This window comes from Somniosus microcephalus, chromosome 8, assembly GCF_052327205.1.
Source record: "Somniosus microcephalus isolate GS21.2 chromosome 8, FLI_Smic_1.0, whole genome shotgun sequence".
Classification (NCBI taxonomy): Eukaryota; Metazoa; Chordata; class Chondrichthyes; order Squaliformes; family Somniosidae; genus Somniosus; species Somniosus microcephalus.
The window spans coordinates 168,076,192-168,148,280 of NC_140994.1; positions in this window are offsets into that span (position 1 = coordinate 168,076,192).

Sequence of the window (72,089 nt, forward strand, 5' to 3'; positions counted from 1 at the left end):
TGTGCAAGGCTCCTTTAAATAACTGAGCTGAAAATGAGTCATTGGGGACATCAACAGACCCACTCCATTTAATTGGGCCGGGAAACCCGCATGAGTGTTTCAATTCATGTTATTGAGTTAAACGCACAATGCAGGACATGCTGTTAAAAACTTTGGGATGGTGACCCGCTAGGCAGCCCTCGCGCACCCGCCCCGACTCTCAGGTAAAGATTCCAGCCGCTGTAACAATTACTAATTTAATCAACATCTAAGGTAACACAATATTAAAAAAGAAAAGGATAGATATTCCAGCAGACATTTAGATAAGCATTGAGTTTACAGTTTACAATAAGTTAAGCACTGATTTAGTAGTCAGCCCTTCACCTTTACTCATGAGATTAAATTTGACAGAGCATTAATCATTTTGGGCACAAGTGTAATTTCTGCATATTGCAGTAGGTCAGCTGTTGCAGTGATATCTTAAATTATCTCAAATTGTTCACAGTGTGAGGTTGCCATACGGCTTAAGGAGTTAGGTGTACATTTATCACCTGGTTTTATATGTAGAATGACTTCATGGTCTCGTTGGTCGAGTTCCTTCTGGAAGCTTGGAATGTAAAACTGACTGTAGCTGTCTTCATTTTTCTTCATTGTCTCCTCACACTGGCTTAACTAACTGGCAAATATGCATTTCTCACTACTATATACAAGTTTTACATTGTGCATGGAAGCATGAAATTAAATAACATGCCAATACACTTTACAAATTTTACTTCTTGAATATAAGACTTTTATTAACCTTACAATTTCAGCTCTTAAATCTCTCTTTTCTTCTTTGCCTTTCCAGCCTGAATTGACTCTGTAATTAAAGGGTAAGTCATGTCAGGACAGCCCAGCCCTGTGTTATGCTCCTCTTGCTCTATGTGGGAATTCAGGGATGCTGCCTGTGTCCCTGATGACCATGTGTGCCAGAAATGTATCCAGCTGCAGCTACTAGTAGACCGCATTGCGGCGCTGGAGCTGCGGATGGATGAGTTTTGAAGCATTCGTGATGCTGAGAGGGTCGTGGATAACACGTTTAGTGAGTTGGTCACACCGCAGGTAAGGGCTGCACAGGCAGAAGGGAAATGGGTGACCATCAGGCAGAGCAGTAGAAGCAGGCAGGTAGTGCAGGGGACCCCTGTGGCCATCCCCCTCTCAAACAGGTATACCGATTTGGATACTGTTGAGGGGGATGACTTACCAGGAGAAGGCAGCAGCAGCCAACTTCCTGGCACCAGGGGTGCTTCTGCTGCTCAGGAAGGGAGGAAAAAGAGTGGGAGAGCAATAGTGGTAGGGGATTCTATCATAAGGGGAACAGATAGGCGTTTCTGTGGCCATAGACGTGACTCCAGGATGGTTTGTTGCCTCCCTGGTGCCAGGGTCAAGGATGTCACTGAACGGCTGCAGGGCATTCTGAAGGGGGAGGGTGAACAGTCAGAGGTTGTGGTTCACATTGGGACCAACGACATGGGTAGGAAGAGGGATGAGGTCCTGCAGCAAGAATTTAGGGAGCTAGGTAGCAGATTAAAGAGCAGGACCTCAAAGGTTGTAATCTCTGGATTACTCCCGGTGCCACGTGCTAGTGAGTATAGAAATAGGAGGATAGAGCAGATAAATGCGTGGCTAAAGAGTTGCTGCAGGAGGGAGGGCTTTAGTTTCCTGGATCACTGGGTCTGCTTCTGGGGAAGGTGGGACTTGTACAAGTCGGACGGGTTGCACCTGAACCAGAACGGGACAAATATCCTTGCGGGGAGGTTTGCTAGCACTGTTGGGGGGGGGGGTTTAAACTAACTTGGCAGGGGGATGGGATACAGAGTGGAGCTATAATAGGGGTTGATGTACAGCCAAATATAGAGGAAAAAACAAGTCAGCTTGGAAGGCAGAGCAAATATGTAACGGCACAAGGGAGTAGGGCAAGGCTGAATGGCATTTATTTTAATGCAAGGAGTCTTGCGAATAAGGTGGATGAACTGAAGTTGTTGATGAACACATGGGAGTATGATATTGTTGCTATCACGGAGACATGGTTGAGGGAGGGGCAAGACTGGCAGCTCAATATTCCGGGGTATAGAATCTTCAGGCGAGACAGAGGGGGGGGGCATAAAAGAGGAGGGGGTGTCGCAATATTAATTAAGGAGTCAATTACTGCTGTAAGGAGGGATGATATATTAACAGGTTCCTCTAATGAGGCCATATGGGTTGAACTTAAAAACAAAAAGGGGGCAAGCACTTTGCTGGGAGTGTACTATAGGCCCCCAAACAGTCAGTGGGAGATAGAGGAACAGATATGTAGGCAAATCTCAGAGAAGTGTGCAAATAATAGGGTAATAATAGTGGGGGATTTCAACTTCCCCAACATTAACTGGGATAGTCAGAGTGTGAAAGGCTTAGAGGGTGCAGAATTCTTAAAGTGCATCCAGGAGAGCTTTTTGAGCCAGCATGTAGAAAGTCCTACAAGAGAGGGGGCGGTTCTGGACCTAATTCTAGGAAATGTGGCCGGGCAAGTGGTAGAAGTGTTAATAGGTGAGCACTTTGGTGAAAGTGACCATAATTCGGTGAGCTTTAAGGTAGTCATGGAAAAGGACAAGGATGGACCGGAAATAAAGGTTCTAAATTGGGGGAAGGCCGATTTTAATATGATAAGGCAGGATCTGGCCAATGTGGACTGGGATCAGCTACTTGAAGGAAAATCCACATCGGAGCAATGGGAGTCTTTCAGAAAGGAAATTGAGAGAGAACAATGGCAACATGTTCCCATAAAGGTCAAGGGTGGGACCAACAAGCCCAGGGAACCTTGGATGTCAAGGGATATACGAGAATGGATTAGGAAAAAAAGAGGGCCTTTTGGCAGATACAAAGGACTAAAGACAGAGGAAGCCCTAGAGAAGTATAAAAAGTGCAGGGGGATACTTAAAAAATAAATTAGGAGAGCGAGGAGGGGCCATGAAATAACACTGGCGAGCAAAATAAAGGAAAATCCTAAGGTGTTTCATAAGTATATTAAGGGCAAAAGGATAACTAGGGAAAGAGTAGGGCCCATTAGGGACCAAAGTGGCAAGCTGTGTGTAGAGCCAGAAGATGTAGGTGGGGTTTTAAATGAATTTTTTGCATCTGTGTTCACCATGGAGAAGGACGATGTGGACATAGAAATCGGGCAGGGGGACTGTGATATACTTGAACATATTAGCATCGAGAGAGAGGAGGTACTAGCGGTTTTAGCAGGCTTAATATTGGATAAATCCCCAGGCCCAGACGAGATGTATCCCAGGCTGCTATGTGAGGCAAAGGAGGAGATTGCAGGGGCTCTGACACAAATTTTCAGAACCTCTCTGGCCACAGGGGATGTGCCAGAGGACTAGAGAACAGCTAACGTAGTACCATTATTCAAGAAGGGTAGTAGGGATAAACCAGGGAATTACAGGCCAGTGAGCCGAACATCAGTGGTAGGGAAATTATTGGAAAAAATTCTGAGGGACTGAATTAGTCTCCACTTGGAGAGGCAAGGATTAATTAGGGATAGCCAGCATGGCTTTGTCAAGGGAAGATCATGTCTGACCAATTTGATTGAATTTTTCGAGGGGGTGACTAGGTGTGTGGATGAGGGTAGTGCAGTGGATGTGGTTTACATGGATTTCAATAAGGCTTTTGATAAAGTCCCGCATAGGAGGCTGGTCAGGAAGGTAAGAGCCCATGGGATCCAGGGTGCCTTGGCACATTGGATCCAAAACTGGCTTAGTGGCAGAAGGCAGAGGATGATGGTCGAAGGTTGTTTTTGTGACTGGAAGCCTGTGTCCAGTGGGGTACCGCAGGGATCGGTGCTGGGTCCCTTGCTGTTTGTGGTCTACATTAATGATTTGGATGTGAATGTAAAAGGTATGATCAGTAAGTTCGCAGATGACACGAAAATTGGTGGGGTGGTAAATAGCGAGGGGGGAAGCCTCAGGCTACAGGACAATATAGATGGGTTGGTCAGCTGGGCGGAACAGTGACAAATGGAATTTAACCCTGAAAAGTGTGAGGTGATGCATTTTGGACGGACTAACAAGGCAAGGGAATACACAATGAATGGTAAGACCCTAGGTAAGACAGAGGATCAGAGGGACCTTGGTGTGCATGTACATAGATCCCTGAAGGCAGCAGAACAGGTGGATAAGGTGGTTAAAAAGGCATATGGGATACTTGCCTTCATTAGCCGAGGCATAGAATATAAGAGCAGGGAGGTTATGATGGAGCTGTACAAAACGCTGGTAAGGCCACAGCTGGAGTACTGTGTGCAGTTCTGGTCGTCACACTATAGGAAGGATGTGATTTCTTTGGAGAGGGTGCAGAGGAGATTTACCAGGCTGTTACCTGGGCTGGAGCACTTCAGCTATGAAGAAAGACTGGACAGGCTGGGGTTGTTTTCCTTGGAGCAGAGAAGGCTGAGGGGGGACCTGATTGAGGTGTACAAAATTATGAGGGGCATAGATAGGGTAGATAGAAAGGAACTTTTCCCCTTAGTAGAGGGGTCAATAACAAGGGGGCATAGATTCAAGGTAAGGGGCAGGAGGTTTAGAGGGGATTTGAGGAGGAACTTTTTCACCCAGAGGGTGGTTGGAATCTGGAACTCACTGCCTGAAAGGGTGGTAGAGGCAGGAACCCTCACAACATTCAAGAAGCATTTGGATGAGCACTTGAAATGCCATAGCATACAAGGCTACGGACCAAATGCTGGAAAATGGGATTAGATTAGACAGGGCTTGATGGGCGGCACGGACGCGATGGGCTGAAGGGCCTCTTTCTGTGCTGTTTAACTCTATGACGCTATGACTCTATGACTGAACTTGGTTGTTTCTGCCCAACTCACTGACTGAACTGAACTGAAGAAGTTTGACAGAGTGCTTGACCCAATGAATTGTTTATTTGCCTGCCTTCAGGAGGGGCAAAGGATTGCTTTTCATATTTTAAATCTGTGAGACAAATCAGGCTAACTTGGTCATGTGAGTCCCTTCCAACGAGCCAATCAATTTTGAAAGGCATATCAGAAATGATGGATAGACAATTTTACATGTTAAGAAGTCAGGCCATCTGGTCATGTTTATATTCTTAACATTCCATAGCAATTTAGTCAGAGCGAGTACCATTAACCCACTTTGGTATATCTTTCAGAGCCTTGTTGCTGGTCAGTTGACCAACTCCCAAAGAAAAGGGCTCTACAGTGCTTCTCAGGCTGGTTGTGGGATAAGTTTATGATACACTGGTCCCAGGGTTCTTCCAAAAACCTGTTTTGGTCTGTTGGAAATTTCTGTAACTTTTTTGCTTTCTGAGGGCAGGATCTCTCAGAATTCCAACCCTTCAGCTTTTCCAAGAATTCAGTAGTATGGTTCAGAGACCATTATCTTACAGTGTTCCCAGAATTTAGTTTCATGGTATGCTATGCTACAGTGCTTATAATTTTATTTTTTAAGTGCACATTAAGTACAGATAAACAAAAGTAATATGTACATTTATCCTATTAGCTCTAGAATTCCCCCCCTAAACCTTTCTATCTCTTCTTCCTTCTTTAATATGCGCTGCAAAACCTACCTTTTTGACCAAGTGCCCTAATATTCCCTTATTTGGCTTGGTGTCAAATTTTGTTTGATAACGCTCCTGTGAAGCCCTCAGGAAGTTTTATTACGTTAAAGGCGTTATATAGATGCAAGTTGTTGTTGTTGTAGATAAACACCATCAACTAGGGCTTAGCTGTTTTACTTAACTTTACTTAATAGCTACAATCTCAGGCTCCAACACTGAGGCTGGAATCTTCTTTATCTGGACGGGTCTGGCACGAGCGGTCGCCATGGTGGTTTGCAAGCCCGTTGCTGGCTCCATCCCACTCCACAGAACGACTTTACGTTAATGCCTATTAAGCCCACCCTGCGTGTTACCTGGCCCAATTAAAAGGTGCGGGTTTGGTGACGTCATCGATGATACGTTTGCAGCCGAAGTATTTAAAGGACCCATGGCCACATTGTATTTGAAGGTTCATCTAGGAGTGTGCAGTCAGTGCACTTCACAATTCCACTGCTGCGCACACCACCAGAGATGACTGCACAGATGCAGAGGGCTGCACCCAGGTTCTCCCATGACTCCCTCCATATGCTTGTGGAGGGAGTCAGAGCATGCAGGGAGGTCCTCTGCACTGCTGAGGGAAGAAAGAGACCTCCCCAGCAGAGCAAAGGAGCCTGGCTCCAGATAGCAGAGGCGGTGAATAGCAGGGATGTCATCAGGAGGACCTGGGTGCAGTGCCGCAAATGCTTCAACGATCTTGTTAGATCAGGAAAGGTGAGTCCAAAGCCACACTCACCTTTATCCTGCTGTGCCACTCATCGCATCCCCATCACTCTGCCTTCCCTACCCTTCTCCTCTACATCCGTACTCACACCAACATACCTTGCACCTCCACCCATCCCTCTCTCTCTATCTACATTATCACATCCCCATCTGACTACCCACCCCTCATACTCACCCTCATCCTAGTGCAATCATACCAACTAACATACAAGGAGGCCACTTGGAATTGCCACCCCACTCCATCATAATTACCCTCTACAAATGTAACCCATCCATTTCTTACACTCATTACATCACTCTCACTCAACCTTCTCTTCTTTCCCTCCTTGCAGGAAAAGAGAGCCCCAATAAGAGGGAGAAGGAGAGAACTAGCGGTGGAACGGCATCAATGGCCACCCTGACCACAGCAGAGGAGGCTGCCTTAGAGCTGACGGGAGTTGCCGAGCACCTGGAGGTGGGAGACGGAGAGAGGGGGACATCTCAGCAACCTGGTGACAGAATTACATATCATACAGCTACATGACATACATCAGTCACTCATATGGGGGCTAATGTCAGCAGCCATTGAATGGTCATTATGTGCATAATGGTATCTGTACCCAATCTACATATGACATATCTAACTCATCTCTTTACTCACCCACAGGTCCATCAAGAGCCCCCCACCACTGTCCAAGAGCAAGAGGAGCTGACTTCTCAGAGGAGCCTCCAGCCTCTGAGAGCACACTGCCACCAGACAGAAGTGCACCCAGCGCTAGCGCAGAAACACACACCTCAGTGGGTCCCTCGCGGGATAGAGTAGTGTTGTCACCTGGTGTCTCACAAATCACAACTGAGCAAGAGCAGATGGTGGAGACTGGGACAGCAGTGGAGACTCCTTGTCAGAGGGCGCAGGACTCTCCCAGCTCTGCTCAGCTGCATGCAGACGCTGAGTCTCGGGGGCCATCCAGAAAGAGGGCAATCCTGGAGCTGCAGGAACAAGTGCAGGAGACTCTGACAGGTTTTTTGAATGCGATGACTGCCAGTGTTCAGAGAATGGAGAAGTCCAGCTCCAACATGAGCACCACTGTATCGCAGGCAATGGCGACTGTAGGCTCCTCCATGGATAGGATGGAGCAGTTAATGCGCCACTCAGAGGAGCACATGGCCCCTATGCAGAATAGATGGCTATCTATCTACAATAGATAGGTATTTATTGAGGATGGATGGCTATCCTTGGAGAATGGATGGCAGAGGCTCATAGATTTCCTCTCTCGGAGGGATGTCAGTGTGGACGTGGGTCCTCATGGCCCCACTGATGTGCAATAAGGTGCTTTCCAGCTCCTTGCTAACAGGGAAGTGTGGGTGGCCCATGAGAGGGATGATGGTGAGAGGGGACATAGAAGTGAGGGCTCCTCTCAAAGTGTTCACACTTTTTCCCTGATGCCACCCTCTCAGTCAGAGCCCCAGATGCATCCCCGGATAGCGATGGCCGAGTCTGCCCCTGCACAGTCGCAGGAGGAACAGACTTTGGCGGGGCCATCACAGGCTCTAAAACCCAGAGGACGACTGCCAAATGTGTTTAAGCAGTCTCAGCAGGGAAGTGAGGAGCTGCCTCTATCTCTGCTGAAGCCACAGGGGTAGCACCATGTAGAAGCATGCGTAATAAAAATATGCCACACAAGTAGATTCACAAGGGTAGCCACTTGGGTGTTTTATTCAATATTAATGTGAAGTTTCAGTTAATTTAGTGTGAATCATAAATTTCTTTCTTTTCAAAATTTTCCAGTCTTCCATAAAGTTAAGTAAATTTGGCCATGATGTGGACATCCCTGGCCTCCCGGGCAGCAATGTGCTCAAGTGCTGGTGCCATCTGCACCACAGGTTCCTCCAGCTCCTGCTCCTCCTCATCTTCCAGCTGATGCTCCTCTTCCTCCTCTGAAGAGGCTATGCGTGCAATGCTTTGCTCCCCATGCAGCGCTAATCCTCGCTGCTGCACTATGTTGTGCAGGGTGCAGCAGACCACGACGATTCTGGAGACTGTGGCTGGTGCATACTGAAGGGCTCCTGCAGATCTGTCAAGACATCTGAATCACATTTTTAGCATGCCTATTGTCTGCTCTATGACAAATTTGGAGGAGCTGTGGCTTTCATTATATCTCTCCACGGCCTCAGTACTTAACCTCCTCAAGGGTGTCATGAGCCACGTCTTCAGTAAATAGCCCTTGTCTCCAAGCAGCCAGCCAGAAAGTCTGTTTGGAGGTGCAAAGAGCTGAGAGAGGCTGGACTGGCGAAGGATGAAAGAGTCATGGCAGTTGCCAGGGAATTTGGCACACACATGCATGATGATCTTCCTATGGTTGCAGACCAGCTGCATATTGAGGGAGTGGATGCTCTTGCGGGTGACAGAAAATCTTGGGTGATGATGGGGTGCCCTGATGGCCACATGTGTGCAGTCGATGATGCCCTGCACCCGTGGGAAGTCAGCCAGAGTGGCAAAGCCGATGCCCGCTCAGTAACATTGGCTTCATCAGTGGTAAAGTTGATATAATTGGCTGACTTGTCAAAAGAGGGCATCGGTGACCTGTGTGATGCATCTGTGGGCAGCCGACTGCGAAATGCCGCAAATGTCTACTGCAGATCCCTGGAAGGAGCCTGAGGTGAAGAAGTTGAGGGCGCTGGTGCCTTTGACAACCACTGGTACGGCATATCCACCTGGTCCTCTGGGCTACAGGTCTTGCTCCAGTCAGCTGCAAATGTCTGCGACGACCTGGCGTGCTAGCCTGAGCCTCCTTTGGCAATGCTGCTCAGTCATGTTGAGGAAGCTCATCCTCTGCCTGCATACCCTGTGTTGGGGGTATCGCTTCCAGCATGGTGCAGGCCTGCGCTGATGCCCTCTGTCCTGTGGAGCAACAGGGCATTGAGGAGAAGGTTGGTGGTGTTGTTGTTGGTGCTGCTGGTGTGCCTGGTGCTGCTGGTGTTGGGGCTCATTGTGGTCAGATTCTGAGGACCAAGGTGAGAGTATAAATGGCACCCATGCCGATGGAAGAGATGGCAGGTCAGGTAGAGTTGACAGGAACAATCTGTCAATGGTGAGAGAGGTTCTTCCAATGAGGTGACACTGGATGGAGACTTTGATGGAAAGACTTGCAGCCTGCAGAAAGTTCAATCTGTGCTGGAAATACAGTCAGCAATAGCTTCTGCTTGAGGAAAGTCATCATCTGTCAGGTGGGAGCTTTTAAACGACATTTGATGCTGTCAAGTAATCAGCTGGAGCAATGTCCACTCAGCTCCCGCCTCAGGTTGACCGACATGGTTCCCGAGCTGCATGAATCCTGTGGCCATGCAGGGAAATTTGAAATGTAGGGGGAAAATGGCTCTTAACTGTCTGAAAACAAGTTTATAATGATCTCAATTAGGTTGCAATTTACAATTTGTGACTTTTTTTCAGATCCATTCCTTTCTTCCTATTCACTATATTGTTAATTATAGATGCATCAGAATGATTATTCCCACAGTTTGTAACATGATGCTATATGTTATATTTAAGCTAGGTCTAAGATTGTGACCCCTTCAGAAAGAGGTTATCTCAGTCATAGGAAATACCGAATGAATTTGCACCAATTATTTTCTGGGAAATTTCAGATTTTGCATTTTCATTGACAAACTTAGAGCAAACTGAAGAAACATTTTTTATAAAAATATTAGACTAGCCAAGTTGTGCTAATTATTAAGGTTTTTGTGGGAAAGCCCTTGCAGACAGAATCTATACTGATGCGTTCATTTTCCGATATTTCAGCTTAGAAACCAAGGCCTAGAAATTCACTATGGCCCCGCCAGCTGGCTAGCGCCCAAAAGTTAGCGCTGGGCGCGGAGCCATTTGCGACCGTCAGATATTCACTTTTTGCGCTCCAAGTCGGAACCGGGCGCTATTCCAGGGTGTGCCCGCCCCCGCTTGGGGCGCTGAAACTGAATTTCAGCGCTCTAGGTGCCGCTGCGCCACCCGATGCGGAGCGGCAGGCTGCGGTACTGCAGACCTCCTCCTTCTCTTAAGGTGGAGGTGCCTGCAACGGGGAGATCGCCGCTGGATTGTGCCGGAAAATGAGCCCGGCACCACGGAGAAGTGCCGGGCTCACGGAAAGCAGCCGGCAATGCTGCGGGGGGGGGGTGGTGGAGGAGGCCGGGGAAGGAGGTGCGGGCAGGCGGCCGCCAAAAAAGCGGCCGGCCGCACCTCCACCTTTATGCGCCCCACTAAGGCTGCAGTAAGGCCCCAGTCTCCGGATGTTAGTAGCGGCCGCCACGGAGGAGGCGGCGGCAACTGAATATAGGGGTCGGGCCGGCATCGGGGTGGAAACGGGGCACTGCGCACACCGATGACGTCATCGGTGCCGGCGCAGCGCTACCGGCTACCGCCGCCATTACCGCCGAGCTCAATATCAGCGCAACCTCCTCTACTGGCGCAGAAGCCCTCTTTAGGCGGTAACTAGGCACAAAGCTTGCAGCGCCTTACTGAATTTCTAGGCCCAACTGTTTTATTTCCAACATAGCATGCCAAACCTACAAAGATACTCTTCGGTTTCATTTTCCCTGATGGTTCCATTAAGTAGCATATTGTGGCAGAGCCACTGAGGGACTTTGAGCAACTGTACATAATTCCCTTTAACGAGGTTTGACTCCAACCTAAGCCTGTACCAGTCTGTTAGTGATTTCTGTGTTTGTACATACTGTTTGCATGCACGGGGCGCGGTCCCTTTAAGACTGCGGCAAAGCGCGGGTAAACGCGATGACGTCATGCCGCTAATCACGTGACCACCCAAGCGCGGGAGAAACGTGATGACATCATGACACCATCCACGGGACTGCCCTGGCAGTCCTCGTGGAGCCTCCGACCAGCAAAGACCTGTTTTCGTGGTTCTCCTGTATCGATCTCGACAAACTGTTTAAACTCGTTAGTTCTGCATTAAAACTTGTTTGTTTGATCGCCTGAGTCGACCTCAGTTCTTAGATAGGAATTTTGGCAATTCCTACATTGGTGACCCCATCTTTTGTGAATGTTTTTCGCGAAAAGAACACTACATGGAGGCCAACGCCGTTTCGTTGAAGTTACCGCAGTTCTGGGAGCAGCAGGCGACCTCATGGTTCATCCAGGTCGAAGCCCAGTTCGCTCTGAGAGGCATCGTTGCAGATCAAACTAAATACCTCTACGTGGTCTCGGCACTCGAAAGCTCCACCGCCTCGTGGATCATCAGCCTCCTCGGGAACCCTCCAACAGAGGGCAAGTATGACACCATCAAGGCGCGGTTGTTGCAAGTATTCGGGCTCACTAAATCAGAGCGCGCACGTCGATTGCTCGCCATGCCCGGGCTGGGGGACGCCAAGCCTTCGGAATTGATGAGACAAATGCTCACACTCCTGGGCTCCGAACCGGAATGCTTCCTTTTCCGGGAAATCTTCCTCAGCCAGCTGCCTGAGCAGATGCAAGCTGCCCTGGCCAGATCCGAGGTAGAAGACTGCGTGGCACTCGCGGCAGAGGCGGACAAAATATTCATGGTCACGCAGGAGCACTGCACCGCCACGAGGCGCCCATCCCCCACAGAAGCCGCCACGAGGCACCCCTCCCCCACAGACGCCGCCACAGCTCGTCAGTCAACAGGGCTGTGTTTCTACCACGCGCAGTTCGGCGCGAAGGCAAGACGTTGCCGTCCTCCCTGCAGCTTTCCCCCAAAAAAAAACAACTGCGAATAATGAGGAACGGGTCTAATGGGTGCCCCGCGTCCGCCATGGCGATCGGCAACGTGGGCAAGCTGCTTTTCATTACCGACACGCTCTCCAGCCGTCGTTTTCTGTGCGACACCGGAGCGCAGTGCAGCATATTGCCGGCTTCCCCCCTCGATGTTCAGGCAGGGAAGCATGGCCTCGCCCTGCAAGCGGCCAATGGCGGAGCGATTCGGATGTTCGGCAGACGGCGTGTGGAGGTTTGCTTTGGGGGGCAACGTTTTCACTGGGAGTTCGTTACGGCCAAGGTTTCTCAACCCATTCTCGGCGCGGATTACATAAGAACATATGAACATAAGAAATAGGAGCAGGAGTAGGCCAATCGGCCCCTCAAGCCTGCTCCGCCATTCAATAAGATCATGGCTGATCTGATCCTAACCGCCAATCTAATATCACAGAACCATCTCCTGAATCTAACAGAATTAGACACACGAAATAGGAGCAGGATCAGGCTACACGGCCCCTGGGCCCGCTCCGCTACCCACAGGGCCATGACCGATCTGAACCTAGACTCATGTCCAAATTCCTGCCTGCTCCCCATAACCCTTTCTTCCCTTTACTTCTAGGAAACTGTCTATTTCTGTTTTAAATTTATGTAATGCTATAACTTCTACAGCTTTTTGGGGCAGCATATTCCATGGACCTACCACCCTCTGAGTGAAGTAGTTCCTCCTCATCTCAGTTTTGAAAGAGCAGCCCCTTATTCTAAGACTATGCCCCCTAGTTCTAGTTTCACCCATCATCTGGAACATCCTCCCCGCATCCACCCGATCCAACCCCTTCACAATCTTATATGTTTCAATATGATCGCCTCTCATTCTTCTGAACTCCAATGAGTAGAGTCCCAATCTACTCAACCTCTCCTCATATGTCCATCCCCTCATCCCCAGGATTAACCGAGTGAACCTTCTTTGTACTGACTCGAGAGCAAGTATGTCTTTTCTTAAGTATGGACACCAAAACTGTATGCAGTATTCCAGGTGCGGTCTCACCAATACCTTGTACAACTGAAGCAATACCTCCCTATTTTTATATTCTATCCCCCGAGCAATGAAAGCCAACATTCCATTGGCCTTCTTAATCACTTGCTGCACCTGCATACTAACCTTTTGAGTTTCGTGCACCAGGACCCCCAGATCCCTTTGTACTTCAGTACTTTCCAGTTTCTTGCCATTAAGATAATAACTTGCTCTACGATTTTTCCTGCCAAAGTGCATAACCTCACACTTTCCAGTATTGTATTCCATCTGCCAAATCGCTGCCCACTTACTTAGCTTCTCTATGTCCCCTTGCAGGTTTTTTATATCCTCCTCACTCACTACTTTCCCTCCCATCTTAGTATCATCTGCAAACTTTGATATGTTACACTCGTTCCCCTCCTCCAAATCGTTAATATAGATTGTAAAGAGTTGGGGACCCAGCACTGACCCCTGTGGAACACCACTAGTTACTGATTGCCAGTCCGAGAATGAACCATTTATCCCAACTCTCTGCCTTCTGTTAGATAGCCAATCCTCTATCCATGCCAGAATATTACCCCCAATCCTGTGATTTTTTATCTTAAGCAATAATCTTTTGTGTGGCACCTTGTCAAATGCCTTTTGGAAGTCTAAATACACTGGGCTGAAAATTCAGTAGGGTTAGCGCCCATTTTGCGGCGCTAGAGGGCCTAGCGCCGCAATGATAGCCGTTTCTGAAATTCACTTCTGCGCTGCCATCGGCGTTAGCCGGTTGCGCTGCGCCGGCACCGATGACGTCATCGGTGTGCGCAGCGTCCTGGTTGCCGTGGCAACGCGCCCGAACGCCGAAATTCAGTTGCGGCCGCCTCGCCCGTGGCAGCCGCAACTAAGACTCTGGCAATCGAGTCTTACACAAGTTAGCGCCGGCGCATTAAGGTCGTGCGGCGGCCGGCCGCTTTCCCGCCGGCCGCCTGCCCGCACCTCCCTCCCCGGACTCCTCCACACCCCCCCGCAGAACAGATGCGTCTGGCCTGCAAGCCCGGCACTTGTCCGAGGTGCCGGGCTCATTTTTGAAAAAATCAAACGGCCAGCGATCGGGTGAAGGCAGCGCCTCCTTAACGGGAGGAGGAGGCCTGCACTTCCCCAGCCTGCCGCACCGCATCGGGTGCCGCAGCGCCGGATTAGCGCCGCAATGCGGCACTCAGCGCCCATTGGGAGGCACTCACGCCTGCCAGTAGCGCCGGCAGCCGTCTGGGCGCGGCGCTACTGAATTTTTGGCGCGCGCAAGGGAATTAGCGCCGGCGCTAAATTTCCGGCGCTAAAGCCCTGGCGCGGCGTCAACTCAATTTCTAGGCCCCTATATGTTACTTCCTCAAAGAACTCCAGCAAATTTGTCAAACATGACTTCCCCTTCATAAAACCATACTGACTTTGTTCTATTAAATTATGATTATCCAAATGTCCTGTTACTGTCTCCTTAATAATGGACTCCAATATTTTACCTACCACAGATGTTAGGCTAACCGGTCTATAGTTTCCAGCCTTCTGTCTACTGCCCTTTTTAAATAAGGGCATTAAATTAGCAGTTTTCCAGTCTGCCGGGACCTTTGCTGAGTCCAGGGAGTTTTGGAAAATTATTACCAATGCATCCACAATCCCTACCGCCACTTCCCTCAAGACCTAGGATGTAAGCCATCAGGTCCAGGTGATTTATCCGCCTTGAGTCCCATTATTTTACCGAGTACCACTTCCTTAGTGATTTTGATCGTGTTTAGGTCCTCCCCCCTGTTTGTCCAGTGTTGGGATATTCTTAGTGTCTTCTACTGTAAAGACTGATACAAAATATTCTTTCAGTGTTTTTGCCATCTCCATATTTCCCACCATTAATTTCCCGGTCTCATCCTCTAAGGGACCAACATTTACTTTAGCCACCCTTTTTCTTTTTATATAACTATAAAAACTCTTACTACCTGTTTTTATATTTTTTGCTAATTTACTTTCATAATCTATCTTCCCTTTCTTAATAAATCTTTTTGTTATTTTTTGCTGTCTTTTAAAGTTTTCCCAATCCTCTATCCTCCCACTAGATTTGGCTACCTTATATGCCCTTGTTTTTAGTCGAATACTATCCTTAATTTCTTTACTTAGCCACGGATGGCTGTCTTTTCTTTTACACCCTTTTCTTCTCAGTGGAATATATTTTTTTGGAAGTTGTAAAATAACTCCTTAAATGTACACCACTGATCATGTATCGTCTTACCCTTTAATCTATTTTCCCAATCCACTCTACTCAATTCCGCTCTCATACCTTCATAGTCTCCTTTATTCAAGCTTAGCACGCTTGTTTGAGATCCAACCTTCTCACCCTCTAATTGAATATGGAATTCAACCATGTTATGGTCACTCATTCCAAGGGGATCCTTTACTAGGACATTTTTAATTAATCCTGTCTCGTTACACAGGACCAGATCTAAGGTTGCTTGCCCCCTGGTCGGTTCAGTTACATACTGCTCAAGAAACCCATCCCTAATACACTCAGTGAACTCATCCTCAAGGCAGCCCTGCCCAATTTGATTTGTCCAATTAATATGATAGTTAAAATCCCCCATAATTATAGATGCTCCCTTATTATAAGCCTCAACTATTTCCTGATTGATACTCCGTCCAACAGAGTTGGCCTATAGACTACACCCACTAGTGTTTTTTTCCCCTTATTATTCCTTACCTCCACCCAAACTGTTTCATTATCCTGATCTTTTGACCCAATATCATTTCTCTGTATTACAGTGATTCCTTCCTTTATTAACATAGCCACCCCACCTCCCCTTCCTTCCTGCCTGTCCTTCCTGATCGTTAAATAACCTGGTATGTTTAATTCCCAGGCATTGTCACCCTGCAGCCATGTTTCTGTAATGGCCACAAGATCATACCCATATGTAGTTATTTGTGCCATTAACTCGTCTATTTTGTTATGAATGCTACGTGCATTCAGATAGAGAACTTTCAAAGATGTTTTGTGACACTTAGCTCCTGCTTTTGCCCTTTTTATTACTTTACCTTTTACTCCATACCTTCTGCCCCTTCCTGGCACGCTCTGGTTTTTAATTTCCCCACTGCTACCTAAGTCTATGACCTTCTCTGTTGTCATTTTTATTATTTGCTCTCTAGGAACCTTCCCCCCACTAGTTAGTTTAAAGCTCTCGCTACAGCCCTAGTTATATGATCCGCCAGGACTCTCGTCCCAGCACTGGCCAAGTGAAGCCCGTCCCAATGGAACAGCTCCCTCCTGCCCCAGTGCTGGTGCCAGTGTCCCAGGAAGCAAAACCCATTTCTCCCACACCAGTCTTTGAGCCACGCATTTAACTCTCTAATTTTATTTGTCCTAGCCAAATTCGCTCGTGGCTCAGGTAACCCTTGAGGTACTGTTTTATAATTTGACCCCTAATTGCTCATACTCCTTTAACAGAACTGGCTTCCTAGTCCTATCTACGTCGTTTGTACCAACATGGACCACGCCATCCTGTGCGCCAACAGCCTCCTGGTCGACGTGAAAAACCGACGGTTGATCAACGTGGCAACTTTCAATTCCATCCCCTGTTACAGCAGTAACACTACGTCACGCACGGTCGCCTGTGCTTTCCCGACTCCCGACGAGTTCGCCCGTCTGCTCGCAGAATTTCCCAACCTGACGAGACCCACGTTCTCCTCCACGGCCACGAAACATGGTGTGGAACACCACATCACCACCAACGGTCCCCCGGTCTACGCGCGAGCTCGGCGCCTGGATCCTGGCAAGCTGGCGGTTGCAAAGGCGGAGTTCGCCACCATGGAACGTTTAAGGATTATTCGCCGGTCGAATAGTCCCTGGTCTTCACCCCTTCATATCGTTCCGAAGCCTTGCGGCGACTATCGACGCCACCACTCCGGATCGGCACCCGATCCCCCACATCCAAGATTTCTCTGCTCATTTGGCAGGAAGCAACTTCTTCTCCAAACTCGATCTCGTCTGGGGCTACCACCAGGTCCCAGTGCACCCACAGGATGTCCAGAAGACCGCGGTCATCACCACATTCGACCTCTTCAAATTTCTGCGCATGCCGTTTGGCTTAAAGAACGCCGCCCAGGCTTTCCAGCGCCTGATGGATTCCGTGCTGCGGGACCTTAACTTCATCTTCATCTATCTGGATGACATTCTGATCGCCAGCTCCACCAAAGAGGAACATCTCTGTCACCTACGCTCCCTGTTTCAACGCCTCAGCCAACATGGCCTGATTATCAACCCGGCTAAGTGACAGTTTGGCCTGCAACAAATCGATTTCCTGGGGCATCGCATCGCCGCAGAGGGGGCGATTCCTTTGCAAGCGAAGGTAGAGGCGGTGACATCCTTTCCACGCCCGCAGAACATAAAGGCCCTGCAGGAATTCCTAGGCATGGTAAACTTTTATCACCGTTTCGTGCCTAAGGCAGCACTGCTCATGCAGCCCCTGTATGAGGCCCTCAAGGGCAGGACTGGCAAGGACCCGGTAGACTGGTCGGTTGACATGGATAGAGCGTTCGCCGACACCAAAAGCGCCCTAGCCAGCGCGACCATGCTGGCACACCCATTACCAGGAGCCACCATCGCCCTCACCACCGACGCGTCAGACTACGCAATCGGCGCAATGGGTGAACGGGACGTGGCAGCCGTTGGCGTTCTTCAGCCAACAGCTTAGACGGAACGAAATCTCCTATAGCACTTTCGACCAGGAGTTGCTAGCCCTTTTTCTGGCCATCTGCCATTTTCGGTTCTTTGTGGAAGGATGTCCTTTCATTGCTTTTGTGGACCACAAGCCACTCACCTTTGCCATGGCAAAACTGCCGAACCGTGGTCATCCCGACAGCAGTGTCAGCTGACTTACATATCCGAATTTACTATGGATATCCAGCACGTGGCCAGTAAGGACAACCTGGTGGCAGACTACCTCTCCCGCGCGACTGTCAATGCAGTCCATCTGGGCATCGACTACGCCCTCATGGCGGCGGATCAAGTCTCGGACCCAGAAGTTCAGGCTTACCGAGCCAACATCACTAGTCTCCAGTTAGCCGACGTCGAGTTCCATTCGGCAGGTATCATGCTGCTATGCGATGTCTCCGTACGGGACCCTTGCCCTGTCGTGCCGGTTGCCTGGTGCCGCAAGGTTTTCGACGCCATACATGGGTTGTCGCACCCAGGGACGAAGGCCTTGCAGAAGCTCATGTCGGCTAAATTCGTTTAGCACGGCATGCATAAGGATGTCCGTGACTGGGCCAACACCTGTGTCGTCTGCCAAAAGGCCAAGGTACAGCACCCCATCAAGGCCCCATTGGCCACCTTCACTGTTCCGGAGCGGCGTTTTGACCACGTTAATGTGGACCTGGTAGGACCACTTCCACCTTCCCATGGCTTTTCTCAAATTCTGACCATGGTAGACCGCACCACCAGATGGCCAGAAGCGGTGCCCCTGTCATCCACTACTTCGGCGGACGTGGCCAGGGCGTTCATTTCTTCCTGGGTCGCCTGTTTTGGAGTGCCCGCTGACATTTCTTCGGATCGAGGACCGCAGTTTTCCTCCGAACTCTGGAATGCAGTGGCTCAGGGACTCGGTGTCAAGTTGCACCACACTACAGCCTACCACCCTCAGGTGAATGGCCTCTGTGAACGTTTTCACAGATCGCTGAAAGCCGCACTGAGGGCCAGCCTCCAGGACGCTGGATGGGTGGACAAGCTACCGTGGTTTCTGTTGGGCCTTCGCACGGCTCCGAAAGAAGACCTTCACTCTTCCTCTGCAGAGTTGGTTTATGGTCAGCCGCTGCGAGTCCCAGGGGATTTCCTGCCAATGCCGACGGAGCCATGGTCCACGTCGGGCCAGCTTAACAGTCACCAGGAGGCGGCCAGATGTTTCACGTCGCACCACAGGCTTCAACGATCGCACATGCCCACAGAGCTTAGAAAGGCGGAATATGTTTTCATCTGCCACGATGCGCATCGGGATCCGCTCAAGGCCCCGTATACTGGTCCTTTCCGGGTGTTAGAGGCAGGAGGCAAAACCTTCAAGGTCGATGTCGGTGGTAAACCGGACCACATTTCAGTCGACCGTTTAAAGCTGGCACAATTGGACCTTGACCGCCCCGTCGAGACAGCACAGCCGCCAAGACGAGGTCGGCCACCCATCGTCGTCACACCGGATCAAGTGCAATCGCCCGCTCGACCACCAGCCGTCCAGCAGCCTCCGCTTCGCGAGTAGAGGAGTCATTCTGACAGGCTTGTCAGACCTCCTCACCATTTTACTTTTTCCGTTAAAAGAGAATTCTGGGGGGGCACATGTGGCAGAGCCACTGAGGGACTTTGAGCAACTGTACATAATTCCCTTTAACGAGGTTTTACTCCAACCTAAGCCTGTACCAGTCTGTTAGTGATTTCTGTGTTTGTACATAGTGTTTGCATGCACGGGGCGCGGTCCCTTTAAGGCTGCGGCAAAGTGCGGGTAAACGCGATGACGTCATGCCGCTAATCACGTGACCACCCAAGCGCGGGAGAAACGTGATGACATCATGACGCCATCCACGGGACCGCCCTGGCAGTCCTCGTGGAGCCTCCGACCAGCAAAGACCTGTTTTCGTGGTTCTCCTGTATCGATCTCGACAAACTGTTTAAACTCGTTAGTTCTGCATTAAAACTTGTTTGTTTGATCGCTTGAGTCGACCTCAGTTCTTAGATAGGAATTTGGCAATTCCTACAATATACTATTATCTCCGCGCATAATGAAACCAAAAGAGTTGACATGATCTTCAAGGGTGGTTGTGGCGATACATTGGATCCAACATCGTCCTCCGTATTATCAACATTATTAACCACATCCTCCTCAAGCACACAGAGGCAACAAAATTCACAGTGCATGACCAGCCAGTTTAAATGCAAGGATAGAATAATTCTCCCAGTTGGACTTGCAGCTGCAACAAGAGCTCTTTTAGACAGACATGCTACTGTGAAGACACATTACTTCGGTAAGCTGTATGTCAAGCTTCAGTTGTGACCTCGTTATACACACAAGAAGGTCAGAATTTGAAATGTTACAGAGATAGTAGAGAAATATGGATGGCAGAGAGGCAATGAGACAAGGCATCGATAGAGCTTTGTGCTGGTCTCCTGTGACTGATTGTTACTAATGGGTTTCACCTTCTTCGTGCAAAAGGAATAATTGAAAAAACAAAACAACATACGATTTGGGTGGGGATTCTTATCAATATACTCTTTGGGAAAGAAATTCAACTTACCTTTATCAGATCGCTGGGTCTAGAAGTTTCAGGTGGCAAACTCCCATGCCCGATCTACCCTGCAAGTAAACCAGGTGCGATACTGGAATTAGGCACCTTTTTGGTATCCAGGGTGTCAGCCTGAATCAGGCATTAGGCATGTTGAATATGCAAATTGGGGTCATAACACCAATTGTACTACTCCTGTAATGTATGTACCTTTAAGGGGGGAACTACTTTCTACAGCTCATGTATACTGTAGTACCGGCAGTGACCACACCTGTATATAACGCTGAGTAGTAATCTGTTGTTTCAGTTGCAGTTTGAACTACGTTGAGTAAACACCTGTTGTACCGTTCTCTGCAGTCCTTTTCTTATTATTACACGGACGTAACAGTGGCGACGAGCAAGTTCGAACCTACCTGCAACTCTGCATCACCTCCCAGGGATTCGCTCCTGGAGAACAGTGGAAGAAGGTCGAGTCAAGAAGCACGGGCGTCGACCACGGGCAACCGCCCAGTCATCCAGCAGAGATGTGAGCATCGCAGGGGAGGCTGTCGAGGGCCAGGCTTGGCTTTCCAGTCACGGTGGTCCAGCGAAACGGGCTGGCAACAGGTACTGCGCAGACCCTTCCCGGACAGCGACGGCTAGAGCCCGACCGAGCGGCACAGAAAAAGGCCAAGCAGCGTCGACGGGGGAGAGAGAGGGCAGAGTGCACAGGGCACAGCCAGTGTTCAGGACCGAGCGGCATCAACGGGGGAGAGAGGCGAGAGAGAGCAGAGCGCTGCCAGTGGTCAAGGGCCGAGCAGCGTCAACGGGGAGAGAGGCGTGCAGGAAAACGCGAGGCGCTGCCATTGCCACGAGGACTGCAGAGAGTGGCTTTGGCAGCAGTGCAGGAGCAGCGCACGAAACCCACAGGGCATCGCCATTTGCCACGAGGACCGCCGAGAGCGGCGTTGGCAGCAGCGCGGGAGACGCCATTTTAAGCCGCAGCGGGGAAGAAAGGAAAGCGCGGGAGACGCCATTTTAAGCCAGTCTAACCACACCCAAAAATGACGAAGAGTGGCAGTATTACAGCGTTCGACAATGAAGTCAAAGATTGGACAATATATGTCGAATGCATAGAAGTATACTGCAAGGCGAATGAAGTGCCAGATGAAAAGAAAGCGCTGGTATTGTTGAATTCAATGGGTGCAAAAACATATGGCATACTACGAAACCTAGTAACCCCAGAGAAGCCAGTAGAAAAGGATTTTGAAAACATAGTGTCAATCCTACAGGACCACTTAAACCCCACACCGCTGCTGATATCAGAAAGATTTAAGTTTCACAAAAGGAACCAGCATAAAGATGAAAGTAATGCTGAGTATTTAACGGAACTGCACAAGCTATCGAAACACTGCCAGTTTGGAATGGGACTAGCAGATACTTTAAGGGACAAGTTTGTGTGTGGGCTTCAAAGTGAAGGAACCCAGAAACGGCTTCTATCAGAAAAGGATCTTACGCTGGACAAGACTTTCAGCATTGCAGTATCACACGAAGCAGCAGCAAAGGGCGCTGCAGAGATACAACGGAGACCACAAGAATATGGCACCAATGAAATGTCATACGGAACAGTGAAGTGCTATCGCTGCGGCAGAACAACACACGACCATAATGATTGCTGGGTCAAGGACAAAGTGTGCAGACAGTGTGGAAAAGTAGGACACATAGCAAGAGTCTGCAGGTCGGGAAAGAAAACCAGCAGCAAGAAATCTCCACAGGAGAAGTACAAGAAGGTACATAAGGTGACGGAGAGTAGTTCAGACGAACAGAAGAGTGATACAGACTCCGGAAGCAAGGAGCTGGGTTGTCTGAAACTACATAATGTGATCAAAACGGAGGATTACCAAACTATCTGGGTCACGCTCAAGATAGCAGGAGTCCAAGTGAAAATGGAATTGGACACAGGATCAGCCCTAACAGTCATAAACCGAAGGGACTACAAGCGGCTATTCTCACATATACCCTTGAGAGATACAAAGATTGTCTTGAAGATGTACACGGGGCAAAAAGTCTACCCCAAAGGAAAAATAAGGGTGAACGTTATATATAACGGCAAGGAAACACCAAAAATGGACCTATATGTATTGCCAGATGGAGGACCACCACTACTAGGACGTGAATGGATCCGGAAGATACAGCTAGATTGGCATTCCATACAAGCACTGACTGTAGATGCCAAAAAGGATGACGACGTCACACCTGGACAACAGTCAAAAATGCTAACTGACGCACAAGAAGTGTTCCAGCAGGGACTCGGAACACTAAAAGGCATAACAGCGACAATCAAAATAGAGGAAAATGCAAGCCCAAAGTTTTTTAAGGCCAGACCGGTACCTTATGCGATCCGCCCAGCCGTCAAAGCAGAGCTGGAAGGTTTGGAATGTTCAGGAGTACTGTCCAAAGTGGACTGGAGCGAGTGGGCTACACCCATCGTTCCTGGAATGAAGAGATCGTTGAGTAATACACCTGGGGAACCAAAGAAGGTTCGCATCTGTGGGGACGTTAAGGTGACAGTGAACCCAGTCCTTCACATGGTACAATATCCGCTTCCGCGGATTGAAGATATTTTCACCTCGCTATCTGGAGGGAAACACTTCACTAAGATTGATCTGGCCCAGGCATAACTGCAAATGGAGGTAGAAGAAGCCTCGAAACAGTACCTCACGATCAACACTCATAAAGGTCTCTACCAATACAACCGGCTGGTGTTCGGGGTAGCATCAGCTCCGGCTATTTGGCAAAGGGCAATGGAAGAAGTCCTGCAAGGGATTCCAGGGACCCAGTGCTATTTGGACGACATCCTGGTCACGGGCGAAAATGACAGTGATCACCTCACCAACCTGGAGCAGGGGCTCACTAGATTGAAGGAATATGGGCTCCGAGCTAATCGCCACAAATGCGAGTTTTTCCAGAAGCAGATCTCGTATTGTGGCCACGTTATTGATAAAGAGGGGTTACATAAGTCCCCTGAAAAGATTGAGGCAGTAGTCAAGGCTCCAGCAGCAGAAAATGTGTCACAACTGAGGTCGTTCCTCGGGCTGGTGAACTACTACCATAAGTTCTTGCCGAATTTGTCTACCGTACTACACCCACTGAACACCCTACTGCAAACGGGGGTACCATGGAAGTGGAGTGACAAATGTAAACGAGCTTTCCAGAAGAGCAAAGCATTGATCACATTAAAAGAGGTGTTGGCTCATTTCAAATCAGCACTACCAATTCGGTTGGCGTGTGATGCATCACCCTATGGCATTGGAGTGGTGCTGTCGTACAAATTCCCGGACGGCTCGGAGAGGCCAGTAGCCTTTGCGTCTCGGTCACTAACCTCAGCCGAGCGTAACTATGCCCAGATTGACAGGGAGGCCCTCAGCCTAGTGTGGGGAGTGAAAAAGTTCAATCACTATCTGCACGGGCAGAAGTTCACCTTGCTGACTGACCACCAACCACTTGTCTCCATCTTTAATCCAAAGAAGGGCGTTCCGGTGATGACTGCGCAACGGGTACAAAGATGGTCCCTTTTTCTAGGGGCGCACCAATATGAAATCGAGTACAAGGGCACGAAACAGCATGGAAACGCTGATGGGCTATCACGCCTGCCACTGCCTACTGCGGAGGAAGCACCAGCAGTGGATCCTGTCGAAATATTTCATTCGACTATAATTGAATGCTTGCCAGTAACTAACGCTGGTATAGAGAAGGAGACCCGAAATGACCCGACACTGTCTCTGGTATATGATTTGACGGTGAAGGGATGGCCAGCACATGGCGACTCACTGTTGCCAGCATTCTCATCCAGAAGAGAACAGCTGTCAGTATGCCAGGGGACCTTGATGTGTGGATCCCAAGTGGTAATTCCACCCAAGTTAAGGGAGAGAGTGCTCAATGAGCTTCACGGAGGTCATCTGGGAGGGGTGAAAATGAAAAGCCTTGCTAGGGCTTATGTGTGGTGGCCGGGGATCGATCAGCAAATCGAGGACCTGACAAAGAGCTGCTCAGGATGCCAGAAGGTCCAAAATGCATCACCACATGCCCCTCTACACCCATGGGAGTGGCCCTCATCTCCATGGCAACGGGTGCATATTGATTTTGCTGGTCCATTCATGGACTCAATATTTTTAATAGCCGTGGATGCGCACTCGAAATGGCCTGCTGTGATCAAAATGTCCTCCAACACCACGGAGAAAACTATTGCAGTCCTACGGACCATTTTTGCCAGGAACGGCTTGCCAGAGCAGGTTTGCTCTGATAACGGACCACAGTTTGTGTCCGAAGAGTTTCGAAGATTTATGAAAAGGAATGGGGTAAGGCATTACACATCCGCCCCGTATCATCCAGCCACAAATGGATTGGCTGAGAGGTTCGTACAAACCTTTAAAAAAGCAGTAAAGGCCATGTGCGATGACGACATTCCACTGCAGCATAAGGTGGACAATTTCCTGTTAGCCTACAGAAATGCGACACATGCAGTCACCAACCAGGCCCCGGCCATGATGTTCTTTAACCGAAGGTTGAGATCTCGTCTGGATTTGCTCAGACCAAATGTACGAAGAGATGTTGAGAGTAAGCAATTCCAGCACATCAATGAGAAGCCGACAAGGAGCTTCAATGTAGGGCAACCAGTCTTGGCCCGCGACTACCGAACAGAGAAATGGCAACCAGGAACGATATGCACACGGCAGGGGTCACTAATGTACACAGTGGACGTTGGGGAGAGCATCGTGAGACGCCATGCTGACCAGATCCTAGAGTCACAGGAACGAGTCAACCCCATGCCTCGCCCATACGTACCTGGTGATGAACCCGACGTACAGGTAGCATCTACCCCAGAAACAGTAGCATCGGAAGCTGATGAACCAACCGACGACAGGGGGCCAGAATCGCCTCCGCACCAAGAGCAAGACACTCGGGAAAGGCGCTATCCAGAAAGGATCAGGAAGCCTCCCCAAAGACTGAATTTATAAATAGACTATTTTCAGCTAATGTTGCATGTTAGAAGTGTTAATTGTAATTAGTTTGATATTTAATTGTTAAATGATTGTTATGGTACTGTTAATCTAAAAGGGGAGGAATTGTAATGTATGTACCTTTAAGGGGGGAACTACTTTCTACAGCTCATGTATACTGTAGTACCGGCAGTGACCACACCTGTATATAATGCTGAGTAGTAATCTGTTGTTTCAGTTGCAGTTTGAACCACGTTGAGTAAACACCTGTTGTACCGTTCTCTGCAGTCCTTTTCTTATTATTACACGGACGTAACAACTCCCATGCAAAGTTCGGCTATCATGGGTGGAGCTTGCACCTTGCAAGCTCCATTAGGTATTACCAGGTCTTGAGCAGAGCCAGGAGGAGCAGTCCTGCTCTGCAAAAATACTGAGGGTTGCATATCTATTGTGTCACCAACTTGCTGTACTGCACCCATCTCTCCGTCCCCCACTTCCAGCTCCTCTGCATCTCCGACGATCTCGATAGCTGCCTCCTCAGCGTGCGTTAGATGCACCACAGATGGTGGGCCTCCTCCTGTCCTCCCCCACTCCCTGTTATTGTGGGCTCTCTTTTCCTGCAATGAGGGACACAAGTGGAGTTTCAGCGAGAATGATGGAGTGATAGTAAAGAATCCATAACATAGATGCTTGGAGGGAGACAAAGATGGAGTGAGGTGCCAATACCAAGGGCCCTCCCTGTGCATTGTTAGTTGTTGTCATTGCATAACAGTGAGAGTGAGTGGGAGGGGTGCAGAGTAGGATGGTGAAGTGATTCAGTACAGTGAGAGAGATGGATGGTTAAGGGTGCAAGTGGTGTAAGGGTAAGTTGGGATGTGCAGGAGTAAGTTGATAATGCAGAGTGCTGGTGATGAGAAGAGTTGGGAAGCAGATTGAAGGTAAGTGTGATGTTATACTCACTTTTGCTGAGTATAGCAGATCATTAAACCATTTTCGGCACTGCACCCAGGTGCGTGCACACAACGACATAGCACTTACCTCCTCAGCAATTTGCAGCCAGGCTGCCTTTGTGTGCTGAGGAGGCTTCCTCAATCCATTGGAAGGGAACAAAACCTCTTTGCGCCCTCTTACTCCCTCCACAAGAGCATGGATGCAGTCATCATCAAAGTGGGGAGCAGCCTTTGCTCTAGGGGCAGTCATCTCACAAATACCAGCACTGAGGAGTATCAGAAAGTAAATGAAAGCCAAAGGGTACATGGGCCCCTTAAATGCAGCTGAGTCAAAGACGTTCGCAAAGGCGAGCAGCAGACCCACACCCACTGATTGGGCCAGGTAACGCGCACAACGGGCTTAATAAGCCCAATCTACTGAAAATAGTTATCTCAGTGTGGTTGGAACCGGCAATGGGAACCCGCCAAACACAAAACCCGACATTAACCCACCTCCGGACGGAAAATCCGGCCCATAGTCTAGATCCATTGAGGGAATTTTAACCCCCCAAAATGGGTGGGTTTGGGTCAGGTGAGATGTAGAACCCGGCCCCAAACCGCCTTGAACCTGTCCACTTCTGGTTTTAATGGAGGCGGGATGGTGGGTGGACAACCAACCCACTCCCAGGTGGTGGGTCAGTCATTTAAATATTACAATGAGGCTGCGTGCCACAGATTTAATCTCCATTTTAAATTTAACCTGGCAGTTAAAGGGAGGTGAGGACCACGGCATCTAGCAGGTAAATAGTGTCTTTCTGCTTACCACTGGATCCAGGTTACCTGCACCCCCTCCACCCCCACTGCAATCGGAACCACCCGAACCCCCCCACCCCCGCACCCCGAGCCACAATCTCCTCCCCGAGCCATGAACTGCTAACGAAACACGATCTCCCACCTCCATCTGGTTCTTTCCAATCTTCTCCCCACCTTCTCCCCCGACGCTTACGATCTCCCCTCTACCCTGCGATCTCCCCCGCCACCTCCCCCCAACCCACAGCTCCAGCCTTTCCAATCCCTCCCTCCTCCCTGGCTGAGGCCTACCCGCCTGACAGCCAGCCAGCCTCTCAATCTGGCTGGTTGCGGTTGTGTAACGGAGACAAAAAATATTAATCAGGTCCTGATGTTAAATTCGGCAGGACCTGAGGGAAACCTGTTCTTCTGGGTTTCCGGACAAAAAAACAGCGCCCCCAATCCCCAGTGGCCTCATTAGCACATCTAAATAGGGGTCAAATAACTAAGTTAGGATCCAATGCAGTTTTGGTGTCAATCAACGCTGTCACGCCTATATCCTCAACCTTCAACCTGCTGACAAATCACTTTGTCCACAAGCTGCAGTCGGATAAAATTGGAAGCAGGTCTGGCAATTACTTTTTCTTTTTGGGACTTTTAAGCTTTAAAGCCTTCCTTAAGGTTAACTTGTTCTGCTTGGAATGCGCATAACACTTCCCTGCTGCTTAAATCTTTTGTTCTTTTGACACCTGGGCCCTGAAATTGGGAGCTATAGGGCTGGCCGTTAAGGCCGTTTTTTCAGACAAAATGATGGCCGCCTCGCTTCCGCCCGATTCCTGCATGGAGCACGGTGGCCGCCATTTTGAGCAGGTCGGCAGCGCTGCTGTTGCCAGCACTTGCCGCCCACATTTAAATGGTGCAGATCATGATGTCATTCACATAATAAGAATGAAACTGGATGGACCACCCGGCATTGACCTCGGCACCGGCTACAGACATGGCAACTGCTCACCCAGCCCAGTCGATCCTGCAAATCCTCCTCACCAACATCTAGGGGCTTGTGCCAAAATTGGGAGAGCTGTCCCACAGACTAGTCAAGCAACAGGCTGACAGTCACACTCACAGAATCATACGTTTCAGCCAATGTCCCAAACTCCTCCATCACCATCCCACCGGCAGGACAGACCCACCAGGGGAGGTGGCACAGTAGTGTACAATCGGGAAGGAGTGGCCCTGGAAGTCCTTAACATTGACACAGAACCCCATAAAGTCTCATGGCTTCAGGTCAAGCATGGGCAAGGAAACCTCCTGCTGATTATCACCGTCCATCCTCCCTCAGTTGATGAATCAGTACTCCTCCATGTTGAACACCACTTGGAAGAAGCAATGAGAGTAGCAAGGGCACAGAATGTACTCTGGGTGGGGGACTTCAATGTCCATCACCAAGAGTGGCTCAGTAGTGTTAGATCCGTGATTCTGAGAGTATGATGTTTTTCAATAACTACACGGATGCTGTAACTTAATAATCAACAGGTGTTTACTGGAGTAGGGTAGTCTCAAGACTGGGGGTACAGAGGCATGCTCAAGGCTTATATACAGGTGTGGTCACTGCTGGTACTACAGTCTACAGGAGCTGTAAAAGTAGTTCTCTCTTAAAGGTACATACACTACAATTCCTCCCCTTTTAGATTAGCAGTACCCATAATATTCAAATAACAATTAACACTTTAACATGCACATTAAACAACAATAGTCCATTTAAAGATTCAGTCTTTGGGGCGGCTTCCTGATCCTTTCAGGATAGCGCCTTTCCTGAGGTTCTTGTTCTTGGTGCGGAGGCAATCCTGGCCCCTTTTCGTCGGTTAGTTCATCGGTTTCTACTGCTACTGGTTCTGAGGTAGATGCTACCGGTATGTCGGGTTCATCCCCAGGTACGCGAGACATGGGGTTGACTCGTTCCTGTGACGCTAAGATCAGATCGACATGGCGTCTCACAATGTTCTCCCCGACATCCACTGTGCACATTAATGGCCCCTGCCTTGTGCATATTGTTCCGGGTTGCCATTTCTCTGTTCGGTAGTCACGGGCCAAGACTGGTTGTCCTACATTGAAGCTCCTTGTCGGCTTCTCATTGATGTGCTGGAATTGTTTATCCTCCACATTTCTTCGCACATTTGGTCTGAGCAAACCCAGACGAGATCTCAACCTTCGGTTAAAGAACATCATGGCCGGGGTCTGGTTGGTAATTGTATGTGTCGCATTTCTGTAGGCTAATAAGAAATTGTCCACCTTATGCTGTAGTGGAATTTCATCATCGCAAATGGCCTTTATCGCCTTTTTAAAGGTTTGTATGAACCTCTCAGCCAATCCATTTGTGGCTGGATGATACGGGGCGGATGTGTAATGCCTTACCCCATTCCTTCTCATAAATTTCCGAAACTCTTCGGACACAAACTGTGGTCCATTATCAGAGCAAATCTGCTCTGGCAAGCCGTTCCTGGCAAATATGGTCCGTAGGACTGCAATCGTTTTCTCTGTAGTGGTTGAGGACATTTTTATCACCTCAGGCCATTTTGAGTGAGCATCCACTGCTATTAAGAACATTGAGTCCATGAATGGACCAGCAAAATCAATATGCACCCGTTGCCATGGAGAGGAGGGCCACTCCCATGGGTGTAGAGGGGCATGTGGTGGTGCATTTTGGACCTTCTGGCATCCTGAGCAGCTCTTGGTTAGGTCCTCGATTTGTTGATCGATTCCCGGCCACCACACATAAGCCCTAGCAAGGCTTTTCATTTTCACCCCTCCCAGATGACCTTCATGAAGCTCATTTAGCACTCTCTCCCTTAACTTGGGTGGAATCACCACTCTGGATCCACACATCACTGTCTCCGGGCATACTGACAGCTGTTCTCTTCTGGATGAGAATGCTGGCAACAGTGAGTCGCCATGTGTTGGCCATCCCCTCACCGTCAAATCATATACCCGAGACAGCGTCGGATCATTGCGGGTCTCCTTCTCTATATCCGCGTTAGTTACTGGCAATCATTCAATTATTGACGAATAAAATATCTCGATAGGGTCCACTGCTGGTGCTTCCTCCACAGTCGGCAGTGGCAGGCGTGATAGCCCATCAGTGTTCCCATGCTGTTTCGTGCCTTTGTATTCTATTTCATCTTGGTTCGCCCCTAGAAAAAGGGACCATCTTTGTAATCGTTGTGCAGTCATCACCGGAACGCCCTTCTTCGGATTAAAAATGGAGACAAGTGGTTGGTGGTCAGTCAGCAAGGTGAACTTCTGCCCATGCAGATAGTGGTTGAATTTTTTTACTCCCCATACTAGGCTGAGGGCCTCCCTGTCAAGCTGGGCGTAGTTGCGCTCGGCTGAGGTTAGTGACCGAGGCGCAAAGGCTACTGGCCTCTCCAACCCGTCTGGGTATTTGTGCGACAGCACCACTCCAATACCATAGGGTGATGCATCACATGCCAAACGAATTGGTAGTGCTGGGTTGAAATGAGCCAACACCTCTTTTGATGTGATCAATTCTTTGCACTTCTGGAAAGCTCGTTTGCGTTCGTCATTCCACTTCCATGGTACCCCTCTTTGCAGTAGGTTGTTCAGTGGGTGTAATACTGTAGATAAATTTGGTAAGAACTTATGGTAGTAGTTCACCAGCCCGAGGAACGACCTCAGTTGTGACACATTTTCCGGTGCTGGAGCCTTGACTACTGCCTCAATCTTTTCAGGAGACTTATGTAACCCCTCTTCATCGATAACGTGGCCACAATACGAGATCTGCCTCTGGAAAAACTCACATTTGTGGCGATTAGCTCATAGCCCATATTCCTTTAATCTGGTGAGCACCTTCTCCAAGTTGACGAGGTCATCACTGTCATTTTCGCCCGTGACCAGGATGTCGTCCAAATAACACTGGGTCCCTGGAATCCCTTGCAGGACTTGATCCATCGCCCTTTGCCAAATAGCCGGAGCTGATGCTACCCCGAACACCAGCCGGTTGTATTGGTAGAGACCTTTATGAGTGTTGATCATGAGGTATTGTTTCGAGGCTTCTTCTACCTCCATTTGCAAGTACGCCTGGGCTAGATCAATTTTGGTGAAGCATTTACCTCCAGATAGCGAGGCGAAAATATCCTCAATTCGTGGAAGCAGATAGTGTACCGTGTGAAGGACTGGGTTCACTGTCACCTTAAAATCCTCACAGATGCGGACCTTCTTTGGTTCCCCAGGCGTATTACTCAACGACCTCTTCATTACTGGAACGATGGGTGTAGCCCACTCGCTCCAGTCTACTTTGGACAGTACTCCTGCACGTTCCAACCCTTCCAGCTCTGCTTCAACGGCTGGTCGGACCGCATAAGGCACTGGTCTGGCCTTAAGAAATTTTGGGCTTGCATTTTCTTCTATTTTAATCATTGCTGTTATGCCTTTTAGTGTTCCGAGTCCCTCCTGGAACACTTCTTTTGCGTCAGTTAGCATTTTTGACAGTCGTCCAGGTGTGACGTCGTCATCCTTTTTGGCCTCAACCTTCAGTGCCTGTATGGAATGCCAATCTAATTGTATTTTCCGGATCCATTCACGTCCTAGTAGTGGTGGTCCTCCATCTGGCAATACATATATGTCCATTTTAGGTATTTCCTGGCCTTTGTATATCACTTTCACCCTTATTTTTCCTTTGGGGTAGACTTTTTGCCCCGTGTACGTCTTCAAGACAATCTCTGTAGCTTTCAAGGGTATATGTGAGAATAGCCGCTTGTAGTCCCTTCGGTTTATGACTGTTAGGGCTGATCCTGTGTCCAATTCCATTTTCACTTGGACTCCGTCTATCTTGAGTGTAACCCAGATAGTCTGGTGATCCTCCATTTTGGTTACCTTATGTAGTTTCAGACAACCCAGCTCCTTGCTTCCGGAGTCTGTATCACTTTTCTGTTCGTCTGAACTACTGTCCATCACCTTATGTACCTTTTTGTACTTCTCCTGTGGAGATTTCTTGCTGTTGGTTTTCTTCCCAGACCTGCAGACTCTTGCTATGTGTCCTGCTTTTCCACACTGTCTGCACACTTGGTCCTTGAACCAACAATCCTTCTGGTCGTGTGTTGTTCTGTCGCAGCGATAACACTTCCCTGTTCCATAGGACATTTCATTGGTGCCATATTCTTGCGGTTTCCGTTGTATCCCTGCAGCGCCCCTTGCGGCTGCTTCGTGTGATACTGCCATGCTGAAAGCCTTGTCCAGCGTAAGATCCTTTTCTGATAGAAGCCGTTTCTGGGTTCCTTCACTTTGAAGCCCACACACAAACTTGACCCTTAACGTATCTTCTAGTCCCACTCCAAACTGGCAGTGTTTCGATAGCTTGCGCAGTTCCGTTAAGTACTCAGCATTGCTTTTGTCTTTATGTTGGTTCCTTTTATGGAACTTAAATCTTTCTGCTATCAGCAGCGGTGTGGGGTTTAAGTGGTCCTGTAGGATTTCTACAATGCTCTCGAAATTCTTATTCATGGGCTTCTCTGGGGTTATTAGGTTTCGCAGTAACCCATAAGTTTTTGCACCCATGGAATTTAACAAAACCAGTGCTTTCCTAGCATCTGGCACTTCATTCGCCCTGCAGTACACCTCAGTACGTTCCACATATGTCGCCCAATCTTCGACTTCATTGTCGAACGTAGAGATACTGCCACTCTTCGGCATCCCTGGGTGTGATTTAACTGTCAAAAATGGCGTCTCCCGCACTCTCCCTTCTTCTCCGCTGGCACAAAATGGCATCTCCCGCGCTTTCCTTTCTTCCCGCGCTCGCCCTTCTTCTCCGTTGCGGCTTCTAAAAATGGCGTCTCCCATGCTCTTCCTTCTTCTCCGTAGCTCAATGGCGTCTCCCACGCTCTCCCTTCTTCTCCCCGCGGACACTGTTCAGCCCTTGAGCCCTGGCTGCGCTCTGCGCATTTTTTTTTTCTGTGTGCCTTTCCCGTTTCAGCCGCTCGGTCCTGAACCCGGCTGCTGCTTTACCCTCTCTCTCTCCATTTTGTTTTTCCTCGACGCCGCTCGGTTTTCAACCCCCGGCTGCGCCCTGTGCACTTCACCCTCTCTCTTACCCCGTCGACGCTGCTCGGCTTTTTCTCTGCCGTCGGTCGGCTCCAGCCGCCGCTGTCCGGGAAGGGTCTGCGCTTTACCTGTTGTCAGTCTGTTGCTGATTGTCGTGGCTGGGGAACCAAGCCCGGCTCTCCACAGCCTCCCCTGCGATGTTCACTCTCTGCCGGATGACTGGGCGGTTGCTCGCGGTCGACGCCCGTGTTTCTGGCCTCGACTTTCTTCCACCGCCCTCCCGGAGCGAATCCTCGAAGGGAAATGCAGAGTTGCAGGTAGATTCGAATCGACACTCGTCACCACTGTTAGATCCGTGATTCTGAGAGTATGATGTTTTTCAATAACTACACGGATGCTATAGCTTAACAATCGACAGGTGTTTACTGGAGTAGGGTAGTCTCAAGACTGGGGGTACAGAGGCATGCTCAAGGCTTATATACAGGTGTGGTCACTGCCGGTACTACAGTATACTGGAGCTGTAAAAGTAGTTCTCTCTTAAAGGTACATACACTAAAAGTAGCACAACTGCTGATCGAGCTGGCCAAGTCCTGAAGGACATAACTGCCAGCCTGGGCCAGCGACAGGTGGTGAGAAAATCAACATCAATCGTCCTCACCAGTCTACCTGTCTCAGATGCATCTGTCCATGACAGTATTGGTAGCAGTGACCACCACAGTCATTGTGGAGACAAAGTCCCATTTTCACACTGAGGGCACCCTCCATCGTGTTGTGTGCACAACCACCTTGCTAAATGGGGTCGATTAAGATCAGTTCTAGCAGCTCAAAACTGGGCATCCATGAGGTGCTGTGGGCCATCAACAGCAGCAGAATTGTATTCCACCACAATCTGTAACCTCATGGCCCGGCATATCCCTTACTCTACCATTACCACCAAGCCAGGGGACCAACCCTGGTTCAATAAGGAGTGCAGAAGAGTATGCCAGGAGCAGCACCAGGCGTACCTAAAAATGAGGTGCCAACCTGGGGAAGCTGCAACACAGGACTACATACATGCTAAAAAGCGGAAGCAGCATGCTATAGACAGGGCTAAGCGATCCCACAATCAATGGATTAGATCAAAGCTCTGCAGTCCTGCCACATCCAGTCGTGAATGGTGGTGGGCCATTAAACAACTAACGGGAGGAGGAGGCTCCATGAATATCCCCATCCTCAATGATGCCCAGCACGTGAGTGCAAAAGACAAGGCTGGAGCGTTTGCAAACATTTTCAGCCAGAAATGCCGAGAGGATGATCCATATCGGCCTACTCCTGAGGTCCCCACCATCACAGAAGCCAGTCTTCAGCCAATTTGATTCACTCCATGTGATATCAAGAAGTGGCTGAGCGCACTGGATACAGCAAAAACTATGGGACCCAACAACATCCTGGCTATCGTGCTGAAGACTTGTGCTCCAGAACTAGCCACGCCTCTAGTCAAGCTGTTCCAGTACAGCTACAACACTGGCATCTGTCTGACAGTGTGGAAACTGCCCAGGTATGTCCTATCCACAAAAAGCAGAACAAATCCAACCCGGCCAATTACCACCCCATCAGTCTACTCTCAGTCATCAGCAAAGTGATGGAAGGTGTCATCGACAGTGCTATCAAGCGGCACTTACTCACCAAAAACCTGCTCACTGGTGCCCAGTTTGGGTTCCACCAAGACCACTTGGCTCCCGACCTCATTACAGCCTTGGTCCAAACATGGACAAAGGAGCTGTATTCCAGAGGTGAGGTGAGAGTTACTGCCCTTGACACCAAGGCAGCATTTGACCGAGTGTGGCATCAAGGAGCTCCAGTAAAACTGAAGTCAATGGGGATTAGGAAGTAAACGCTCCACTGGTTGAAGTCATACCTAGCACAAAGGAAGATGGTTGTGGTGGTTGAAGATCAATCATCACAGCCCCAGGACATCGCTGCAGGAGTTCCTCAGGGCAGTGTCCTAGGCCCAACCATCTTCCGCTGCTTCATCAATGACATTCCCTCCAGCATAAGGTCAGAAATGGGGATGTTCGCTGATGACTGCACAGTGTTCAGCACCATTCACAACTCCTCAGATAATGAACCAGTCCAAGCCCGCATGCAACAAGACCTGGATGATGTTCAGGTTTGGGCTGATAAGTGGCAGGAAACATTTGTGCCACAGAAGTGCCAGGCAATCACTATCTCCAACAATGAGAGTCTAACCACCTCCCCTTGACTTTCAACGGCATTACCATCACCGAATCCCCCACCATCAACATCCTGGGGGGTCACCATTGACCAGAAACTTAACTGGACCAGCCACATAAATACTGTGGTAACAAGAGCAGGTCAGAGGCTAGGTATTCTGCGGCAAGTGTCTCACCTCCTGACTCCCCAAAGTCTTTCCACCATCTACAAGGCAGAAGTACGGAGTGTGATGGAATACTCTCCATTTGCCTGGATGAGTGCAGCTCCAACAACACTCAAGAAGCTCGACACCATCCAGGACAAAGCAGCCCGCTTGATTGGCACCACATCCACCACCTTAAACATTCACTCCCTCCACCACCAGCGTACAGTGGCTGCAGTGTGTACCAACTACAAGATGCACTACTGCAACTCGCCAAGGCTTCTTCAGCAGCACCTCCCAAACCCGCGACCCCTTCCACCTAAAAGGACAAGGGTAGCAGGTGCATGGGAACACCACCACCTCCAGGTTCCCCTCTAAGTCACACACCATCCTGACTTAGAAGTATATTGCCGATCCTTCATCGTCGCTGGGTCAAAATTCTGGAACTCCCTCCCTAAAAGCACTGTGGGAGTACCATCACCACACAGACTGCAGCGGTTCAAGAAGGCGGCTCACCACCACCTTCTCAAGGGAAATTAGTGATGGGTAATAAATGCTGGCCTTGCCAGCGATGCCCACATCCCATAAACAAATGTTTAAAAAATCGGCGTGCAATGCCTGAATTGACGCACATTCTGTGATTTTGGATGTCACGTCTCTTGATACCGCCCTCTCCAAACCATACACGGAAGAACGTGTATGCAGCAGTATAACAGAGACGCTGCCAGTGCTCCTTAAAGGGATGCACACAACTTTCAGGTAAGTTTAGATATTTGCTTTTGGACTTGTTTTTACATTTTATTGGAACAGTGGCTTGGTGCAATACATTTTAAAAGTTGTTGAAGTGTGCAGGTAGTGCTGCTAGATGTTTGCAACGCTTTCGCTATTAAAGGAAGGTGTTTGAGAAGACTACTTGCTCCCAGTCCTGAGGGCTCTAGTTGCAATCCCCCTTGGGCATGGAGATGAAGCAGAGGCAGCAAAGGGGACAAGCTGCTCGCAGAGGGAGGATGAAGCAGAGGAGGAAAAAGCAGAAGAGGAAAATGCAGACGGAAGGCGGCAACCCAGACAGTCACCTTCTAGCCAGAATAGCCGGGATCGAATCACCCGCCCATGGGGTACCAATGATCACAACTCCAATTCCCCTTTCAACATTAGTCCCACACCTTACCTCTCCTCTGTTACTGACCATCACAGCGTCCTCTTGGCCACAATGCTGAAATAATAGCCACCATAAAGCAAATTTCCAATCCAACTTTTTCCATATATGCATCCACTATTACATCAAAAAATCAACTAATCACTCTTGAGCATTCCCTCAGTGATTGTTTTGCGTGCGCTTTTGCCTATCCAAGTGATGTCACATAGAAACATAGAAACATAGAAGATAGGAGCAGGAGTAGGCCATTCGGCCCCTCGAGCCTGCTCCGCCATTCAATGAGATCATGGCTGATCATCCAAATTCAGTACCCGGTTCCTGCCTTCTCTCCATATCCCTTGATCCCTTTAGCCGTAAAAAATATATCCAACTCCTTCTTGAATATATTTAACGAATTGGCCTCTACTGCATTCTTTGGCAGAGAACTCTACAGGTTCACCGCTCTCTGGGTGAAGAAATTCCTCCTCATCTCTGTCCTAAATGGCTTACCCCTTATCCTTAGACTGTGACCCCTGGTTCTGGACTCCACGACCATCGGGAACATCTTTCCAGCATCTAGTCTGTCTAGTCCTGTTAGAATTTTATAAGTTTCAATGAGATCCCCTCTCATTCTTCTAAACTCCAGTGAGTACAAGCCCAATCGACCCAATCTCTCCTCATACATAATTCCTGCCATCCCAGGTATCAGCCTGGTGAATCTTCGCTGCACTCCTTCCATGGCAAGAACATCCTTCCTCAGATAAGGCGACCAAAACTGCACAAAGTACTCAAGATGTGGTCTCACCAAGGCCCTGTACAGCTGCAGCAAGACATCCTTGTTCCTGTACTCAAACCCTCTCACTACGAAGGCCAACATACCATTTGCCTTCTTAACCGCCTGCTGCACCTGCATGCTTACTTTCAGCGACTGGTGCACAAGGACACCCAGGTCTCGTTGCACTTCCCCTTCTCCCAATCTATTGCCATTCACATAATATTCTGCATTCCTGTTTTTGACACCAAAGTGGATAACCTTGCATTTATCCACGTTAGATTGCATCTGCCATGCTTCTGCCCAATCACCCAACCTGTCCAAATCATCCTGTAGTTTCTCGGCATCCTCCTCACAGCACACACGCCCACCCAGCTTTGTGTCATCTGCAAATTTGGAGATATTACATCTAGTTCCCTCGTCCAGAGCATTAATATACATTGTGAATAGCTGGGGTCCAAGGACCGATCCCTGCGGTACCCCAGTAGTCACTGCCTGCCACTCGGAAAAAGAGACGTTTATTCTAACTCTTTGCTTTCTGTCTGCCAACCAGTTCTCTATCCAAGTCAATACTTTGCCCCCAATCCCATGTGCCTTAATTTTACATGCTAATCTTTTATGCGGGACCTTATCGAAAGCCTTTTGAAAATCCAAATACACCACATCCACTGGTTCTCCCTTATCTATTTTACCAGTTACATCCTCAAAAAATTCCAGTAGATTAGTCAAGCACGATTTACCTTTTGTAAAGCCATGTTGACTTTATCCGATCCGGTCACTTTTTTCCAAGTGCTCTGCTATTACATCCTTTATAATGGACTCTAGCATTTTCCCCACTACTGATGTCAGGCTTACCGGTCTGTAATTCCCCGTTTTCTCTCTACCACCCTTTTTGAACAGTGGGGTAACATTAGCTACCCGCCAATCCATGGGTACTGTTCCATAGCCTATTGAATTTTGGAAGATGACCAGCAATGCATCTACTATTTCTAGGGCCACTTCCTTAAGTACCCTAAGATGTAGATTATCAGGCCCTGGGGATTTATCGGCCCTCAATCCCATCAATTTCCCTAACACCATTTCCCTACAAATACTGATTTCTATCAGTTCCTCCCTTTCGTTAGACCGTATGTTCCCCGACATCTTTGGGAGGTTATTTGTGTCCTTCTTTGTGAAGACAGAACCAAAGTATGTATTTAATTGGTCTGCCATTTCTTTGTTCCCCATTATAAATTCCCCTGATTCTGACTGCAAGGGACCTACGCTTGACTTCACCAATCTTTTTCTCCTCACATATCTATAAAAGCTTTTACAGTCAGTTTTTATGTTCCCTGAAAGCTTACTCTCATACTCTATTTCCCCCCTCTTAATTAATCACTTTGTCCTCCTTTGTTGGATCCTAAACTGCTCCCAATCCTCAGGTTTACTGCTTTTTCTGGCCAATTTATATGTCCTCTCCTCGGATCTTATGCTATCCCTAATTTCCCTTGTTAGCCACGGTTGAGTCACCTTTTTTGTTTTATTTTTATGCCAAACTGGGATGAACAAATTCTGTAGTTCATCCATGCGATCTTTGAATGTTTGCCATTGCCCATCCACTGTCAACCCTTTGAGTGACATTCCCCAATCGATCCTACCCAACTCGCACCTCATACCATCGTAGTCTCCTTTATTTAAATTCAGGACCCTAGTCTCTGAGTCAACTATTTCACTCTCCATCTTAATGAAGAATTCTATCATATTATGATCGCTCCGACCCAAGGGACCTCGCACAACAAGATTGCTAATTAATCCTTTCTCATTACATAACACCCAGTCTAAGATGGCCTGATCTCTAGTTGGTTCCTCGACATATTGGTCGAGGAAACCATCCTGTATACACTCCAGGAATTCCTCCTCCACAGTATTGTTACTAATTTGGTTAGCCCAATCTATATGTAGATTAAAGTCACCCATGATAACTGCCGTGCCCTTATTGCACGCTTCTCTAATTTCCCATTTAATGCCATCCCCGACCTCCGCATTACTGTTTGGAGGTCTATATACCACTCCCACTAACGTTTTCTGCCCCATGGTATTTCTCAGTTCTACCCATACAGATTCCACATCATCAGAGTTAATATCCTTCCTTTCAATTGTGTTAATCCACTCTTTAACCATAATACTACCCCACATCCTTTTCCTTTCTGCCTATCTTTCCTGAATATTGGCCCAGAAATTCAGCTCTCTCCGGGTGAGTACGCACGGGCTACCCACCCGTAGGCCGAATGGAATTGCCGGTTTCCTGCATGCACTGCGCATGCGTGGGAAACCGGCACTTCCAATCCTCTGAATGAAGGGGTTCAGAGGTCAAACGCACGCGCAGGGGAGGCTGCGCGTGCGCTTTGAACGTAGTTTTTTTTTTTTTACAGGTTTTCCCGGGAGGGTAAGCCTGCAGGATTTACACATTTAAAAAGCAGGCGTAAGGCCTGCTTTTTGCAAGGTAAGTGGTCAATTAATTAAAATTAAAACATTTTTTCCACAGGTTTATTATTTTTAAATACTTTAAAGGAAGGTGGCCTAGAAATTCAGTTGCGTTCGCCAGCCGTTAACGCCATAAGAGGGGTAGATTTCCAACGCTAGGCACTTAGCGCCCGGGCGCAGGCCGATCTGCGCCTATGCCCAACTTCAGTTGACATTTAGCGCCGGCGCAAAGTGTTTGCGCCCGCTCAGCTGCGCGCGCAGCTTATGACGTCATTTCGTCGTGCAACGCTGTTTGTGCGCCCCAAACCGGAAATTCAGTGGCGCCCGCCCAATGTGGGCGTGGCGCTGTTAAGAACTGTGAAGTGGAACGCAGCAGAGGCCCTGCAGGCCTCGGGGAGCGCTAATTAAAGGGCACTTACACTGAACTATAAAGGCCAGCCATTTTGCTGCAATGACTTCAGTGCTTTGGATTTCTGTACAGAGACCAAGGAACAGACCTTACTGATTTGGGACAACATAGGAGAGGTATTTTTGGCTTCTGGCCAGAGCTTGGACATTTGACTCTTGTGATTTCACTGTTTGCAAGTTTATTATGGGGGCTGCATGGGGTTCCAACCCTCAGTTCCAGCATTATGTGCGAAGGGCTCGCAGACGCTGTGTGAGAGGGGCAGCCATGCCTAGACGCAGAGGGGCCATCAGGCGTCGGCAACGTAGGCCTTACCCACTCAGGGAATACCGGCAGCAGGTGTCCTATCTCACCATGACTGCCGCGCATTGTGTTAAGAGGCTGCGCTTCAGAAGGGAGGTGGTTGCAGAGATCTGCCAGCTGCTTCACAGAGATCTGCGTCCACAGCTGATGTGCAGGACCTCTCTGTCGGTGGAAGTGAAGGTCACGGTGGCTCTGAACTTTTATGCAAGCGGCTCCTTCCAAGCCGCTGCTGGGGACATAGCGAACATCTCCCAGTTCGCCGTGCATCACTGCATCCGGCAGGTCACCGATGCCCTTTTCGCAAGGAGACACCAATTCATTTCCTTCCCCATGACCCTAGAGAGGCAGGAGCAGCGTGCAGTCGGATTTGCCAGGATCGCCGACTTCCCCATGGTGCAGGGCGCCATTGACTGCACGCATGTGGCTATGCGGGCACCTATCGACAATGCCAAGAATTACCGCAACCGGAAGGGCTACCATTCCCTCAATGTACAGCTGGTGTGTGACCACAGGCAGCGCATCCTAGCTGTCAATGCCCGCTTTCCAGGAAGCAGCCACGATGCATTTATCCTGCGCCAGACTACTGTGGCTGACATGTTCGAGGCACAGCCTCCACCAAGGGGATGGCTTATTGGGGACAAGGGCTACCCTTTGTGTACATGGCTCATGACCCCGCTCCGCGCGCCCAGGACCCCTGCGGAGGAGGCATACAACGAAAGCCATCAAGCCACAAGGAACATCATAGAGCAAACGATTGGCGTCCTCAAGCAACGGTTCCGCTGCCTGGATCGTTCCGGCGGATCTCTACAGTATTCGCCGGATAGAGTCTCCCAGTTCGTCGTCGTTTGCTGCATGCTGCACAACCTGGCTATCCGCAGGACTCAGGCACTGCCACCTCACGTTGGACCACCACCTCAGGAGGACGAGCAGGAGGACCATGAGGAGGAGGAGGAGGAGGAGGAGTACCAGCCCAGGAGGGAGCCACAAGGTCCAAGGGCCGTCCGCCGGCGGCTTATTGAACGGCACTTCTAGGCCCCCTGTCAGGGAATGGCTTGTGGCAATGAACGCACCTGAATGCAGCCGCTCCGCAAGCCCTCAGCCGGTTAACGCAACAACCACTTGAAACATGACACCTGGACAAGCTGAATAAATAAAAAGCTTTATTTAACAAACTCAGGGCCCTTCCCACATGAAACAGAGAAACAGACAAGACCCCCAAAAAACAGTCAAAAACATATCTCACTCCCACAACCTGGGGAGGAATAACAAAACTTGTCAATAACATTTGCCTTCATCCTCGGCCTTCCCAAAATAAGCCCCCCCCCTCCAGAACACAACCACCCCCATATAAAAAAACATTTGCCTTCATCTTTGGCCTTCCCAAAATAAGCCCCCCCCCCAGAACACAAACACCCCCATATAAAAAAAACAGTTGGCAACACACTCTACTTGGTGTGCCGAGAGGGCGAGTCCTTGTGCAGGCTTCTCCGGCCCCTGCCCGACCTGTTGCTCCGCCTCAACCTGGGCCCTGTGGGTGTTGCAAGGCTGGGGGAAGGCTCCTAAGGGGCACACTGCGTGACGGCAGATGCCCTTGGGGGTCGGCCTAGACGAGGTCCGGCCCTGGAGGGGCCGGCTGCTGACTGCTGCAGCTGTGGCTGGGCAGCATCAGTCTCTGCATCAGCTCGTCGCACCTTGGCTGGGGGAGTGGCAGTGGCGGCTGCAGCAATGGGGGCAAGCTGGCTGATGCCAGGCGCTCGCTGGTCGCCAGAGACACTGGCACTCGGCCGGGCTGGCACTGCAGCAAGCGCAGCAATCTGGTGGAGGCCAGACCGCTGTGCTGCAGCAGGGCGGCGGGTGCCCTGGCGATGCTTCCGTGACACCGCGAGTGTGGCAGAAGTGAGTGCCCGAACTGCCCTGGTCTGTGCCCGCATCAGATCAGCCAGTGTCTGCACGGCACCACTCATGAACTCGCGACTTGCGTCCTGTGCTGCCGCGAGTTGGTCGACACCCCTGGCCTGTGCTGCCGCGAGTTGGTCGACACCCCTGGCCTGTGCTGCCGTGAGTTGGTCGACACCCCTGGCCTGTGCTGCCGCGAATTGGTCGACACCCCTGGCCTGTGAGTCCCCGAAAGCAGCCACACTATGAGCCAGGGACTCAATGGCCTGAGGCATCTGTCCCACAACCCCCATGAACTTGTTGTGGCGCCGCTCCGAGGCCGCGGACATTTCATCAAGGAGGCGCACCTCCTGGGCGAGGACCGTCTCCGGACTGGAGGGCGGACTCTCCCTCTGGGGAGAAGGCCGCCGAGCTGCCCGACCCTTCCCGCGTGCCTGGACGCCACTGGGCCCAGCAACTGCCCTCCCCTGCAACACTTCCCCCCTCTGGGGAGAAGGCAGCCATGCTGCCCGACCCTTCCCACGTGCCTGGACGCCACTGTGCCCAGCAACTGCCCTCCCCTGCAACATTTCCCCCCTCTGGGGAGAAGGCAGCCGTGCTGCCCGACCCTTCCCGCGTGCCTGGACGCCACTGTGCCCAGGAGCTACACCCCCCTGCAACACTTCCCCCTGGCTCTCCTCCAGGCAAGACGTCTCCCCTCCATTGCCATCCCCTGGCGCGGATGAGGGTTCCCCCGATGTGCCGCCTTCCTCTTGGTCCTCGTCGTCCTCCTCTTCCGAGGGACTGGCACTCTCAGCTTCATGGACCTCCTCCTCACCAGCTGAAAGCAGGAAGGCACAAGAGTAGCTTTAGAGTGAGGACAGGGCGTCAGCGAGGGAGGCATGAGTGGTGGCATTATGCGCATTGGTCGGACAGTGGCAAAGGATGTAGATCTGAACCGCAAGGGGAACGAGAGAGGTCCAAACGGTCATGTCCTTACCATTGGGGCCCAGCACAGGGTCCGCATCACCAATAGCAACGGGGCCAACCACCTGGCCACGCATGAGTCGAGCCACGCGCTCCTCCAGCTCACTGAGCTCCTGGAACTGGGCATGGCCTCCCCCGGTGACATTCCGGCTCTTCATATTCTGGGCCAGCTTGGCCTGCAAGAGAAAGGACGGCCTCTAAGTACAGTGTGGTGCCCTGTTGTTGCGTGCACTGCCTCCCATGGTGGAATAGCTTGGCCAGTGTGGTGCCCTGTTGTTGTGTGCACTGCCTCCCATGGTCGAATAGCTTGGCCAGTGTGTAAAGTGCAGAAAGTGCTATTGATGATCATGCCAGTGCCATAGCTGCGGGAGGAGGGATGGCCATTAGGCCTTTGAGGTCCCTTTGCCCATAATGTGAGGTGCACATGCAAGGGTGAGGAGGACACTGGAAAGGCTACTCACCTTGACCAACCGAGTGAGGTCGTTGTACTTCTTGCGGCATTGGTCACCAGTCCTGGGGACATCGCTGGTGGCTGACACCCTGTGGGCGATTTCCCTCCAGGCTCTCCTGAACTGCCTCCTGGGAGCCTTCTTGCCACTGTCCGGGCACAAGATCTCTCTTCTCTTTTCCAAACCCTTAAGCAGCACCCACAAAGCAGGCTCTGAGAAGCGCTGCGCTTGTTCACGGGCCTTCTGCATGGCTTCAGGCGCTATTTGGGTCCACCAGCAGTGTTGAGGCCTAGCTGCAGGGCTCCACTATCCAGGGCGTGGCAGCAGACAAAGTCGACCCTTCCCCCTTTAAGAGCTGGCCGGCGTCAGGGTGTCTGCTGTCAATCAAAACATGACCGCACCTGCGCTGCGCCCGGCCTCGGCGTTATCAGTCCGCACCGCCGGCTTAGCGCCTAAAGATAGGAGTGCAACGCCAGTTTCAGCGCTCGCCCAAACTCCTTGGCCAAATCTACTGAATTTCGGCGAAGTGGCCTACACTTTCCGGCGGGCGCTAACTTTAGCGACCGCCCGACTTTAGCGCCCCAAAAGTGGCGCGACTGAATTTCTAGGCCGGTAAGTTTATTTTTAGCCCCGTTATAATACAAAATTATTTTTTTTTAAATTTAAATTATTGTTTAAAATAGTTATTTAATGTAATTTATAGTTTATTTAAAAAGTGTGATTTTGTTAAAAATTTATTTGAAGGTTTACTGCTATTTTGGGCCCGTAGTATTTATAAGTTTTGACAGGTCTACCTGTCAATCTTATGCATGGGCTTTTCCCTCCTCCGATTGGCTGCCCATGGCTCACGTGATCCCAGGGGACGCATTGCACTAACTACGCCCCTGGGACACGCAAGCACAGCGCACCGGCAGCTGGGCCAGGCCCCGGAGTGGAATTCCACGGGGCCCTACAGCTCAACTGCCGGCGCGCAAGGTAAGTGCAGGTCGTTGGCTTGCACCCGCGGGAAGCCCCCGACCCGAATTTCTGGGCCATTGAATACCCCTGGATGTTGAGTTCCCAGCCTTGGCCACCCTGGAGCCATGTTTCTGTAATCCCAATCATATCATATTCGTTTACCTTTATTTGCGTATCTAATTCATCCACCTTATTATGAATGCTCCTCGCATTAAGACACAAAGCCTTCAGGCTTGTTTTTTTAACGCTCTTCAATCTTTTGGAATTATTATTTACTGTGGCCATGTTTGATTTAAACCCTTGATTTCTCTGCCTGTCACATTTGTTTTTCTCCTTCCTGTCTTTTGCTTTTATCCTTGTTTCCCTTTCCTCTGTTTCCCCGCTCAGGTTCCCAACCCCCTGCCATTTTAGATTAAACCCTCCCCCAGAGCATTAGCAAACACTCCCCCTAGGACATCGGTCCCAGCCCTGCCCAGGTGCAAACCATCCGTTTTGTACTGGTCCCACCTCCCCCAGAACTGGTTCCAATGTTCCAGGAATTTGAATCCCTCCCCCTTGCACCATTCCTCTAGCCACATATTCATCTGAAATATCCTTCTATTTCTACTCTGACTAGCACGTGGCACTGGTAGCAATCCTGAGATTGCAGCGTGACTGGTGGAAGGCTGCTGACTTTCAGTAGGGGACACTGCAGATAGTCTTGCGGGACGACCTGAAGGATCTGGTGGCTGGGTGTGTGAAACTGAGTGATGGTGTTTCTTCTTCTTCTTCTTCTTCGCTCTCTCCTCCCTCTTCTTGGTCAACCACTGGCTGCGTAGGCTGGATTTCTTGGGTGTCTGAAATGAGAAAGTCACAAGGGTAGGTTTGTGGTGAGGGGAGGGCGGTAAAGCAAGAGGTGCATGCTTACACCATGTGCAGCTTGTAAATCAGAAGAGATTGTATGATGAGGGGCAAGTGGAATGTGAGAAGGAGGATACTGGCATCTTGTATTCTTTCAGCTCCGCCGCTGGCCAAGGGCTCAGCTATGCCCCTGCTAAGAATGGACAGCACTGTCTCCTCTTAGGGGATGAGGTGAAGCTAGGAATGTGAGGTGTGTCTCCTGTTTGGTAGAGATTGTTGGTAGCACCCACGTGCATTGAGCAGTGCGTGAGGCTAGTGGTGCAGTTGGTAGGAGACAGCTTTTAAAAAAATATATATATTTATTCACGGGATGTGGGCGTCACTAGCAAGGCCAGCATTTATTGCCCATCCCTAATTGCCATTCCAGAGAGCAGTTAAGAGTCAACCACATTGCTGTGGGTCATATATAGGCCAGACCAAGTAAGAATGGCTGATTTCTTTTCCTAAAGGACATTAGTGAACCAGATGGGTTCTTCTTATGACAATCCAGTAGTTTTATGGTCACCAATATTGATACTAGTGTTTTATTGCACATTTACTTAATTAACTGAATTTAAATTCCACAGCTGCTGTGGTGGGATTTGAACTCAGGTTTCATTCCAGATCATTAGTCTAGGCCTACTGGATTACTGATCCAGTAACATAGCCACTATGCCACCGTTCCCAATTTGAAGATGCATTCCCTGACCTTGACCACTCGTCTCAGGTCATGAAACTTCTTTGGGCATTGGAGCCAGGTCCTGGAGGCAACACTGCTGGCAGTGACGGCTTCGGCGATCTGGTCCACATCCTTCTTTCTGTAGGACCTCCTGGCCCCGCGTGGGTAGAGGACCTCTCTTCCAGTGTTGACCCCCCGAACAAAGCTGGAGCGCTGCGTCTGAGACCCTTGGTGCCCTTTCCCTGGCCTGTTGAGCCACTTGTGTTAGTGCTGAAGCACCTTTAACATATTTTATGTGCAGAGGGCAGCTCAGCTTTAAGAGCTGCAGGCTGCCTAGTTATGAAGGATTTTTATTTTTTTATGTGCAGAAGGCAGTTCAGCTTTAAGAGTTGAAAACTGCCTTGAAAAGGAGCAGGCTAGCTTTGAGTAAATGCTCCAGCAATGCGAAATTGTGCCTCCTGCTGAGGGCACTGCCTGTCAGCAGTGCATTCATCGCTGGGCTGTGCGCTCCTCTCATGTTAATTAGCAGTCAGCTATTTGATGTGCTGTCTGTGCTTTCTGAATGGGCATGGGCATATCTCATGCCTGTTTTTTTGGCAGTATTGAACTTCACCCTCTTGATCTTTTCAGCCCTGCCCATTGGAAAAACAAAAGGCACTTCTGTAGGCCCATATCTATCTATGCACTACTGGAAATTCTGCTCTCCGAAACATCGAGTGCCTACAAGCAGTGTGACTCATGCTGGCAGCACTCTAGTGATCTATTTAAATGAAGCCTCACCTCAAAAATTGATAGACGCCAGCAGGAGGCCCATCGGGTGGGTGAGGTTGTTGGTCCACCTACCCTATGTATGTCTGATACAAAAATTTCTCCAATCTCCTGTTTTAAAGCCTTCCATCCTTCACCCTCCATAAATTCCAATTTGTTTAAAACTCAGTTGCCCATAACCCAACTCATCCCGTCCCCCTCACTCATCACTACAATCTGTATTTGCGACCGCCCCCCCTCCCCAACCCCCCATCACATTGAATTTAAGATCCTTATGTTCAAAATTCGCCAGGCCTTACCTTACACTCTCACCGGCCTCCCCTCTTGCATACTCCAACTTTGGCCTTTTATGCATCTCCCCTTTATCCCACCATTTGCAGAGGAGCCTTCAGCCACCTGAGCCCTACTTTCAGACTCCCTCTGTAAACTTCTTTGTTGCTCTTCTCACCCCTCCTTAAACCCTTCTGCCTTGTCTCGCTATCTGTAAATTGTCCTTAATACTCTCCTAACTCTCACACCATGGCTTGTTGTCCTTTCTTTTATTTCTTTAGCAATTTCTCCTCCTCACTCTGCAATCTGAAGTGCCTTAGGATGTTTTCTATGTTAAAGGCACAGGTTGTTGTTATTTCTTGAAGGGATAACTAAATTTATGGTGCTGGTAGGTGAACAGATAAGCAATTGGCAACAGAAGGCAACATCTTAGAAGAATACGTTAAGTAGTTACTAATGGCAACAACAGTATCGAACACTGATCTTTGTGGTAATATCGCTTTTGAAAAAGTTATACTATTGAAAGGCCAAATACATCCTGAGGCTAATTTAAATAAATATCAGCTCCAAAATATTAATTCAAATAAAATCATCTGTTGGAAAAATGACTGAACATTCAATTTTGAGAGCGTGTAGCAGCAATTTTCCCTTGGCAGATTTTTCCTGTCATCTCAACAGCTTGCACAATAACATCTTACAAGAAATGTTATGATTGCATTGAACAAGGCTTTAAAAATCCTTCTGAGGTGGTCAAAATCTCCAAACCTTTGGGCACGTATAGGACTTTCAACCCATTATTTGATTGGAATGTCAGAAGATTTGCTAACATTTATGGTAGTTGTCTAGGTTTATGCCAGGAAGACAAAAGCTGTTGCAGCTACACCCCAATAACCTGTGTCAATCCAAAATTCTGTATTGAATGCCTGCTATAAAATTTACACCCGCTTCTGATTTCAAGGCTCTCCTCCAGCATTGCATTGTTGCTTGCATGTAGAAATTAAAATGCCGTGTTCAACACATGTAGAATAGTGCTGCTGGAGCAAACAATGGGCAATGAGCAATTTATCTTTATCATATAAGTTGCGCCACAGATTAGCAAAGCCATAAAAAAAGCAAACCAAGCACTAGGGTTTATTTCCAGAGGGATAGAATTGAAAAGTAGGGAAGTTATGCTAAACCTGTATTGAACCTTGGTTAGACCACACTTGGAGTACTGGGTGCAGTTCTGGTCGCCATATTATAAAGAGGATACAGAGGCACTGGAGAGGGTGCAGAGAAGATTTGCAAGGATGATGCCAAAAATGCGAGGATATACATATCAGGAAAGGATGAACAGGCTGGGTCTCTATTCCCTTGAAAAAAGAAGGCTGAGAAAAAGAAAGACTTGAAAGAGTTGCATTTATATAGCACCTTTCACGACCACCGGATGTCTCAAAGCGCTTTACAGCCAATGAAGTACTTTTGGAGTGTAGTCACTGTTGTAATTTGGGAAACACGGCAGCCAATTTACGCACAGCAAGCTCCCACAAACAGCAATGTGATAATGACCAGGTAATCTGTTTTTGTTCTGTGGATTGAGGGATAAATATTGGCCAGGACACCAGGGATAACTCCCCTGCTCTTCTTCAAAATAATGCCTTGGGATCTTTTACATCCACCTGAGAGAGCAGACGGGGCCTCGGTTTAATGCCTCATCCGAAAGATGGCACCTCCGACAGTGCAGCACTCCCTCAGCACAATACTGGAGTGTCAGCCTAGAGTTATGTGCTCAAGTCCCTGGAATGAGGACTTGAACCCACAACCTTCTGACTCAGAAGCGAGTGTGCTACCAACTGACACAGGGGTGATCTAATAGATGTCTTTAGATCTTGTGGGGAAGAGCATAACTAGAAGCCATCAATATAAGATAGAAACCAAGAAATCTAATCGGGAATTCAGAAGAAACTTCTTTACCCAAAGAGTGGTGAGAATGTGGAACTCACTACCACAGGGAGTGGTTGAAGCGAATTGTGTAGATGCATTTAAGGGGAGGCTGGACAAGCATATGAGGGAGAAGGGTATAGAGGGGTATGCTGATAGATTTAGATGAGGAAAGACGGGAGGAGGCTCGAGTGGCGCATAAACACCGGCATGGACTGGTTGGGCCGAATGGCCTGTTTCTGTGCCGTATATCCTATGTAATAATTATTCCAACACTTCATTAATAAGCAACTTCAAAACTATATGCCTAAATTCAATAATGTAATACCATGACAAAAATGTTCAAGGGAGCTTAATCAAAGTTAAAATGGGATCAATAAGCAATGCTGTGTAGCTTCACCTGAAAAAGGTGTGAAGTGATGAACACCTTGTTTTCCAAAGATGACATGTAGCCAAATCATTAATCAGATGGCAGTCTTGAGCAACAGGGTGACGAAAAAACAATTTATGCAACACAATTCATTCAGAGCCATTTAATAGCAGGATTGGCATTTGTTTTCAACCTACATTAATAATTAAGTTGATTAAAGGGAATAACAACTTATGAAATATATCTGAATGAGAGTAATGAATAGTTTATGATTGTAATGGGAAATGTATAGGAAGTGGATTATACATAGATAGAATATAGAATGATTTATGAGGTGCGAATGTGGATTAAACACAGTGGGGCTGAAACTCCACAAGGTTCTGTTGGCTGTATCTCCAGTGGGAGATCAGCAAAAAACCCCAGAGATATGGCAGAAATGGCTGTTTACATCATTAGCCTGAGAGTTCGGCAGTTTCCCACTAGAGTTATGGAGGAAACTGTTACAATCCCTGCAGAATTTCAGGGCCAGTATGTGTAGTGTATGTACCCGTCTACCTTTAAGGGAACTATTGAATGTAACCGTTCACCTTTAAGGGAACTACTTTAGGTGTGGCACTATTTGTTTGGCTTCTGTATACTGTAATACCGATAGTGACCACACCAGTATATAAGTGTTGTAGCAGGATTTCTGGGGCAGATTCGCCCGGACCTTCGAATAGTAAAGACCTGTTTGTTTGTTACTTCTGAAGTCTGTGTATTTATTAACTGCACAACCCACAGACTTTACAGTGGCGACGAGTCCGATCGTACCCTGCGGCAAGATTACCATAAGCAACGAAGAGCGTCGAAGAGAGACAACCGCCCTCGTCGTGCTACCAAAAGAAAACACGAGGCTGCAACAACAGAAAGCAGGAAAACTAACAACAAAAGCTGTATCAGCAACAGGCACTGACTACCCTTCTGCCACGGTGCGGAGTGAGCCGACCAGCAAGAAACAAGGCGGCCGAAGAGACTGTGAGTAGGGGAAGGTGTAGAAGCATCCGGAGGATAAGGGCAGAGCACTCGACCTCGGTCGAGGGGGAGCTGTGCCGGCCAAAAGTCGGGTCCAACGGCGTCGGGTGACAGCCGGACCGCGATCGGTGGGACAATCGGGGCAGCGACCGCAGCCACGAAGCGCTGAGCCTGCGAGTAGGCGCGGGAAGAGAAACCCAGCCGCAGCCGGGGAGGGAAACACCGGTCTGCGAGAGGGCCGGGGAGGCGAACGGGAACCGTGCGGGTGAGAGCCGGGTGCGGAGAGAGAGACTGCGAGGAGCCGGTCCAGCAGCTGAGCTGTTCTCCACCAACGGGGTACTCAGAGCCAGCAAAACCGAATGTGCGGGAGTGGGTGAGAGACACAGCCGAAAACGGGGTGAGAGACTGCGCGAGAGCCAGTCCAGCGGTGAGCTGTTCTCCACCAACGGGGTACCCAGGGCCGGTAGCATCGAACGTGCGGGTGAGAGAGACAGAGCCGGGTACGGAGAGAGAGACTGCGCGAGAGCCAGTCCAGCGGCTGAACTGTCCTCCGCTAACGGGGTGTACCCAGCGCCGGTAGAGCCGTGCGGGCGGGAGGAAAAGACATAGCCGAGTAAGGGGAGCTGTGCGGTAGCCAGCCAGCGGCTGAACCTGTCCGCTGAGGGGGAAGCGTACCCCTTCCACCGGGAAGAAACGCGGGAAGCCGCCATTAGGCGGAGAAGACGCCAGAAGCGGGAAACCGCCATTGAAGTGGGCGGGGCGAGAAAGGAAGAGCGGGAAACCGCCATTTTCGCGGGAAAACCGCCATCTTGATTGACATACTGCCATTGAAGTGGGCGGGGAGAGAAGGAAAGAGCGGGAAACCGCCGATTTCGCGGGAAAACCGCCATCTTAGAAACAAATAAATAAATAAGAAATACTGGTGCTGCTCCCAAGGGAAGAAAGATGCCTAAGCGAGGGAATATTAATGACTTTAATTCTGAAATAGAAGACTGGGCCACGTACGTGGAACGCATAGAGATCTATTGCGAAGCCAACAAAATAGAGGAAGACGACAAGGCGATAACATTGCTAAACTCGATGGGGGCAAAAACATACGGGCTCTTGAAGCATCTAATAGCACCAAATAAACCAGCGGATCAGACCTTCGAAGAGATTGTGGCTGTGCTGAAGGACCACTTGAACCCCACACCGCTGATGCTGGCTGAACGATTCAAATTCTACGCAAGAACGCAGAAGAAAGACGAAAGCAATGCGGAATACTTGGTCGAACTGCGTAGGCTAGCGAAATACTGCCAGTTCGGAGGGAATCTGACAGAAGCGCTGCGGGACAAGTTCGTATGCGGATTGTCCAAAGAAGGGACGCAGAAGCGACTACTGGAAGAGAATGACCTCACACTGGACAGGGCTGTCCTTATAGCTGCATCGCACGAAGCCGCAGCGAAAGGAACGGCGGAAATGCAACTAAAGGCGGCGGCACTCGGGGTGGACCAAATTACTTCAAGCACAACAAAATGCTACCGTTGTGGGAAGACAACGCATGACCAGAATCAATGCTGGTTTAAGAACCAAGAGTGTAGGAAATGTGGCAAACTGGGTCACATCGCGAAGGTATGCCGGTCCGGGAAAAAGATCAATAATCAAAGGAAGCCACCACCAGAAAAGTACAACAAGGTACACAAGGTGGCTGAGAAGAGTTCAGACGAACAGAATTCAGACTCAGACCCAAACAACCAGGAGCTGGGTAGTCTGAGAATCCACAATGTGGGTAAAGAAACGGATCTACAGGCCATCTGGGTCATACTAAAAATAGCTGGAGTCCAAATAAGAATGGAGCTGGACACTGGATCAGCTCTATCAGTCAACAACCGAAGGGACTACCACCGGCTATTTGCTCACATACCTTTAAGAAATACCAAGTTCGTATTACAGACATACACGGGGCATAACGTATACCCCGTGGGGAAAATAAGAGTCAAGGTGAGAGATAGGGGTAAAGAACACCCAAGAATGAGCTTGTACGTATTACCTGAGGGAGGACCACCACTTCTAGGACGGGAGTGGATTAAGAAAATAGACATGGAATGGCATTACCTAAAAGCCATAATGAGGGAGGACTCGGTGCAAGCTATTAGCTCAGATTCTGAAATGGATGATGATAAGACCAAGTCGAAAACGAAGACAGGCAGAAGGACTTATGGTACCAAGAAGAATAAAACTGCAGAGCAGAACTCCAGGTTGACAGAGAATTCTGAGCCTGTTCAAGCAAAGGATTCATCCATGATGGAAGAACACCGAGCTCGGACGCAAACTTATGTCAAAGTACGACAACAATTAGAACAGTTGAGTGATCGTCTCGTACAGGAGATGAAAAATATGGAAAAGTTCTGGGACACCGAATGGGGGAACCTGGAAAGACTACAGAGACAGCTAGCTCAAGCAGAGAGCGACCATAGAGCCATCATGGTCAAATACCAATCACATTCCCCTGATGCTGTTCAGGAACTAGAATATTTACAGAATGAACCAAAGGAAGAGGAATCTTCAGGGAGCCAGGATTTTATTCCAGTTCTTCTTTACGACTCCTTACAAGCAGAGTGTGAGAAGTTGAAAGAACAGTATGAGCAGGCCCAGGCTACAATTCAGAAGGGGGTTAACTCGGCAGCCTCCGAAAAGCTAGTTTCAGTAGAAGCATATGAACAACTAAAGGTTGAACATGAGCAAGAAGTCCAAAGGCTGCAGGAAATTCTTGATGAGCTCAAGGCCAAGACAGACTCATCGATAGAAGCTCCATCCATAGATGAGCAATTAGAGGTGAAAATCATGGCAGAGCATGAAAGACAGGATGTCCAAGAACTTATAAAAACATTGAAGGACACCCAAGACAAATATGAGGCGGCAATGTCTGAGGTTCAACAACTTGAAGAACAGATTCAACTGGGAATCCTTGCAGTGGAAGAACAGGACACTGTAAAAATGGTCCCTGAACATGAACTAGAGAGCATCAGGGCGCAACTTTTCCGAGCGCTGAAAGCCAAAGTTCAAGAGGAACGTAAGGTGGAAGTATTGGAGAAAGAGGTGGATGAAATGGAGAAGACTCTGATCCACCGTGTTCCAGGGAAGAGTTAACGGTCGGCCAACTCCTTCATATGCTGAAGGACAAGACTCTACAAGGGGAACAATCTGAACACGAGCTTCAACCTTCAGGGGGAACGAGTTCGGAGCTCTCAAAAGTCACGGAGATAGCTGAGGTGGCAACACAAATTTTACAAGGATGCCAAAAGTACGTTGAATCACGTCAAGGTGAACAGAAGAAGGTGGAAACCGTTACTTCAGTAGAAGGGTTAAATAGCCTGATAATGCAATTACCGGTGGAAAGGAAGGTATTGAACTCACAAATGAGGTCCGTCGTGAAGGAATGGCAGATAACCCAGGAAGAGCGGGATGAATATGAATGCATGAAGAAGGCTTTTCAAGAAAGATGTTTAGGGAAGGAACCACCGTCAGCTAACGTCCAGACGGGTGAGGAGGAAGAAGAAGTCTCTCTCGCTGGCCTAACTCAGGACGAACCTGAATATTACCATGACCTGTTGAGTGACACTGAATATTATGAGGATGTGGTCTGCCCAGCTTGTGATGAAAACTCTCAAAGTGCTGAAATCCGGATGAAGCACTTAAGGTCTAAGGAACATAGAGAGTTGGTGGCGCTACAGCTGGCAGCCGAGAAAGGAGCTCCGAGAGTTTCAAAAAGGCAGAAAAGAAAAAGAAGAAGCAGAAGATAATAACTGTCTAAAATATTAGCACTTCTACCATTCCAAGCGGGACATTACGAAAGGAGCTAAATTAGTTGAAAAACTGGTAAATGTCAAGACAGCCAGTTGGTTGTCAAAGTCCGCACTGCTGGTTCAACAGGACGAAAGTTCAAGCTGCTACGTCAAGAAAAAGGCTATGGAGGAGTCACGCTAGCCAGGTGAACCGGCTACCCCAAAGAAGTGTTGTTCGGAACGAGTCAAGATCAGAGACTGAATCTATGAACTGTTTCCGCAGAGACGGAACCTGTGAACTGTTTCCACCAAGATTATATTTGTAAATTGTTTTATATGACATTGACTCCACCGAGATTATAGCTGTAATTTGTTTTATAGGAAGTTGAAGATATGTATGTTTAACGGGGACTCTGTAAGTAATAAGCTAAAAAGGGAGGATTGTCGTGTATGTACCCGTCTACCTTTAAGGGAACTATTGAATGTAACCGTTCACCTTTAAGGGAACTACTTTAGGTGTGGCACTATTTGTTTGGCTTCTGTATACTGTAATACCGATAGTGACCACACCAGTATATAAGTGTTGTAGCAGGATTTCTGGGGCAGATTCGCCCGGACCTTCGAATAGTAAAGACCTGTTTGTTTGTTACTTCTGAAGTCTGTGTATTTATTAACTGCACAACCCACAGACTTTACAGTATGTACATGTATGCAGAAGGTATGGCGATAAGGACCAACAAGGGTGCTGTGCTCTAAGCTTGCACTGGCTGAAGAATTGGCACTACAATGTTGCAGCTTCATTTCCACACCACACTTCCTTCAGCGTGGCTCCGCACTGGAAGCATGGGATTCATTAATTATTTTTTTTCGAAATTCGATTATATGTAATCTTCATTCATATCTTAACCTCCAGAAATTAAAAAGGGATATACCAGAATAAACGTGGCACTAGAACCCCTGTTTTCACCTCTCTTGCTCATCTCCAGTTATTGCCAGTTAGTGACTTGGAGTTACTGTTATGATGTCCAAATGGCACTCACCAAACATACTGAGATTTTACTGTTGGGCAAAGTCTACCAGTATCAATGCTGTATGCTAGACTGCTGCTGGAATGAGCCTACTAATCAATTTAGGTAGCATTGTAACAGAGCAACTGTCTGGGTTAAGTGTAGTGCAGCATAACCTTACACTAATGGCATCATTAAGAAGACAGCTACAATTATTTTTGACAAGTTAATGATCACATTGTAAGAAGTTTTATGCTTCAAGTGGTTAGTTTGCACCATTATGTGAAGTATCTGATTTCTAAATAGAGAAAAAATTTAACATGTATTAGAAAGCAGATAGATTTCTAAAGCATCAAATTACCCTTGAGTAATGCCATTAGAAAATGTTATATACTTGTGTAAGAAAGTAAAATGACAATGACTATTTGTCCAGTATTCAGGAAAACATTTAGGCCTAGAAATTCGGTATAGCCGCGTTTGGGGTGCTACAGCCGGACGGTCGCAAAACTTTGCACCTGACGCAACTTAGCGCCACCTTCGCCAATATTCAGTTGCATTGCCCCAAGAGGTTGCTGCAGCGCTAAAGCAGGCGATGCACGAGTATCATAAGGCGCTAAGCCGGCGATCTGGGGCGCTACTGTAGTGTATGTACTTTGCAGAAGGAACTATATTCTGCAGCCCCTGTATACTGCAGTACCAGTAGTGACCACCCCTGTATATAAGCCTGTGTAGTAACTTTTGCACAGTAGTTCCAGGTTGTCTCCACTCAGTAAAGACCTGTTATAACCAACTCCTGCAGTCCATGTCTCAATTACACACGGACATAATACTGGCGACGAGCAGATCCGAACTTACCTACAGTCTGCACCACGTCATGGGGATCCATCCCTGAAGTGAAGTTGTCAGAGGTCGAGGCCAGAAGGAAAAAAAAAATCAAACGAACAGAAGAAGCGGGCGTCGACCGTGGGCATCCGCCTCTGATTCATCGGAGTTGAAGATTTGCAGGAGAGGCTGTCGAGAGCGGGGCTTGGTTATCCTGTCGATGGTGTTCAGCTAATCGGGCTGGTGGCAGGTAGTGCACTGATCCTTCCTGGGCTGCGGCGGTCTAGAGCTCGATTGGGTGGCTTTTCAATGGGGCCGAGCAGCGTTGTCGGGAAGAGGAGAGAGAGAGAGGGTGGAGCACACAGGGCGCGGCCGGTGCTACGAAGCCGGGCAGCGTACAGACCCGAGAAGAGGGAGGCAAGTGTCCCGCAGGGTTGCTCCGACGACGGGGAAATAATAAAAATTAGAAGTGCAGAAAGCCGCGAGGAGCTGCAGTTTGCTACGGGAACCGCGGAGAGCGGCGTTAGCAGCAGCGCGGGGGGAAGTGCGCGAAGACCATAGGGCGTTGCCATCGAGGCATAAAACACCAGCAACAGCGCTAGCAGCAGCGGAGAAGACAGAAAGCGCGGGAGGCGCCATCTTAATCCAACGGGGAAGAAGGCAAAGCGCGGGAGGCGTCATCTTAGAGTTCCAAGATGCCGAAGACTGGCAATATCACTGCCTTCGATAATGCAATAGAAGACTGGACCACATATGTGGAAAGAGTCGAGGTATATTGCAAGGCAAACGAAGTAGCCGATGAGAAAAAGGCATCGGTACTACTAAACTTAAATGGGCGCAAGAACGTACGGCCTATTGCGGAACCTGATTATTCCAGCCAAACCGAAGGCGAAGAGTTTTAATGAAATTGTTGATATCCTACAGGAACACCTAAATCCTACACCACTGCTGATAGCAGAAAGATTTAAATTTCACAGGAGAAATCAGCATAAAGATGAGAGCAATGCTGATTACCTGTAAGATTCGCGAAATTTTCATTAAATAATCACGTAGGAAAGTAGGGTTAATAAAACAGCTTTATTGACCAAAAGAAGCTTTTACAGAGAAACCTTTGATAAAAGGGCACACAAAATGGCCGCCAGACCTCGTGACCAGCTTCTGGGACCATTTGAATTTCTGTTACTGCAAGCCAGACAGGCTTGTGGATTGAGGACATTAAAAGCCCGCGAAAACCAGTTTCGGGAAGCCGAAACTCATGGAACTGAGCATACATATTGATTAGATTATAAGTACAGGACAGATTTGGGTGGCAGGATGAGACCCATCAAGAAATGGGCGGACAATCGAACGAGCGCTTTAACCCATTACACTGTACAAAGAGAAGCCGTGTAACAGCCATCCAGGGCAATCTCCAGACCGATCAATATACAAACCAAGTTACGGTAACAAAGCAAAGACATTATCGGCCCAGGAAGGCCAGTTAAGCTATCACCGACTCCCGTTATGAAGACAAAACACCTCTGCAGAGAGTTCTGCCCGCCAAAATTATTACAAAGACAGGACTATGATTTGGCGGGAGATAAGAATGTTCCAAAAAGTATAACTGTGGATTGAGTAAGGTCCATCGGCTCTCTCTCGCTTCGGTTCAGAGACTTCGGTTCGGGACTTCGGTTCGGGACTTCGGTTCGGAACGTGTTCGGTTCGTGGTTCGGTAAACGGTGTGTTCCGTGTGTTCCGCGACTTTGGGAGGTTCGGCCAGGCAAGGCCCGGCCACGACGAGAAGACGATGAGAAGAATTCGGCTTGGAAGCCAGCTCGGCCAGGCAAGGCCCGGCCACGACGGGAAGACGACGAGGGAGGCCCGAGTACTTTTGTCGGGAGATCATCGACGACCCAGGCCGGAGAAGAAGACACTCAGGGCCCGGGTACTCCAGTTCTTCAACATCACATCGGTAACGGATCCATCCATGGTGAGCGCTCACCAAGGCTGTATCGGCTGCCTACATCGCAGGAGAACCAAGAGGAAAACAAGCTGCGCCAGAAGCTTCCAAACCCACGTGACGACGGAAAGCTGTGTCGAAAGGCTGCAAAGCCTTTTTTGCAATTCTTAAAGTGGTGAGCATAATCCCGAGTCCCTCAAATCGAAACTTAGTTAGGTTTAGGGGAGGGGGTTAAGGGTAATTGTAATGTGTTACCCCTTTCACGATGTGCCGTGTGTTCCCCATTTCTATAGAGTTAAGTTTATAGATGTGTGCATGCTTGTAGTTGCTTTAATCTGTGCATATGACATGTATTTTATAATGCTGCAAACTGTTCAATAAAGGCATCCATTTCGTGCTATTCGACCTGGTCTATTGAGTTTTTCTCTGCACTACAGCTTCCTGCACCTAAGTCCAAGGTCTAGAACCGTAGGGGCGAGTGGGTCGAACCACTCACGGGTAATTATTGCAAGAAGCCTGGCAGGAGACCAGAGCAAGCAAGAGAAACCCCCTACAACCTTACGGAACTATGCAAGCTATCAAAGCACTGCCAGTTCGGAGCAGGACTGGCAGATACCCTACGGGACAAATTTGTCTGTGGACTCCTGAGTGAAGGAACCCAGAAGAGGTTACTCTCAGAGAAAGAGCTGATGCTAGATAAGGCTTTCAGCGTGGCAGTATCGTATGAAGCAGCAGCAAGGGGAGCTGCGGAAATTCAGCAAAAGCCACAGGAATACGGCACCCACGAAATGACACGGGGATTTGAAAAATGTTATCGCTGCGGCAGAACAACCCATGACCAGAAGGACTGCTGGTCCAAGGACAAAATATGCAGGCAATGCGGAAAGGTGGGACACATTGCACGAGTTTGCAGGTCTGGGAAGGAGACTAACGACAACAAAAAGGTTACTAAGGAACAGTACAGGAAAGTACAAAAGATGACGGACAGTAGTTCCGAAGACCAGATGAGCGATAGTGAATCCGGGAACAAGAGACTAAGCTGTCTCAAACTTCACAACGTAATCGCAAAAGAGGATCACCGAACCATTTGGGTCACCCTCACGATAGCAGTGTCCCAAGTCAAAATGGAATTGGATACAGGATCAGCTCTGACCGTCATGAATCGACGAGACTACGAGCGGCTATTCTCACACATACCCTTGAAAGAGACATCCATTGTCTTGAAGAAGTATACGGGGCAAAAAGTATACCCCAGAGGAAAAATAAGGGTGCCTGTCGAATACAACGGCAAGGAAATACAGAAATTGTATCTGTACATACTGCAAGATGGGGGACCACCGTTATTGGGACGTGAATGGATCAGAAAGATAAGTTTAGACTGGCACTCCATTCAGGCACTGATGGTGGCTGGTAAAAAGGATGACGACGTCACTTCTGGACGATTGTCAACAATCTTAGCTAACGCCAAAGAGGTATTTCAACAAGAACTGGGAACTCTTAAAAGCATAACCGCCTCGATAAAAATAGAAGAGAATGCAATTCCCAAGTTTTTCAAAGCAAGACCGGTACCATATGCAATTCGCCCAGCCGTCGAGGCAGAGCTGGATTATCTGGAGAATGCAGGCGTTTATCTAAGATAGACTGGAGCGAGTGGGCGACACCCATCATTCCTGTCATGAAGAAAACGTTAAACAATAAGTCTGAGGAGCCAAGGAAGGTTCGCATCTGTGGGGACTTCAAGGTGACGGTGAACCCAGTCCTTCACACAGTACAATATCCTCTTCCGAGGATAGAAGATATTTTTGCCTCACTATCTGGAGGGAAGCGTTTTACAAAAATTGACCTAGCACAAGCATATTTGCAGATGGAGGTTGAAGAATCCTCTCGGAAGTATCTCACGATAAACACTCACAAAGGTCTTTACCAGTATAATCGACTGATATTCGGAGTAGCATCAGCTCCGGCGATATGGCAAAGAGCGATGGAACAAGTCCTGCAAGGGATTCCGGGGACTCAGTGTTACATGGACGACATCCTAGTGACAGGTGAAGATGACAGTGAACACCTTGCCAACCTAGAGCAGGTGCTCACTAGACTAAGAGAACATGGGCTACGAGCCAATCGCCCCAAGTGCGAGTTTTTTAAGAAACAGATATCGTATTGTGGCCACGTGATTGATGAAGAGGGGTTACATAAGTCCCCTGACAAAATTGAAGCGGCAGTTAAGGCTCCAGCGCCTGAAAATGTGTCACAACTGAGGTCATTCCTCGGATTGGTGAATTACTACCATAAGTTTTTGCCGAATTTGTCCACAATTCTGCACCCACTGAACGCCCTACTACAAACTGGAGTAGCATGGAAATGGAGCGATGAATGTAAGCGGGCCTTTCAGAAGAGTAAAGACCTAATCACTTCAAGAGAAGTATTGGCTCACTACAACCCATCACTACCGATAAGACTGGCGTGTGATGCGTCTCCCTACGGCATTGGAGCGGTACTGTCACATAAATTCCTTGATGGTTCAGAGAGGCCGATAGCTTTTGTGTCACGCTCGTTAACTTCAGCCGAGCGTAACTACGCCCAGATTGACAGAGAGGCCCTCAGCCTGGTGTGGGGGGTGAAGAAGTTCAATCACTACCTGCACGGTCAGGAATTTACTCTACTAACTGATCATCAACATCTCGTCTCCATTTTCAACCCTCAGAAGGGCGCACTGATAATGACAGCACAACGGCTACAGAGGTGGTCCCTTTTCCTAGGGGCACACCAATATGACATCGAGTACAAAGGAACTAAACAGCATGGGAATGTTGATGGATTGTCGCGCCTACCGTTGCCGACGGTGGAAGAAGCACCTGCAGTGGATCCAGTGGAGATATTCCACTCGACCATAGTCGAATGTCTCCCTGTGACGAATGCAAACATAGAAAAGGAAACACGAAATGACCCGACACTCTCCTGGGTCTATGATTTAACGGTGAAGGGATGGCCAGCACATGGCGAACCACTGCTGCCAGCATTCTCGCCGAGAAGAGAACAGCTGTCAGTGTGCAGAGGAACCTTGATGTGTGGATCCAGAGTAGTAATTCCACCCAAATTGAAGGATAGAGTGCTCAATGAGCTTCATGAGGGTCATCTGGGAGGGGTAAAAATGAAAAACTTAGCCAGAGTGTTTGTGTGGTGGCCAGGAATCGATAGAGAAATCGAAGAGATGACCAAGAGCTGTACAGGATGCCAGAAGGTCCAAAACGCCCCACCACAAGCCCCTCTACATCCATGGGAGTGGCCCTCATATCCATGGCAAAGGGTGCACATTGATTTTGCTGGTCCATTTATGGACTCGATGTTTTTAATTGCGGTGGATACACATTCAAAGTGGCCAGAGGTAAAAAAAATGTCCTCAACCACCACAGAAAAAACTATCACAGTCTTACGAACCATATTCGCCAGAAATGGGCTGCCTGAACAGATTTGCTCTGACAATGGACCACAGTTTGTGTCTGAAGACTTCCGGAGGTTCTTAAAGAACAATGGTGTTAAGCATTACACATCCGCCCCATATCATCCAGCCGCCAATGGATTGGCTGAGAGGATCGTTCAAACATTCAAGAAGGCTATCAAGGCAATGTGTAATGAAGACATACCCCTACAACACAAGGTGGATAACTTCTTGTTTGCCTACCGGAATGCAACACATGCGGTTACCAACCAAACTCTAGCCATGATTTTCTTCAATCGAAGACTACGATGCCGCTTGGATTTGGTTAAGCCAAACATCAGAAGAGATGTGGAGAATAGGTAGTTTCAGAATATGAATGAAAGGCCAACCAGGAGTTTTAAGATAGGTCAACCAGTTTTGGCCTGGGACTACCGCACAGAGAAATGGCATCCAGGAACGATCTGTACACGGCAAGGACCTCTAATGTATACCGTGGACGTTGGAGAGAGCATTGTAAGACGCCATGCTGACCAGATTCTAGAGCCACTGGAAAACGTCAATTCCACACCACGATCCGATACACCTGGTGATGAAACCGAAGTACCAATTGCATCTACCTCAGAATCGGTGACATTGGAAGCAGACGAACCAAACAACGATGTTGATCCCGAATCAACTTTGCCAGGAGAACCTGATACCCCAAAGAGGCATTATCCAGACAGAATCAGGAAGCCTCCTCAAAGACTGAACTTATAATTGCTTAACTTCAACTAATGTATCTAGCAACTGTAATTGTAAATATGTTATTTAATTGTTAATCGAATGTTATGTACTGTTTAGCTAAAAGGGGAGGAATTGTAGTGTATGTACTTTGCAGAAGGAACTATATTCCGCAGCCCCTGTATACTGCAGTACCAGTAGTGACCACCCCTGTATATAAGCCTGTGTAGTAACTTTTGCATAGTAGTTCCAGGTTGTCTCCACTCAGTAAAGACCTGTTATAACCAACTCCTGCAGTCCGTGTCTCAATTACACACGGACATAATAGCTACCACCGAGGGCGGGCGCAGTGCAGGTGCGGCGAGTTATTGATTGAAGGCAGACAGTCAGGCGCCGGTCAGTACTTAAAAGGGGGAGAGTGGAATTGTTTGGCTGCCACGCCCTGCACACTGCAGCCCTGAGGGAAGGCCTGAACAGTGCTAATTCATCTGCTCCACGCCCAGGAGAATGGAGAAGCCAAGGGAGAGAGCGCAGCGCTTCGGCGAGGGTGACCTGAGGGTGCTGGTTGCCGCAGTTGAGCGCAGGCGCCATGTTCTGTTCCCTGAAGGTGGCAGGAGGCCGCTGCCCTCCGAATATCAGAAAGCCTGGAGGGAGGTGGCAAGCAGGGTCGCCTCCAACAGCGTGGTTGCCAGGACTCCCCTCCAATGCCTTAAAAAATTCAACGACCTCACTAGAGTTGTCAGGGTGAGTACCCTTTCCAGTATCCTCCTCATCCCTGCATGTGCTCCTCAGTTGATGGCCAAAGGGACGTGAAAGCCCTACTGCCCAGCCCTCATCCAGCAGCTATGCGACTGTCATAAAAAGCGCTTGCATATTCAGGAATTTATACACTGTCAGGGCTATTACACCATGGGAGGCTGTGCAGGCAAGATGAGGGCTTCACACTGTCAGGGCTATTACACCATGGGAGGTTGTGCAGGCAAGATCAGGGCTTCACACTGTCAGGGCTATTCCACCATGGGAGGCTGTGCAGGCAAGATCAGGGCTTCACTCTGTCAGGGCTATTCCACCATGGGAGGCTGTGCAGGCAAGATCAGGGCTTCACACTGTACTTAGAGGCCGTCCTCTCTCTTGCAGGGCAAGCTGGCGCACAACCGGAGACAGCAGCGCCAGACCGGGGGAGGCCGTCCTGACATTAAGCAGCTCAGCGACCTAGAGCTGCGAGTGGAGCAGATCATGGCAGGCCGGCTGATTGGCCCCGTCGCGACTGGAGATGCCAACCCTGTTCTGGGCACCAATGGTAAGGTCCTCACCTTTTTGACCTCTCTCTTTCCACCTGCGCCTCACGCCAGCATCCTTTGCCACTATTGAACCAATGCAGTGCATAGCAGCACTCATGCCTCCCTCGCTGCCGTCCTGTCCTCACTCTAAAGCAACTCTTGTGCCTCCCTGCTTTCAGATGGTGACTCACCAGGTGAGGAGGCGGCCCCTCAAGCTGGCACTGTGTCAGACTCAGACCTAGAGGAGGAGGAAGAGGAAGCCGCCCCATCAGGGACACCCTCGGCCGAGGCAACCCATGGCCATGCTGGGGACACATCTTCCCTGGAGGGGAGCAGGGGGGAAGTGTCGGAGGAGGGTGATGTTCCGGGGACCAGCGGGCTGCAGCAACGCGGGAGGGGTGGGGAAGCTCGGCGGCCTTCTCCCCGGAGGGAGAGTTTGGCCTCCAGTCCTGCTACAGTGAGCGCAGAGGAGGTGCGGCTCCTTGTGGAAATGGTCACCCAGGCTGAGCGCAGGCACACTGAGCTCATGGCTGCAGTGGCAATGATGCCTGACTCCATAGAGTCACTGGCAAGGAGTGTGCAGGAATTCGGGGCAGCACAGCCAGGAGTCTGCAGGACTTTGCGGCAGCACAGGCGGCCTCCAGCCAAGTGCTTAGTCGTGCTGTCCATTCACTGGCTGGTGTCATCCAGACACAGACCAGGGCCACACGGGCACTAACTGCTGCCACACTCGTTGGCTCGGCCAGGCATCGCCGGGGCACTCGCCGCGCCGCAGAAGCCCAGCAGTCTGTGCTTCAGCAGATTGCTGCGCATGCTGCAGTGCTGGCCCGTGCGAGTGCCAGTGAATCAGCTGACCAGGGAGTGCCTGTGCTCTGTCAGGTTGGCAGCATTCCTGCAGCCAGCACTGTCACTCCTCCACTGCAGCTGCCACCACCCATAGGACAGACTGCTGCCGCCCAAGCTGAGTTGGAGCAGTCCGCAGCCGGGCCCTCCAGGCCCAGAGCTGGTCCAGGTCGACCCCCAAGGGCATCTGCTGTCTCACCAACTAACCCTCAGCAGCCTTCCCCCAGCCTTGCTGCAGCCACTGGGGTCCCATTGAGGAGGAGCTGCAGGGCGAGTAGGGGCCATGCCCAGAAGCGAGAAGGATCACCCTCGCAGGTGAAAAAGTAGAAGGTCTGGCCAATTTTGTTGTTTTTTATAAACAGGCCGAGACTGTTGTATTTCTTTTTTATAAACAGGCCGAGACTGTTGTATTTCTTTTTTATATGAAGGCCGAGACTGGCGTTTTTGTTTTTTATATGAAGGCCAAGACTGACGTTTTTGTTTTTTATACAAAGGCCGAGACTGGTGTGTTTTTTTTTGGGGGGTTTCTCTGAATTAGTTTGTCATGCGGGAAGGGCACAGAGTTATAAGAGTAAAACATTTTCTTTAATCGCACTGTCCATGTTTGCTTTTGGAAGTATTGGTTGCCTTGATCGACTGAGGGCTTGCGGAGCGGCTACATTCATCTTCCTTCATTGGCTCAAGCCATTCCCTGAGAGGGGGCCTAGAACCGAGTTGCAATAAGCTGCAGACGGATGGCCCTTGCACTTTCTGCCTCCCTCCCATCCTGGTCCTCCTCCTCCTCCTCTGGTGGTCCTCCAATGTCTGCTGGCAGTGGCTGAGTCCTGCGGATAGCCAGGTTGTACAGCATGCAGCACACGACAACGAAATGGGAGACTCGCTCAGGCGAATACTGTAGGGCTCCCCCGGAACGATCCAGACAGCGGAACCGTTGCTTGGGCACGCCGATTGTGTGCTCAGTGATGTTCCTGGTTGCTTGATGGCTGTCATTGTATCGCTGTTCTGAAGGGGTGCTGGGCGCACGGAGCGGGGTCATCAGCCAGGTGCACAAAGGATAGCCTTTGTCCCCGAGAAGCCATCCTTGTGGGTGAGGCTGGGCCTGGAAAAGGTCTGCCACAGAAGTCTGGCGCAGGATGAAGGCTATGAAGAAAGACTAAACAGGCTGGGGTTGTTTTCCTTGGAGCAAAGGAGGCTGAGGGGGGACCTGATTGAGGTATACAAAATGATGAGGGGCATAGATAGGGTAGATAAAGAGGAACTTTTCCCCTTAGTAGGGGGGTCAATAACAAGGGGGCATAGATTCAGGGTAAGGGGCAGGAGATTTAGAGGGGATTTGAGGAGGAACTTTTTCACCCAGAGGGTGGTTGGAAGCTGGAACTCACTGCCTGAAAGGGTGGTAGAGGCAGGAACCCTCACAACATTCAAGGAGCATTTGGATGGGCACTTGAAATGCCATTGCATACAAGGCTATGGACCAAATGCTGGAAAATGGGATTAGACTGGACAGGGATTGATGGACGGCGCAGACACGATGGGCCGAAGGGCCTCTTTCTGCGCTGTAAAACTCTATGACTCTATGACTCTAAGGCATCGTGGCTGCTGCCTGGAAAGCGGGCATTGACAGCTAGTATGAGCTGCCTGTGGTCACACACCAACTGCACGTTGAGCGAATGGTAGCCCTTCTGGTTGCGGTAATCCTCGGCATTCTCCAGAGGTGCCCGCAAAGCCACATGCGTGCACCATGGGGAAGTCCGCTAATGCTGCAAATCCCATTGCACGCTCTTGCTGCTTGTCGAGGGTCATGGGGAAGGAGATGAACTGACGTCTCCTTCTGAAAAGGGCATTGGTCACCTGGCGGATGCAGCAATATACCACGAACTGGGAGATGTTGGAAATGTCCCCAGTAGCGGATTGGAAGGAGCCGGTGGCATAGAAGTTGAGAGTCACTGTCACCTTCACTGCCACCGACAGAGACGTTCTGCTCCTCAGCTGTGGCTGCAGATCTCTCTGAAGCAGGTGGCAGATCTCTGTGACCATCTCCCTTCTGAATCGCAGCCTCCGAACACACTGCTCCTCAGACATGTTCAGATATGACAACTGCTGGCGGTATACCCTGGGTGGGTAAGGCCTCCTGTGCCGACGCCTGTTGGCCCTTCTCTGTCTGGCCATGACTGGCACTCTCTCATGGCGTCTCTGAGCCCTCTGAATGCAATGCAGTAAGCCAATGTTTGCACCCATTGCAGCCCCCATTAGATGTATCGAATTAATGCTATGGCACTGAAAGTTAATTACAAGTGCAAAGCTCTGGCCTGAGGCCAGAGGTACCTGAGCGAGTGTTGATTCAAACCAGAAAGCTCTCTCCCTTTGTCTCTCTCCAAATATCAGTGTCTCACAAAGAAGGAGTGGAGCAAAATGGCTGACATTTATACTGCAGGAGGAGTCCCCTTTAATTAGCGCCCCCCGCGTCCCGCAGCGAATGGGAACCGTTCCCCTTTACCAGTCGCTGGGGGGGCCAGACGCACAATAGGCCGGCGCCACTGAATTTCCGGTTCAGGGTGCACAAAGGGCGTTGCACCATGAAATGATGTCAGGATCTGCGCGCGCAGCTGAGTGCACGCAAAGGTTTTGCGCCGCCGCTAAATCGTTACTGAATTCCGCGAGAGGCACAGATTGCGCCGCGCCCGGTCGCTAGACGCTTAGCGCCCCACTTCTCGCCCTCTTAAGGCGCTAGCGGCTGGTGCAACCAACTGAATTTCTAGGCCGTCGAAATTTAAAAAGCATGCTTCAACATTTAATAAAAACTTGGAACATTACCTATAACCTATAATTGTATTCTAAGCTAGAACACTAGAAACAACATATTGAAACAAAATTTTCTTGTCAAGCATAATTGTTTCAGAAAGATATTAAAAAGAATTATTTGCACTCGGCTACAAAATTATTTGAAAAGGAAAATAAAAAGGTAAAAAAACAGATGAAAAGATAAAACCTGACTTCTCTTTCAGCGAGTGTCTTCAGAAATGTGGAACAAATGTTAAAGCAGTAAGCTGTCAAATAGCGGAAAATGCAAGCTGCTAAAACAGCAGCAACAGATGACAAGTTAACAAAAGCCCTGAGATGTTGCTCAAGTCACTCCAATCACAGGCAGTCAGGTAACAGTAATTAGATAAAATATTGCAGTTATAAGGCATCTTATCATTCTTTCATTCTATTCTGACCATGGCAATCAATCAAAAAATATTCGTATGAAACTGGATGGGGATTTACCATTTAAATTTAGGATTTTATAGGTAATGCTGTTTGGCTCAGGAATCATGCTGCATAAACTAGCTCACTTACAGAAAGTCACAGCCAGTGGTTAACTGAAGTACAATGAAATAACGCAAAGACTTCCTATTAACTCTTACTCCTCAGATAATGAAGCATTCCATGCCCGAATGCAACAAGACCTGGACAGCATTGAGGCTTGGGCTGAGAAGTGGCAAGTAACATTCGTGCCACATGATTGCCAGGCAATGACCATCTCCAACAAGAGTCTAGCCACCTCCCCTTGACATTCAACGGGATTACCGTTGTCGAATCCCCCACCATCAACATCCTGGGGTCACCATTTACCAGAAACTTAACTGAACCATCTGCATAAATAATGTGGCAACAAGAATAGGTCAGAAGCTGGGTGTTCTGCAGCGAGTGACTCACCTTCGACTCCTTTCCACCATCTACAAGGCACAAGTCAGGAGTGTGATGGAATATTCTCCACTTGCCTGGATGAGTGCGGCTCCAACAACATTCAAGGAGCTTGACACCATCCAGGACAAAGCAACCTGCTTGTTTGGCACCCCATCCACCACCTTAAACATTCACTCCCTCCACTAGCTGCAGTGTGTACCATCTACAAGATGCAACTCCCCAAGGCTTCTTTGACAGTACTTCCCAAACCCGCGGCCTCTACCACCTAGAAGGACAAGGGCAGTAGGCACATAGGAACATCACCACCTGCAAGTTCCTCTCCAAATCACACACCATTCTGACTTGGAGATATATCGCCATTCCTTCATCGTTGCTGGGTCAAAATCCTGGAACACCCTCCCTAACAACACTATGGGAGTACCTTCACCACACAGACTGCAGCAGTTCATGAAGGCAGCTCCTTCTCAACTTCTCAAGGGCAATTAGGGATGGGCAATAAATGCTGGTCTTGCCAGCAACCCCCACATCCCATGACTGAATAAAACAAATCACTTGGAAGATCTCAAGAACATGACATAACATGTACCAACAACTACTTTATTTAACTAACTCAAGGACATTATGGTTAATGCCATTATAAACTTCAGCATCAATGATTACAGTGAAATTAACTCATACTTTATCTAGTGATCAGAGAACCTGAATACATAATGACCCAGAATTTGCTGAATTTATTTTCTTAAGTCTTGTAGTCAGCAACATTGTAGTTTATAAGGGTAAAAGTTACATTGATAGGTAGATAATGGGCCAGATCTTGCTGTAAGAATAACAGCAACTTGTGGCAATTCACAATTCACAGGGTATTTCTTTATCCCCTGAACTTGCTGGCTGATTTGCACATGAATAACGGTGTGCATCGTCAACCCACCATTATTTTTACAGCATGATCCGGCCCATTATCCATCTATTAATTTAATTTTTATCCTTCTAAACTTCAATGTTGCTAACTACAAGACTAAAGAAAATAAATTCCTTTGCCTTTCATTGAGTTACACAGAGAATTCCTAAAAAAACTCAGCCATAACGATTACTAATATTTTTCAAAACATTTGTCCTTGGGCTGAAGGTTACAACGGCAACTTTCTATTGCTTGCTTAGTGTGGGACTGGAGTCATATGTTGGCCAGATTGGGTAGGGATGGCAGTTCCCTTTCCTGAAGGACATTAGTGAACCAATTCGTTTTTTACAACAATCGGCTGCTTCCATGGACATTTTTTTCTCATGCCAGCCCACAAATGACCAAATTCATTGAACTAAATTTTTAAGTTATACAACTAAAAAAGTCTCTTTTTAGTTATTTTACTATTTCATTATTCTTGATGATACAATTCTGTAATGTCAATCCTATAGAACTGGCTAAATTAACTGAGCAAATCAGAACGTTTTTGTATGTTAAAGGCATTATCTAAATGCAAGTTTTGCATGTATAATTTGAGCAGCTTCTAATTGAGTACTGTTGGTGAAACAGCCTAAAGGAGATGCAAAATGTTGTTTGCAACAAACCTATTAATCTCTGGGAAAACAGACATATCATAGTTAAAAAAAGAAAGAGACAGACAAAGAGAGAGAGAGACACACAAACAGAGAGGGAGAAGGAAAGAGAGCGAGAAAGAGAGAGGAAGAGCAAGACAGAGAGGGAGAAAGAAACAGAGACAGAGAGGGAGAATGAAACAGAGACAGAGACAGAGACAGACAGAGACTGAGAAAAAAGGATTAATATTTAATGAAGTTGGATTTTCCCTGAGGAATCTGTCACCTGTTGAATGCAGGTCCTCGCAGCTCTTTGGCTGATGTTACAGAGCTCTCCAGTGCCTGACTGGAAGGAAGCAGAGTGCCATTTGTTAAATCCGTGAATCTTAAGGTATGGTGTTCTTCAATAAATAGACGGAGACTGCCGATGAACAATCAACAGGTGCTTACTGGATGAGGGTATTCTAAAAACTAACAGTACAGATCCCTACACAGGGTTTATATACAGATGTGGTCACTGCCAGTACTGCAGTATACAGGAGCTGTAAAAGTAGTTCTCCTCTTAAAGGTACATACACTACAATTCCTCCCCTTTTAGATTAACAGTACCATAACATTCATTTAACAGTTAACACTTTTAACATGCACATTATCTGAAATAGTCCATTTATAAATTCAGTCTTTGGGGCGGCTTCCTGATCCTTTCTGGATAGCGCCTTTCCTGAGTGTCTTGCTCTTGGTGTGGAGGCGATTCTGGCCCCCTGTCGTCAGTTAGTTCATCAGCTTCCGATGCTACTGTTTCTGGGTAGATGCTACCGGTATGTCGGGTTCATCACCAGGTACGCGAGACATGGGGTTGACTCGTTCCTGTGACGTTGGATCTGGTCAACATGGCGTCTCACAATGTTCTCCCCAACATCCACTGTGTACATTAGTGGCCCCTGCCGTGTGCATATCGTTCCAGGTTGCCATTTCTCTGTTCGGTAGTCGCGGGCCAAGACTGGTTGTCCTATATTGAAGCTCCTTGTCGGCTTCTCATTGACGTGCTGGAATTGCTTATTCTCAACATTTCTTCGCACATTTGGTCTGAGCAAATCCAGACGAGATCTCAACCTTCGGTTAAAGAACATCATAGCCGGGGTCTGGTTGGTAACTGCATGTGTCGCATTTCTGTAGGCTAACAGGAAATTGTCCACCTTATGCTGCAGTGGAATGTCGTCATCGCACATGGCCCTTACTGCCTTTTAAAAGTTTGTACGAACCTCTCAGCCAATCCATTTGTGGCTGGATGATACGGGGCGGATGTGTAATGCCTTACCCCATTCCTTCTCATAAATTTCTGAAACTCTTCGGACACAAACTGTGGTCTGTTATCAGAGCAAATCTGCTCTGGCAAGCCGTTCCTGGCAAATATGGTCCGTAGGACTGCAACCGTTTTCTGCGTAGTGGTGGAGGACATTTTGATCACCTCAGGCCATTTCGAGTGCGCATCCACTGCTATTAAGAACATTGAGTCCATGAATGGACCAGCAAAATCAATATGCACCCGTTGCCATGGAGAGGAGGGCCACTCCCATGGGTGTAGAGGGGCATGTGGTGGTGCATTTTGGACCCTCTGGCATCCTGAGCAGCTCTTTGTTAGGTCCTCGATTTGTTGATCGATCCCCGGCCACCACACATAAGCCCTAGCAAGGCTTTTCATTTTCACCCCTCCTAGATGGCCTTCGTGAAGCTCATTGAGCACTCTCTCCCTTAACTTGGGTGGAATTACCACTCGGGATCCACACATCACTGTCCCCTGGCATACTGACAGCTGTTCTCTTCTGGATGAGAATGCTGGCAACAGTGAGTCGCCATGTGTTGGCCACCCCCTCACCGTCAAATCATATACCCGAGACAGTGTCGGATCATTTCGGGTCTCCTTCTCTATATCCGCGTTAGTTACTGGCAAGCGTTCAATTATGGTTGAATAAAATATTTCGACAGGGTCCACTGCTGGTACTTCCTCTGCAGTAGGCAGTGGCAGGTGTGATAGCTCATCAGCGTTTCCATGCTGTTTCGTGCCCTTATACTCTATTTTATATTGGTTCGCCCCTAGAAAAAGGGACCATCTTTGTAGCCGTTGCGCAGTCATCACCGGAACGCCATTGTTTGGATTAAAGATGGAGACAAGTGGTTGGTGGTCAGTCAGCAAGGTGAACTTCTGCCCGTGCAGATAGTGGTTGAACTTTTTCACTCCCCATACTAGGCTGAGGACCTCCCTGACAATCTGGGCGTAGTTGCGCTCGGCTGAGGTTAGTGACCGAGACGCAAAGGCTACTGGCCTCTCCAACCCATCTGGGAATTTGTGCGACAGCACCGCTCCAATACCATA